General features: G+C 42.6%; 1 protein-coding gene across 1 annotated transcript; it reads left to right on the top strand.

Annotated features, from left to right (window-relative positions):
- The first annotated feature begins 3844 nt into the window (after positions 1-3844).
- Positions 3845-4508, top strand: KCNE5 (potassium voltage-gated channel subfamily E regulatory subunit 5). Its single transcript, XM_055393470.2, has one exon. The coding sequence runs from the start codon at positions 3950-3952 to the stop codon at positions 4385-4387; it is 438 nt and encodes a 145-aa protein (XP_055249445.1). The 5' UTR covers positions 3845-3949; the 3' UTR covers positions 4388-4508.
- Positions 4509-60948: the final 56440 nt, after the last annotated feature.

Genomic DNA, 60948 nt, shown 5'->3' with positions numbered 1-60948 from the left:
AACAGATGATTAAGTGACAGGTATGGGACAGGTGTAGAGGGGATGGAAAGCTGGAGAGGAGTGAGATTCAATCCTTGTTTGATGGATTCACAATTTCATTAAATGTAGGGGGTTGGAGGGGGTTGGCATCTCAGCCATTCAGGGCTGGGGTTGTAGGGTTGTCCAGCAGCCAGCCCCTTGAGTGAAAAGAAAGCCAGAGTCTCCCCCACACACACCTGTTGTTTTTTTCGGAGGGTTGGGCCTTTTTAAATTTTATGACTAGTCTCCATTCCTGTTTCCACCCCCTTCTATGCATCTCTCGCTCCCTATGCCAGTCTTCTGCAAATGTGTAACTTGCGTTCTCTCTGGTAATTATTTCCTTTAAAGGAATTAGAATTAGCCTTGTATGTGTTCATGAAAACATTATCTTTAATAGCAAAAACCTGGAAATTAACCAGAAATCTTACAATAAGTCATTTAAATAAATCATAGCAGGTCCATAGTTCAGAATACTGTGTAGATAATAAAATGATGTTATAAAAAATAGCTATTGACATGAGGAAAAATTCTCAGTATCTTGTTAAGTGAAAGAGGCTACAAAATAATGATGTATGTATGGTGTGTGCCTATATGTGTGTGTGTTCATGTGCAACATTTGTGCACTCTTGGGGATTCTTTTCCTTGGTGTTTTTCTGTGTTTTCCAAATTTTGTGCATTGAATACTGCAGTCTGAGTTGGGGCACTTTCAGGTGGGGTGTGTTGTAAGGACTCTGAGAGCACAAATAGGGGTATCAAGCAAGACTTCCTTTTGTCAGTGTATTTTGAGGAAGATGAAAGACCCAGAGTTTTGGAGAGGAACTCCAGGAATATACTATTTTGCAAGTGCAAAGGAAGAAGGTGGTGTCTATTGGTGATAAGGACTTCAGACCCATCAAAGATTGGACTCCATTAAAGAAGCAGTGGGGAACAATTTTGGGTTTCTGAACACAGGGGTGAATGGATGGAAGTGGTGTTAGCAGAGAATTATTTCAGTCATAGCAAGGTGGACTGGTTTGTAGGCACAGCGATCTGACATGAGGCTCTCAGTTTGCATATTTGACCTGAGGTAATGTGACGAGTTGACTCAATGGAAAAGAGTCTGATGCTGGGAGGGATTGGGGGTGGGAGGAGGCGGGGATGACAGAGAATGAGATGGCTGGATGGCATCACCGACTCGATGGACATGAGTTTGAGTGAACTCCGGGAGTTGGTGATGCACAGGGAGGCCTGGCGTGCTGTGATTCACAGGGTCACAAAGAGTCGGACACGACTGAGTGACTGAACTGAACTGAACTGAAATGAAATGAGAGCTTGGATTCAGCTTGTGGCGGTAAAACCAGAAAGGAAGGAGTGGATGGATCTAAAAAATGTTACCAAGAAAGAACCAGAGCTAGAGATTCAGATTTGGCTAAATAAATGCCATGTGGTCGGTGAGACCATGTAAGGAGACACTTTCCAAGGAAATGGATGTTAAGAGAGAATAGCTGAGGACTGAGTCTTTGGGAATTCCAACAGTTAATGGGAGGAGGAAAGAACAGGAGCCAGCAAAGGAGACAGAGAATGATGCATCAGAGAGATAAGAAGAGAAACTTGAGCAATACCACCAGAGCCATGGGTAGGACAGGAAGAAGTGGGCGGTTGATGGTATCAAATTCACCCCTGAGGTCAAAGATGCAAACTGAGCAGAGACCCTTAAATTTGGCCCTGAGGGTGTACTTACAGAGAGTAGTTTTGGCCAAAAGCGCTGGACTCTAGAAGGTTCCAGGAATGGAAAGGAAAGGGAAGGGTGAGAAAATAGAGGCAGCTCATGGATACCGCCCCTGTGACAAGAGTCATGTGTTATGACATAAAACAAGGTCAAACTTTATTATTCTAGTCCTGCTGCTTAACCATTTGAATCTACTGGCTTATAAAGCTGTTGAATTCAAGTAAAAGTTTCAATGATTGTATTCATACTACAGTGAAGAGGCTTCTTCCTCCCACTCCCCTCAACAAAAACCCCTAGATATTATGGGCATGTTTTAACAGATCAGAGAGGTTTTTTAGCTTAACAGTTCTGTCATTAGGTTGGTAGTGCTTTGAGAATTTCCGAGCTGTGTACTCTAGCATTAGTCATACCAATTCACTGGAACAATTCTTCCCTGAGTCCCTCTGAGGTGAGGATGTTGAGGCAAGGTGATTAGGAGGGATGCAGTGGTCAGGGTCACGTGGAATGTCTCTAAGAGGTATGTAGAACCTTGCCAAGCAAGGTTCTGTTTGAGACCCTGGATATGGTTTGGTGCCACCTTGACTCTAACATACAGAAGGCTACAGCCCCGCAGTGGTTGGCCCGCTAGTTGAAGGGTGGCTGAAGCAGAGACATCAGAAAAACATCTCTTTTTAAACCCATGGTCCTTGAAGATCAAATGGCCCCTGGACTGAATGGTCTTAAACAGGCAGCTTGATTTGCATGGCGTGCATACAGGCATATAGCTTTTTAAAAAAATTCCTTTTATTCTTACTTGGCAATCATATACAATAAGACATGACCAGCAATACTTCATTATTTTTCCTACTCGCTGTTTAGAAATCAATCCTTTGAGCAGTTTCTCTTTGTGAATCCCAGTCTGCTTCCAGTTGGACATACTATGAACTTATCTCTGTCTTAGTGCCTTGATTCCCCCTAAAAAAAGACTGTTGTTTAGTTGCTAAGTCGCGTCCAACTCTTTGTGACCCCATGGACTGAAGCCTGCCAGGCTCCTCTGTCCATGGGATTCTCCAGGCAAGAATACTGGAGTGAGTTGCCATTTCCTTCTCTAGGGGAACTTCCAGACTCAGGGATTGAACCCACATCGGCAGGTAGATTCTTTATCACTGAGCCACCAGGGAATACCCTCTGAGAAAAAAAAAAAATGACTGCTGCATTAGCCAGCAGGGCCAAGACCTATTACCAAGCCCCACAGAGGTACAGAGCTGGATATCAGGCTAATTGGGTGTTGAGGTCAGCATATTCTCTAGAATTGGCACTTTTCAGATCCTGAGATGTCTAGAGTGTAGCCAAATGGCCTTTTAAATGTCCCTGCTCCTTTTAATGGAAGAACTTGGTTGCATTTCTGGGAAGATGACTTGCCGCCCAAGGGAAAACAGGGTCACATAATAGATGTTACACTCACATGCTAAGATGTGGAGGCCCCTCTAAAAATGTGATAGGAGATCAGAGCAGGGGTACTTCCCAGGAGGCTAGTATATTATCAGAAGCCTTTTTGGAAGCCTGAGGCATCCTACTCCACTTCAGTCGCCAAATTTGTCCTGAGCATCTTCTGAATAAGATGCTCACCTCCTCCGTCCAGGGGAAGCAATGATGGCTGGGAAGCTAGGCCAGGGTCCTTGTCTACATCAGTAATCACCAGCTCTGAGAGGCTCACCAGTGGTCTCTGCTGCCACGTTCTGCGAGAGCTGATGGAACCCCCGCACAGGGCCGGCCTTTCGAGGGGTGGGCAGATGCTGTAACTGAGCCAAAACTGGGCCTGAACTTAGAAGGAATTCTCTTCCGCCGCAGCCCGGGGTCCAGGCTTGGCCCCAGTGAGCCGCCCCGCCAGCCTTGGCCGCCCGGGGGCCCGCGCATTCCGCGCCCCCGCCCCCTCCGCCCCTCTCCTGGCCTCGCCCCCTCCCTCGTCCCCTTCTCCTCCCCCCACCAGCTGTCCCCTGTCCCCCCGGCGGTGAGACAGCCTGGGAAGAGGCGGCCTCGGGTCGAGGGGGCGTGGTGGGGAAGGGGAGGAGGTGCGGGGGTGAGGGAATAAGGAGGCCCGGGCGCCGGGGGCCCCCCAGCCACTCCGGCGCCCGCCCCGGAGCAGCCGGGTGTCGCCGCCGCTCGCCTGCCCGCATCCCCTCGGCCTGGTCCGGGGGCAAGGTCGGCAGCGATCTGGAGCCGCCGTGTCACTCCCCGACAGCCATGAACTGCAGCGAGAGTCAGCGGCTGCGGACCCTGCTGAGCCGCCTGCTGCTGGAGCTGCATCACCGGGGCAACGCCAGTGGCTTGGGCGCCGGCCCCGGCCCAAGCATGGGCATGGGGGTCGTGCCCGACCCCTTCGTGGGCCGCGAGGTGACCAGCGCCAAGGGCGACGACGCCTATCTCTACATCCTGCTCATCATGATCTTCTATGCCTGCCTGGCCGGCGGCCTCATCCTGGCCTACACCCGCTCCCGCAAGCTCGTCGAGGCCAAGGACGAGCCGTCCCGGGCCTGTACCCAGCACGAGTGGCTCCCGGGCGGGGCCCCGGCAGCCGCCGACGCCGAGACAGTGGCCGGCTCGCCTGCTGAGGGGCGCCGCCAGCTCGCCCCCGGCGGGCTGCCCGTCCCGGCCCTGGCCCGGGGCACCGAGGGGGTCTAGAACCGCCGCCCAGCTCGCTGGCTCACCCGCTCCCTCCTCAGCCCGCTGGTCTCGCCGTGTCCTCTCCTCCCCTTCCAGGGCTTGCCTCACCTGAGGCTCAGAAGACGTTGAGAGGCCAGGAGACCTCACCTGGAAGGCCGTGAAAGAAGCATTACCCTCCGGGCCGGCCTCTCGCTCCTCTCCCCGCACCCCAGACCCCCACCCCCACCCCGCACAGCCCACCACCCTAAACTGCCTCTGCTAGCTTGTCTTCAGACAGCCCCAACACCAAGCTCCAGCCCCCTGGGAACTGAATCCAACACGTCCAACACTTGGCATTGAACTGAAGCAGTGAAGTCTACCTGAACTCTGGGCCGTTTAACTGGCAGCTGCTCCAGGGGCTCAGACTCTGCAGAGCCAACGCGCTTGCCACCACTGCCAGGCCGGCCGGCGGCTCCAGCTTCCTGTTGCCTTAGGGACAGAGACAAAGAAAATGAAGAGATCTCAGACGTTTTTCCCTCCCTCCTCCTTCAGCAGGGAGCTAAGCAAGACACTAGGACCAGTCTGTGGTGTAGAACGGACCTGATGGTGACTGGTGGGAGAGGGGGCTTAGGGGTGGGGAAGACGTCTGAGTCCCAACTGTATGGTTTTCTTGCTTCCAGTTGTCATCCCACAGGTAACTTGCCTACTTTTGAGCAGCTTTGCCATCTTCTGCCGTGGATAAACATTGCTGGGTGTATTACCCCAGTACTTCCCTGGGCTTCTGTTATCTTGATTCAGTTATTAGGGCAGCTATCTGCTTCCTCCATGGAACAAGAGGCTCAGTCGCCTCCTGCTCTGTAACCTGGGGAATGTCAAAGGCAGGTAATAAAGGTCGTTTAAAAATGGCATAAGACTCTTTTCTCAAAGATCCCAGCGTTGAGACCCAGCACTATATACAGAATGAATTCTGTTTTTTGGAAATAATGTTTAGATTTGGGAGTTGGGTTGTTGTGATATCCAGTTCCAATGCCATAGATATCACTGTGGGTGAAGAAAAGGCTTATATATGGCTAAATGGATTGTTTTTTTTTTTTTAAATGTTTCCAAGTTATAATGACTTTATTCTCCTTTTCCCTTAATTCTGAAGCACTTTCAAATATCACAGTGCTAAATAAGGATTTTTCACTTGCCTTTTGCAGTTTTTTGGCATAGACTTTAAATGAAAGCAACATCTCATACCCATCACTATTAGCTATTATCAAAGTTAATTTTTAGAAGCCACATTTGTAACTCTCTCAAAGTAGTGGCTTATTTAAAAGAAAAAAAGCCACCAAAAAGTGTAAATCTTAAGTTAGAGAGGAGATGCTTAAACTCTCTTAACCAATGATGGGTAAAGTTAGAGATGTATGTTTATTGATTTATTCTCCTCTGAAGGTCATCAGAAACTTGCTTGCTTAGGGCTTAAATGCTTATACCTGATGATGGCTGTTTGAGCCTCATCAAACACACATGAAGTCACCTCAGCATTAAGTCAACTTGCTTCAAGACAGCTGGTTTCTCAGTAGTAGCAGGACAAAGATATTATGGGTTACTTAAATGCACTGAAAATACACAAGCCTCATTCAAAGCATTGGTTTTGACCTTGTAGCCCATATGGTATTTTACTGGAGCTATTAATAAGTTAGATGAACTTTCATTCCCAGGATTCACTCCTTGAAGATATACTGGCCTTGCCCCACTGGCTCCTCTCCAGTCCTAGTTCCAGCCCTAGGAACTTGCAGGTGGGGGCCAGGGATTGGGCAGTGGTCCAAGACAATGAGAGGAGAAGAGATGATGCTGTGAGAGTCATCTCAGGGCCAGGCAGGGGGACCTGAATGGCGTATGGAGGGAAGACACAGATATCCATCCATGCCAGAAGCATGGCAGGGGAGGGGGAGCAGTGGCAGTCCTCAGCCTTATATTAGTTGGCCAGAAAGTTCCTTGAGATTTTTCTGTAACATCGTATGGAAAAATCAGAATGAACTTTTTGGCCAACCCAGTATTTTGGGTACAAAAACTTCCCTCACTGATCTGACATAACTGGGGACACGAGATTGTTTGATAATGAAGCATCATCACTGCTCTAAGTGTTGAAATTTTGTAAACATCTGTACTATTTTTTCAGAGACATTAAAAATATATATTGCCCCCAAAAGGGCAGCTGGGAGCAGTTGGGATAATGTCCATAAAAAGCATGAATGTGCCAGCTGTGGGAAACAAATCCCATTGCCAAACTCTTCCTGATTTTAAACACATTTTAACCTTTTGTTTTTCAATTTCATTTTCTTTTTAAAATTTTTTAAATTAATTAATTTATTTTTAATTGAAGCGAAATTGCTTTACAGTATTGTGTTGGTTTCTGCCAAATAGCAACATGAATCAGCCTTAGGTATACCTATGTTCCCTCCCATCTGGAACCTCCCTCCCATCTCCCTCCCCATCCCACCCTCCTAGATTGTTACAAAGTCCCTGTTTGAGCTCCCTGAGTCATACAGCAAATTCCCATTGGCTATCTGTTTTACATATGGTAATATATGTTCATTGGAAGGCCTGATGCTAAAGCTGAAACTCCAATACTTTGGCCACCTCATGCAACGAGTTGACTCACTGGAAAAGACTCTGATGCTGGGAAGGATTGGGGGTGGGAGGAGAAGGGGATGACAGAGAATGAGATGGCTGGATGGCATCACCAATTCGATGGACATAAGTTTGAGTGAACTCCGGGGGTTGGTGATGGACAGGGAGGTCTGGCGTGCTGTGATTCATGGGGTCGCAAAGAGTCGGACACGACTGAGTGACTGAACTGAACTGAAATGAACATATGTTTCCACGTTACTCTCTCCATACCTTCCACCCTCTCCTCACCTACCCCCCACCGTGTCCATAAGTCTTCTGTTCTCTATGTCTGTGTCTCCATTGCTGCCCTGCAATTAACATTTTAACCTTTTGAGGATGATGAGGGTCCTCATGAAGTTCATGTGAGATTAGCCAAAGAGCTTTCCCAGTGAGAAAAATGAGCTGGATGGGGGAGAGTGATTTGCTTGACTGCCCAGCCACTTTTCCCATGCACTTTCAGGAGTGCAACTGTGTCCCAGATAATGAAGTTTCCCACATGTCTGGACACTTGACTCTCTACCACTTGTGGGGGTGTCAACAGCATAGAAGTGCTCACACTGTGGTCAACAAGAGCTAGAAGAAAGAAGACCTTCCTGGCCAGCCTGTAGTTTTAATAATGTATTCCTGAATAGCATTAGCTGACTGTACAAACCGGGAAATTTTTTCACCTTCTCCTTAATGTGATTCTAATCAATTAGAGTGATTTTTTTCAATCCACCCCCCAACAGCAGGCTGTTTCTTCTGTGTAAGTAGGTCCCATTTCAGTTCAGGTTCAGATCTTTGCTCCATAATAATAACGAAGAATGCTTCCTTACTTGTAACTTGAGGCTTTCAACCAAGTGGGGCTAGGAGATGTTTTGAGTTCCAGTGTCTGAAAGTGCTCATTGACAGTGCAAAAATAAACAGAAGCTTTCCTCCCGTTACAGACATAGTTCTGTGTTGTCAGTTCACTTTTCTAGAGGGATATAAATGAGGTCTTTCATTTGTCTGTAGTCACCATCTTCTTTACAATTTGCCATCTCCTTTAGAAACCAAAGATCTGCACACAATTTGTATCAATAAGAGGAAAGGGACCGGGCTGCTTTCCAAACAATCTTGACTGATGGCTAAAGCAAGGACAAGAATCTGGGAGAACTGGGGTCCAGCCCCAGATTTGCCACTTAACAGGCTTTCTTTCTCAGGGTGAGCTACTTAACCTCTCTGGGCCCATCTCCGGAGCTATGGGGAACTGAGGATCAAGTGACATACCATATGGGAAAGAAGTACAGCAACTATAGAATAAGGTGTTACATTTATATTTTCCTTTTCCTTCTTTTGGGGAGTGCTCTTGGGAAGGTGTGTGGGGAAAGTGAGGAAGAGAAAATCCTCTGCTGTGTTGTTGTTGTTCAGTCACTCAGTCGTGTCCGACTCTTTTGTGACCCCACGGACTGTAGCCTGCCAGGCTCCTCTGTCCATGGGATTCCCCAGGAAAGAACACTGGAATGGATTGCCATTTCCTTCTCCAGGGGATCTTCCTGACCCAGAGATTGACCCAGAGATTGAACCTGTGTCTCCTGATTTGGCAGGTGGATTCTTTACCGCTGAGCCACCAGGGAAGCTCTCTCTACTGTGTGCTTCACTTTTATTGTTCAAAGAAGAGAATTGCAGTGACTTGGCCACTAGCCCCCAGATTTGTCAGCCTTTCCCCCAATCTTGGAATCTTGGATAACTAGGAATCTGTGCAAAACGGTCTCACATTCCTATTCTACTCCCATTTATCAGTAGGCCTACAAGTGCCCTTAAAAAAATAATAAATACTGTATTTTCAGGGATTCACCAGGCCTGATGTCTAGACTTTGAAGACACAGGTTAGGGATTAAGAGAGGACATAAGAGAAGAGAATGAAGGGAAATAATCACAGGCTGTGGACTTCATGAGGGACTTAGGAGGAAGAACAATCTAGAATGTTCTGTGAAAGTAAGGGAGCATGAACGAAGACCACCAAGGGTGCATAGATTAGACTGGTTAATAGCCAAGCCTTGTTGAAGAACCATCAGAATGGCTTTGGGAGAAGAAGTTGGATGGAAAGTCACTTTTTAGCCCCTTTTGTCACTTAACCTACCCTGCAGCCTATCCAGGAAGACAAATAATGTGATTAAGGCAAGTCTTCTTTGCTGTATCTCAGCATGGGACCAGGTGACCAGTCTCTCATCAGCTGTTTTTTTTTTTTAATTGAATAAAAGATTCTTTAAATTCTATAGTGCTTCACAGTTTTCAAAAGTTGCAAACATAATTTCATATAATCCCACAAATACCCCCATTTCCTCCTATCTTGCCCCTCCCCCTTCCCTCTCCCCACTGATAATCACTAGTTTTTTCTCTATATCTGTGAGTCTCATCAGCTGTGTTTTGAGGCAGGCAGGGTCTTGGTACAGCTGTGGCCTGGGCTTCTTCCTCTGAAGAGAGTGTAGTCAGAGCAACGAGGGAATAGTTCAGATAAACTTTTTTTTAAATTGTGGTAAGTTACCTATAGCATAAAATTCAGCATCTTAACCACTTTCAAAAGTATATAGTTCTGTAGTGTTAAGTACATTCATATTGTTTCCATCACAGTGCCCTTGAAGTCAGAGAAAAAGGCAAGCAGCTAAATTATGTAGAAGAAGCAGCGCTTAATCATTGCTTCCTATGACTCGCTCTTTAGGGTATTCACACTTTATAATAGACTGTTCAGGGCGATGTAAAGGTGAAACCTGAGGAAAGAATCTTGAGTTGTGAATTTCAGTGGACTCTGAAAGGAGAGCTATCCAGAAATGTCTATGCAGGATGGGGAAGGTGTTTGCGGGAGAGGTGAACAAAGAAGAAGCCCCAGTAAGATGGTAGAAGGGGCGAAATCACATTTAGAATCAAACCCCATATCTGCCAGAGATGCTGAAAGGGCTCAAACAAAGCTTGTGTGCACCAGGACCCAGACACCCCACAGAGACCGAGTCAGAACTGGGTTTGAGCGTCTCCTGTGGAGGGACATGTCAGCAGTGGACTGCCTCAGGGTCAGGGGCCCTGGGTGCAATAGACCTGGGTATGGCATAAGTCCTCTTGGAGGAGGTCACCCAGACTTGCCCATGAGTGTCCAGGAGTCTCCCACAGAGGCGTGGGTCGGCGGTGGCCTGCTGCAGGGCTGGGGGCACTGAGTGTAGCAGTGTGTGCATGGGACCTTTTGAAGGAGGTCGCCATTATCTTCATTACCTCCACCATAGTTTGGTGTCAGGTAAATAAGAGGGAGGGAACACAGCCCCACCCATCAACAGAAAATTGGATTAAAGATTTACTGAACATGGCCCTGCCCATCAGAACAAGACCCAGACATCCCTCAGTCAGTCTCTCCCATCAGGAAGCTTCCAGAAGTCTCTTACCCTTTTTCATCAGAGGTCAGACAGACTGAAAACCACAATCACAGAAAACTAACCAATCTGATCACATGGACCACAGTCTTGTCTCACTCGATAAAACTATGAACCATGCCGTGTAGGGCCACCCAAGACGGATGGGTCATGGTGGAGAGTTCTGACAAAAAGTGGTCCAATGCAGAAGGGAATGGCAAACCGCTGCAGTATTTTTGCCTTGAGAACCCCATGAACAGCATGAAAAGGCAAAAAGATAGGACACTGAAAGATGAACTACCCAGGTCAGTAGGTGCCCAATGAACTCCCCAGGTGCCCAATATGCTACTGGAGATCAGTGGAGAAATAACTCCAGAAAGAATGAAGAGATGGAGCTAAAGAGAAAACAGCACCCAGTTGTGGCTGTGACTGGTGATGGAAGTCAAGTCTGAAGTAAAGTAAAAAGCAATATTGCATAGGAACCTGGAATGTTAGGTCCATGAATCAAGGCAAATTGGAAGTGGTCAAACAGGAGATGGCAAGAGTGAACATAGACATTTTAGGAATCAGTGAACTAAAATGGACTGAAATAGTTGAATTTAACTCAGATGACCATTATATCTATTACTGTGGGCAGGAATCCCTTAGAAGAAATGAAGTAGCCATCATAGTGAACAAAAGAGTCCAAAATGCAGTACTTGGATGTAATTTCAAAAATGACAGAATGATCTCTGTTCGTTTCCAAGGCAAATCATTCAATATCACAGTAATCCAAGTCTATGCCCTGACCAGTAATGCTGAAGAAGCTGAAGTTGCATGGTTCCATGAAGACCTACAAGACCTTCTAGAACTAACACCCAAAAAAGATGTCCTTTTCATTATAGGGGACTGGAATGCAAAAGTAGGGAGTCAAGAAACACCTGCAATAACAGGCAAATTTGGCCTTGGAGTACAGAAGGAAGCAGGGCAAAGGCTAATAGATTTCTGCCAAGAGAACGCACTGGTCATAGCAAAGACGCTCTTCTAACAACACAAGAGAAGACTCTATGCATGGATATCACCAGATGGTCGACACTGAAATCAGATTGATTATATCTTTTGCAGCCAAAGATGGAGAAGCTCTATACAGTCAGCAAAAAAAAAAAAAGACAGGGAACTGACTGTGGCTCAGATCATGAACTCCTTATTGCCAAATTCAGACTTAAATTGAAGAAAGTAGGGAAAACCACTAGACCATTCAGGTATGCTGCTGCCAAGTCACTTCAGTCGTGTCCGACTCTGTGTGACCCCACAGACGGAAGCCCACCAGGCTCCCCCGTCCCTGGGATTCTCCAGGCAAGAACACCGGAGTGGGTTGCCATTTCCTTCTCCAGTGTGTGAAAGTGAAAAGTGAAAGTGAAGTCGCTCAGTCGTGTCCGACCCTTAGCAACCCCATGGACTGCAGCCTACCAGGCTCCTCCATCCATGGGATTTTCTAGGCAAGAGTACTGGAGTGGCTTGCCATTGCCTTCTCCGTTCTGTCTCCTACCTACCACCTTTCTTAGAAGTCCTTTCCAGGCAGGCAGCCCCCTACGTTGAATTCATCTGCCAACCCAGGCCAGGCCACCTGGGTGCAAGGCTCCAATCACTCCTCGGCCCCCATCCCCACGACCTGGGGATGTCAACAGGGATGACACCCACTTTCCAAAGTTACAGATTAAACTAGTACTGTATCCCCCAACTCCAAGTTCTTTCTTAGTTTTGAGTGAGACAACCATGCAGATCCACCCTCCCTGGACAAAAGGAGGAATACAAATGTCCCGGGCCCTTTGGGAGAGCTGGTCCATGTCTGCAAACCCAGAAGCGCCCTCCCCCGAGGTCGGCAAGGAGGGCCTGCAGCGAACATGTACCTTGGAAATAAGTTCATCATGATTGGCCAAGTGGGCTCTGCAGTGAATGCAGCTGTAGGTCCGGTGGCAAGAAGGCAGATAAGCCTGGAAAGTCTTGGATCTGGTCATCTTCACCATTGGCGCTGCTGAGCGGGAGGTGAACTCTGGGGTGGCCCACGAGGCACTCCCACAGGACGGGTCACACGGGAAACACCGGAAGACGCAGGTAAAGGCCGTGGTTTGGCAGGGGGTGGGTGTGCGGCAGGCTCCACACACTGGTGATGTCTTCAGAGGAAGGACCCTCAAGCAGAGGTCTCGGGCTGGTTCTCAGCAGCCTCCCGGAGAGACAGACTACGTCAATTAATGACAACACAAAGCAAAGATGTCAAGTTCTCTCAAAACATCTTCAGACTCCCAGGGTTGGCCCAATGCGTCAACTCTTAATTGCAGCAACCTTTTCATACTAAGGGAGTATTTAGCTTTCAGGCTGCAGTCACGGTTGGAAATACTTTTCCCCTCAAATCCCCGTGCTACTCGCTGCCAGGCACTGTCAGCAGTAAGCAAGACACAGGAGCTTCCAATCCAGCCATCAAGTAGACAATACATTTCCAGACGGTATTAAAGTGCAGGCATTCTTCAGGCAAGAATACTGGAGTGGGTTGCCATTTCATTCTCCAGGGGGATCTTCCTGACCCAGGGATTGAACTGGCATCTCCTGCACCACAGCTGAATTCTTTACCACTGAGCTGCCAGGGAAACCCGCTTTCCATCACTAGATGCTGGCAGCCCGCAGCGCCGTCCGGCCCGCGCTGTGCTCGGCTCCGCGGGGATGCGCAGCACATTCAGGTATAACCTAAATCAAATCCCTTATGATTATACAGTGGAAGTGACAAATAAATTCAAGGGATTAGATCTGACAGACTGCCTAAAGAACTATGGATGGAAGTTTGTGACATTGTACAGGAAACAGGGATCAAGATCATCCCCAATAAAAAGAAATACAAAAAGGCAAAATGGCTGTCTGAGGAGGCCTTACAAATAGCTGTGAAAAGAAGAGAAGTGAAACGCAAAGGAGAAAAGGAAAGATATATCCATTTGAATGCAGAGTTCCAAAGAATAGCAAGGAGAGATAAGAAAGCCTTCCTCAGTGATCATTGAAAAGAAATAGAGGAAAACAATAGAATGGGAAAGACTAGAGATCTCTTCAAGAAAATTAGAGATACCAAGGGAATATTTCATGCAAAGATGTGCTCGATAAAGGACAGAAATGGTATGGACCTAACAGAAGCAGACGATATTAAGAAGGGCCAAGAATACACAGAAGAACTCTACAAAAAAGACCTTCACAACCCAGATAATCATGATAGTGTGATCACCAGCCTAGAGCCAGACATCCTGGAATGCGAAGTAAAGAGGGCCTTAGGAAGCATCTCTACGAACAAAGCTAGTGGAGGTGATGGAATTCCAGTTGAGCTATTTAAAATCCTAAAAGATGATGCTGTGAAAATGCTTCACTCAACATGCCAGCAAAAGTGGAAAACTCAGCAGTGGCCACAGGACTGGAAAAGGTCAGTTTTCATTGGAATACCAAAGAAAGGTAATGCCAAAGAATGCTCAAACTACTGCATAGTTCCACTCATCTCACACGCTAGTAAGTAATGCTCACAATTCTCCAAGCCAGGCTTCAACAGTACGTAAACCATGAACTTCCAGATGTTCAAGCTGGATTTAGAAAAGGCAGAGAGGAACAGGAGATCAAATTGCCAACACCCGTTGGATCATCAAAAAACAAGAGAGTTCCAGAAAAATATCTGCTGCTGCTTTATTGACTATGCCAAAGCCTTTGACTGTGTGGATCACAACAAACTGTGGAAAATTCTTCAAGACATGGGAATACCAAACCACCTGACCTGCCTCTTAAGAAATCTGTATGCAGGTCAGGAAACAACAGTTAGAACTGGACATGGAACAACAGACTGGTTCCAAAGAGGGAAAGGAGTATGTCAAGGCTGTATATTGTCACCCTGCTTATTTAACTTATATGCAGAGTACATCATGAGAAACCCTGGGCTGGATGAAGCACAAGCTGGAATCAAAATTGCTGGAGGAAATAATCAGTAACCTCACATATGCAGATGACACCACCCTCATGGCAGAAAGTGAAGAAGAATGAAAGAGCCTCTTGATGAAAGTGAAAGAGGAGAGTGAAAAAGTTGACTTAAAACTCAACATTCAAAAAATAAAAATAAAATAAAACTCAACATTTGGAAAACTAAGATCATGACATCTGGTCCCATCACTTCATGGCAGATAGACAGGGAAACAGTGGAAACAGTGACAGACTTTATTTTGGGGGGGTTCCAAAATCACCCTAGATGGTGACTGCAGCCATGAAATTAAAAGGTGATTGCTCCTTGGAAGAAAATTTAGGACAAACCTAGACAGCATATTAAAAAGCAGAGACATTACTTTGTCAACAAAGGTCCATCTAGTCAAAGCTATGGTTTTTCCAGTAGTCATGTATGGATGTGAGAGGTGGACTATAAAGAAAGCTGAGTGCCAAAGAATTGATGCTTTTGAACTGTGGTGTTGGAGAAGACTCTTGAGAGTTCTTCGACTGCAAGGAGATCAAACCAGTTCATCCTAAGGGAAATCAGTCCTGAATATTCATTGGAAGGACTGATGCTGAAGCTGAAGCTTAAACTCCAATACTTTGGCCACCTGATGCAAAGAGCTGACTCATTTTGAAAAGACCCTGATGTTGGGAAAGTTTGAAGGCGGGAGGAGAAGGGGACAGAGGATGAGATGGTTGGATGGCATCACTGACTTGGTGGGCGTGAGTTTGAGTAGGATCCAGGAGTTGGCAATGGACAGGAAGGCCTGGCATGCTGCAGTCCATAGGGTCACAAAGAGTCAGACACAACTGAGCAACTGAACTGAACTGTACTGAACCTCCCACAGCTTCTCAAGTCACATCCTTCTCCACCTGCCAGATGCTCTTAGGACCCTGTAGAGGACCATGGTGGCCATGAATGACTGGGTTTAGCATGACTGTGCTGAACTTCTGCATACCTGACTCAGGGACATCCACTCATGAAAGCACTTCAGGTCCCTAGAAGTACAAGGGGCCTTCCCTTGGCTCTTTTAATTATCTGGATATGCTCTAGCAGGGGTTGCATCTTGAGTGGGCTTGGAAGAGAACGAATGGAGGAAGGGGGCACATTAATTTTGCTCCTTTTTTGTGGGGCCACTCCTCTGGGGATACTGGTGGCCAGGACCAGTTCTTAGTAAAACTATGGGATTGGTATTTATCTCATTTCCCCTTGTCCTGTTCCAACCTTCCCTTGGCCATTCCCAGTCCTTCAAAACTGTTTCTTCCCTATTGCCAGGGTCTAATGATCTTATTCATTTACATCTTATCTGCTGCTCATCCCAGTGATGATCCAAGGAGTGTACCTTTTTTCAAAAAATTTATTTTTAATTGGAGGATAATTGCTTTACAATATTGTGTTGATTTCAGCCATACATCAACATGAATCAGTCATAGGTCAAGGAGTGTATCTTTAATGGTGACTTTTAGACACTGTATCAAGGAGAAACATGTCAAGAGGAACTTGTCCTAGGACACCCAAATCTGATTTGAGTAAGACCACTCCGACAGTCACATCGTTTTGGTGAGCTCGAGAACAGAAGTTTGGCTCTTTCTTTATCCTCATTCCTTCTAGCGGGTGTTCAGAAGACTTAACTTTAGCCATCTATGAGGGCACCTGCATTTCCAGGTGAGTCTCTTGGGGCTGGGGGAAGGGTGGGATGGGGGTGGGAATAGGAGTAACTGGAACAAGCAGAAAGATGAGAAACCCTTGGCCTACTCTTCAGTTAGGTCTCTGTACATTGGGAGGCTAATTTAGCAAACAGGACACCAGAGAGGAATGGCTAAGGTGAGTGAGAAAAGAAATATTAGGATAGATACCTTCAGAACTGTAAGGATGGACTTTTTATTGTTTTTCTGCCACTGCCCTATACATCTGTACCAAACCAAGGCCATGACTAACTAACAAGCCCTGCTAAGAGGAGGCTGCTCTGCAATCAGCTGGGTTAGTCTCCATCCCAGCTCGAAGTAACTGGTACCATCTCTCAGAGACTAGGATTTCCCTCTAGCAAGTCCAGGGTGCTGGTCAGTCCAAAAGCCCCCAACTTTTGACTTTCTCTGTCATCCAGGAAAGTAGAATGGAGTAGTGTATAGGGCATGGGCTCTAGAGCCAGGCTGCCTAGGGCCACATCAATAGTCTGACCTTCATCAGCTAGGTAATGTCAGGAACAGGACTTCACTCTCTCTAAGCTTTGTTTCTCCATCTGTAAAATGGATGGAAGAATAATGCCTACCTCCCTGAGTTGCTGTGAAGATTGAATGCTTAATCTAGTACCTGGTTCTGGGTAAATGTTCAGTAATCATAGCTTCCAATCTTGCCCGGATTACATGAAGGGTTGTCACCTACACCACACCAATGAAACGACTTTGTCATTGGTCACTGATGACCTGCATGTTGCTGAATCAAGTGCTCAATACTCAGTCCTCATTTGCTGTGATACTGAGCAGTATTTAATGCAATCGGTCACTCCTTCCTTGAAACTTTTTTCCTTGACTTCCAAAACACCTTAGTCTCCCGTTTTGCCTCCTTCTTCACCAGCCCCTTTTCTTCTTAGTCTTTCTTTTCCTGGTTTCTTATCCTCTCCTCAACCTCTCAACGTTGAGTTGCCCAGGGCTCCATTCTGGGACTTCACTTCTTTTTCATCTGTTCTGTCTCCCTTGGTGATGTCTACTAGTCCCAACATGCAAAATACCATCTTCATATATGAATACCATCTTTATAATGATGATTCCAGTATATATACATATTTATCCCTGAAATCCCCCACTCTGAACTCCAGGGTTTAATATCTGACTGCCTACTTAACATCTCTCTCTAGGTATCTACACCTGTCTCAAAGTTTACATGCCAAAATCAGAGGTTTTGCGTCCCTTCCCCTAAAATTTACTCTTCCACTTGAGAACAAAAGTTTCTTGCCATCTGAGAATGGGTCTGACATTTCCATCTAGGTGTCACTGTTGGTTAGAAGCTGTTCACAGATAGGCCATGTTATTCTCCTGTCAGACAGATATCATCTCACAGAATACCACATTAGACAGGACATGTTTCTGTGACCATGATGGAATGAGACAAAATAAGAATGTTTAATAATGTTATTTAAGTACTGACAAAAATAAGGTTACTGTGAAACTCACAAAGCACCAAACAGCATCCTTTCCCAGCCAATCTGAGTGACTGCTACTTCTCTATCCATCACTGCTTTAGTCTTGCTCTAGCTTTATTATTTTTGGATAAGATTTACTCAATCATAGAATCACCCTCACTGCCTAACAGCATCCAACTCAGAGTGAACACTTGCTTCCTTGGACCTTCCCTGAAAAAACCTAACATAAGCTCCAACCCAATAATAAGTCCTTTCTAACACTTCTTACTTAGATACTCATAGTTTGCCATGCTATGAATTCTTCATTTCTTCCATGAGTAATAAGTCAGCCTGTTCACATGAAGGTTTGTTACTGGTGATTGTCAGTTGGAGGGCACTACCACATTAATCTCTGCCTCTATTTTTTATAAATGTTTAAGCCAAAACAAGAGTCATATTGATTCTACTATTTCCCTCACCCTTCCACAGTCAATTTAGAAGCCAAGTCCTTTGAACTCTACTTCCAAAAGGGATTGTACATAGGACCTCTTCTCAAGATCTGCTCTTCTACCACCCTAGTCTACACCCCCATCATTTCTTCCATGAACTAATATTACATTTTCTAACTGGTCCTCTTGTTTTTACCCTTAGTGCCAGAACAATATTAAAGCATAGAGAAGAGTATGTTCTGTCTCTACTTAAGGCCCTCCATTGGTTGAGCCACCCAATTAGAATACAATCTTAACACCTTACCATGGACTATAAGACCACATGCAAAGCAACCCTTGCCAACCTCATCTTCTGATATTCTTTTGACTTCCTCATTAAACTCAGGTTACACTAGTCTTCTTGTTATTCTTTAAATACGTCAAGCACATTCCTGCTTCAGAGCTTTTGCATGCTCTGTTTCCTCTGCCTGGAATATTCTTCCTCCACGTCTTCTCCAAAAATCAAGAGAGTTGCAGAAAAACATCTACTTCTGCTTTATTGACTATGCCAAAGCCTTTGACTCTATGGATCACAATAAACTGGAAAATTCTGAAAGAGATGGGAATACCAGACCACCTGACCTGCATCTTGAGAAACCTATATGCAGGTCAGGAAGCAACAGTTAGAACTGGACATGGAACAACAGACTGGTTTCAAATCAGGAAAGGAGCATGTCAAGGCTGTATATTGTCACCCTGCTTATTTAACTTATATGCAGAGTACATCATGAGAAACGCTGGGCTGGATGAAGCACAAGCTGGAATCAAGATTGCTGGGGGAAATAATCAGTAACCTCACAAATGCAGATGACAACACCCTCATGGCAGAAAGCGAAGAAGAATGAAAGAGCCTCTTGATGAAAGTGAAAGAGGAGAATGAAAAAGTTGGCTTAAAACTCAACACTCAGAACACTAAGATCATGGCATCTGGTCCCATCACTTCATGGCATATAGATAAGAAAACAGTGGAAACAGTGTCAGACTTTATTTTTTGGGCTCCAAAATTACTGCAGATGGTGATTGCAGCCATGAAATTAAAAGACACTTGCTCCTTAGAAGAAAAGCTATGACCAACCTAGACAGCATATTAAAAAGCAGAGACATTACTTTGCCAACAAAGGTCCGTCTAGTCAAAGCTATGGTTTTTCCAGTAGTCATGTATGAATGTGAGAGGTGGACTATAAAGAAAGCTGAGCACCGAAGAATTGATGCTTTTGAACTGTGGTGCTGGAGAAGACTCTTGAGATTCCCTTGGACTTCAAGGAGATCCAACCAGTCCATCCTAAAGGAGATCAGTCCTGGGTGTTCATTGGAAGGACTGATACTGAAGCTGAAACTCTTAATCCTTTGGCCACCTGATGCGAAGAACTGACTCATTTGTAAAGATTTTGATGCTGGGAAAGATTGAAGTCAGGAGGAGAAGGCGACGACAGAGGATGAGATGGCTGCGTGGCATCACCGACTCGATGGACATGAGTTTGAGTAAGCTCCGGGAGTTGGTGATGGACAGGGAGGCCTGGTGTGCTGCGGTCCCAAAGAGTTGGATGCGACTGAGCTACTGAACTAACTGACTGACATCTTCTCAAGGCTGTTTCCTTCTTATCATTCAATCTCAGCTCAAACCTCACTTCCCCAGAGGCCTTCCTTGATCATCCTTTCTGTAGTTGCTCCTTTTTATCTGTTCCACTCTATTCTCTATTCCATTACCCTACTTATTTTAAATTCACACCACAAAGCACTGTCTAAAAATACTATAGTTTATTGTCAATCTCTCCCATGTAGACTTCAAGTCCCATGAAAGCAGGGATATTTTAGGTCAATTAAAATTCCTTAAATTTATTTTTCTTGTATCATTGAGGTATAATTAACATGAAAAAGTGCACAAATTTAAAATACATAACTTGGTTGATTTCGACATATGTATACATCTATGAAATCATCATCAGTCACAATAATGAACATACCCTTCACCACCAAAAGTTTCCTTGTGATCCTTTGTGTCCTCTTCCTTCTGGTTCAGATAATCAATCAATGATCTGCTTTTCATTGCTATTGATCAATTTGCATTTTCTAGAATTCTATATACATGCAGTCCTACAGTATGCACTTTTTTCCCTCAGCAAACTGAGATTCACCGATGTTGTTGCATATTTTAAGGATTTGTTTCTCCTTATTACTGAGTAATTATAGAAATGTACCACAGTTGGCTTATCCATTCACCTGTTGAAGGACATCTGGGTTGTTTCCAGTTTTTCACAATGATGAACAAAACTTTCTATTAACATGGGTGTGTAAGTCTTTATGTGGATCTATGTTGAAGGCAGGGATTTTGTGCATCTGGTTCTTTGCAAATCTCCCATGCCCAGCACCTGTATATTATTTATACAGCGTGTGTTGGGTAAATGCCTGTTCAATGAATAAGTGAGCCCTCCTTCTTAGCCCAGATTTGTGGATGTTTCCACTATTTCTGTGCCTACCCTAGAGTCCTTTACCACCATAACTTTCGTTCTCCTCTTGCCTTTCCAATCTGCAGCCCTGGGTGACCCCTTGAGTGGAAGGTGAGTGTTTCCACTCTTGGCCTGTGGGAGAAGCCCTGCTCATCATGTTTGCTGCCAATGCAAGCTCTCTACCCTGAGCTGGCCCCTCTGGCTGTTCAACAATCCATTCATTCCTCGCTTGCTGACTCCCTATCACATTCCCCACAGCAGCTGCTCCAAACTTCCTGTGCTTTCCTCAAGCCCCCAGCCCCAGCCCTCCCCCTCATTCTCAGGAGATGACTTCACCTCCTTCATTAGTGAGAAGATTGAGGCCAACTGACAGGAGCTTCTTCGGCTTCTATCAGAGCCATCTCCACATCGCCATCTCAAATGCTTCCGGCTCTCAGGAAGATGTCTCCCTTCACCTTGCCAAGGTTAAGCTCTCTGCCAGTGTGCTTGATCTGAGTTCCAGCTTTAATAATATTAATAATAACAGCAGCAAAACAAAAGTGTTTACCTCTGGATATGGACCGTGCACTTGGATAAGTACTGATAAAACAACTGATGTTCACTGAAAAACTGTGTTTTTAACATGTATCCTTTCCTTTTTCTCTCTAAACTTAAAAGAGCATTTTTGAAAACAAAAGCATTGTACTTGGTGTGTTATCTAACTTAATCTTCACAGACAGCTTGTAGCATAGTACCATTTTTAAAAAATTAATAAGACTGGGAATCAGAAAGGTTATGTGACTTACTTTGGGTCTTAGAGCTAGTAAGTGATGAAGCTAAGATTTAAGCTAAGATCTAAATCCTGTTCTTCTTTCCTCTCCCTGTCTCTTTCCCTCTTGCTCTCCCTCTCTTTCCTTGAAGTTCAGAGAGTTCTTCTCATCCTACTCCTCAGTTCATGGCCAAGTATCAACTTTGGTCAAAATATAAAGTAACTATAGGAAAAGTAAAATATAGGGGAAAAGAGACACACTAAAGGAAGACATGAAGGATCTTGCCAGACTAAGGAGTTTGAACTTCATCCTGTAGGCAGTGATTCCCCAACTTCAGGCAGCCCTCTGTCGGGTGCTTGTTAATAGCACAGATTGCCAGGCTCTACCCTCAGACCTACTAGATCAGTACCTCTGAAGGTAGGCTAAAGTGGGAGTGTAAAAGACCAGTGAGGGGGTTATGAGAGTATTCCAGGGGAAAAGGCAGTGGCCTGGACTATGGTGGTGGCTATGGAGGCGGAGAGATGTAAACAGATTTTTGTGTGTAAATTCACCCTTTGAATCATTTTAAAGTGTACAATTCAGTGATATTTAGTACATTCACATGGTTTCCAATGACCAGCACTATCACTTTCAAAACATTTTCATCACCCAAATTGGAGAATTTGAAAAGGTCCAACTGGCAGGGTTGTGTAATGGATGGAATATAGATGGTGAGTGAGATGGATGGATCAAGTTCGTTAGCCTTGGATGGCATGCTGATCAGGATAATGGTGATCTCTAACAGAGGCGAGTAAATAGAAGTGAGACTTTGCACAATTAGAAATGAAGGAAATATGAAGGCAATTATGGACATGTTGAATTTCTTAGAGACCTTCGGGGCAGATATTAAGCTAGTTGGAATGGATCTGGAGTACACAAGTGAAAGTTCGGGCCTGGGGGTTCAGACTATACAGCAGCAAACACATGAAGCTCACTACTGGTTAAAGACTGGTCCAAGTCCTCTTATATACATCATCTCAATGGATCCTCATGTTACAGATGTGCAAACAAAGGTACAGAGTAACTTGCCAAAGTCACTAGCATGTGATGGGATCTGGGGGGATCGGAACTCAAAAAGACTGATTTTAGGTCACTGCTCCCGGCCCTGTACTGTGCTGCCTCTTGCAGGAACCATTTCATCTGCAGAGAGAGAACACTTGAATCTAGGTCAATAGAGGCAAGGCTGAAGGCAGAGCCTTTAAGGAAAATCTACATCTGTAAGGAGAGAGTAATATAAGAGGAATCTTCTGAAGAAAACAGAGAAGAAGAGATAGGAGGGTAACAGGGAAATGGGGAAATTATAGAGGTCAAAGGAGACAGAGTTTCAGGAAGGAGGGCATGTCTGATCCTGCTTGTGATTGTCACTAGTAACCTTCCAGATGACTAGTTAGTGGGGGACAAGGAAAGTCCGAGGGAAAGAGGTAAGGAGTGAGATGGTGGTAGGAACAGAAAGCAGTTGTATGGACTATTCTTTTGGGAATGTTGGAAATGAAGTGAAAGGGAATGATAATTGTTTGATAAAGTTTTGGAAGGAGTCAGCATAGCCTCTTGGATCATGCAGACAGATCAGACTTCTTGTTCTGTCACTTACTTGCTGGGTGGCCTTGGGTAAATGAGTTAACTTCTTGGAGCCTCAGTTTCTTCATTATAATAACAGCAATAATAATTATATGTGTGTGCATGCATGCTAAGTCATTTCAGTCATGTCCAACTCTGTGCGACCCTATGGAATGTAGCCTGGCAGTCTCATCTGTCCATGGGATTCTCCAGGCAACATTACTGGAATGGGCTGCCATGCCCTCCTCCAGGGTATCTTCCTGACCCAGGGATCAAACATACTTTCCCCAGGGAAAAATCTGCCAGTGCTCTAGGCATACAGTGGCACTTGTGAACTTCATCTCTTGGGACTGGCAGCTAGCATCAGTGCCCACCTCACAGTGATACAGAGAGCAAATGCTGACCCAATGCTCTCTGAGCAATATGTAGACTCTGGCTTCTAGAAACTTCCATCTGAAAGCAACTAACATGGGAAGGGATGTTAGGCTTCTCTGTATTTTCCCTCTCTATCCCACCCATTTCTTTAGCTCCCTTTGCCACTAGTCTTCTGTTCCTTTCCATTGAGTCTTTGGAGGGACCACCCACAATTACAACCCTTTCTGCCCTCTCATCTAGGTCAGTCTCTGATATGTTTCTAGTTGGAAGGATCTCTTTCTCAAGGCTGATGTTGCTACCTATGCATATGAGGTGACACTGACTTGAGCTTTCCTAAAAGTGGGAGTCTATGTCAACAGAGAACTGAAATTCAAGCAACATGCCTGGAAGGGGAGATGTAGGGGCAAGGGTTTCCTTTAGCAGATTCAGGGACACATGCCACTGAGCGCTGTCAGCAGATCCAAAGGGAGTCCCTGGCTTTGGTTAAACAAACCTGCTCTCATCTAGCAAGAGAAAAGTGATATTTCTCCTTTAAGTCCAGGCCCAATGCAAATACAATATGCAGAGTCTGTTTATCCACAGACTGTTGGGCCTTCTCTTCAGTGTATGCTGGTCACCTTTTGAAAAAGAAGAAAGGATGTCTTCACAAAAATAGAAATATAGACCAATGGAACAGGATAGACAGCCCAGAAATAAATCCATGCTCCTATGGTCAGTTAATCTACAACAAAGGGATCAAGACTATACAATGGTGGAAAGACAGTCTCTTCAATAAATGGTGCTGCGAACACTGGACAGCTACATGTAAAAAAAGAAACTAAAATATTCTTTAATACCATACACAAAATAAGCTCAAAATGGATTAAAGACCTAAATGTGAGACCAGACACGATAAATCTCTTAAAGGAAAACGTAGGCAGCACACTCTTTTTCTTTTTTCTAAATCGCAAAAATATCTTTTTCAATCTGTTGTTGGGTCTAACAGAAATAAAAACAAAATAAACAAATGGGACCTAATTATACTCAAAAGTTTTTGCACAGCAAAGGAAATCATAAACAAAATGAAAAGACAACCCACAGATGTATAATGATGTATAATGTTAAATGGACTTCATTCAAGTATAGGCTCAGGCAAATGTGGAAGCCTCAGGTATACACAATGGCATAATTATGTAGAAGAATAAAGCCTTTTGTTCTTGTTCTTATTCAGTTGCTAAGCCATGTCTGACTCTTTGCTTCCCCCATGCACCGCAGCATGCCAGGCTTCCCTGTCCTCCACTATCTCTCAGTTTGCTCAAGTTAATGTCCATTGAGTCAGTGATGCTATCTAACCATCTCATCCTCTGCCACCCTCTCTCCTTTTGCCTTCAGTCTTTGCCAGCATCAGGATCTTTTCCCAATGAGTTGGCTCTTTGCACCAGGTGGCCAAAGTACTAGAGCTTCAGCTTCAGCATCACTCCTTCTAATGAATAGTCAGGGTTGATTTCCTTTAGGATTAACTAATTTGATCTCCTTACAGTTCAAGGGACTCTCAAGAGTCTTCTCCAGTACCACAATTTGAAAACATCAATTATTTGGCATTCAGCCTTTTTTATGGTCCAACTCTCACATCCATAGATGACTACTGGAAAAACCATAGCTTTGACCATACAGACCTTTGTTGACAAAATGATGTCTCTGCTTTTTAATACTTCATTTAGGTTTGTCATAGCTTTTCTTCCAAGAGGCGAGTGTCTTTTAATTTTCTGGCTGTAGTCACCATCTGCAGTGATTTTGGAGCCCAAGAAAATAATATCTGTCTCTGCTTCCACATTTTCCTCTTCTATTTGCCATGAAGTGATGGGACCAGATGACATGATTTTACATTTTTGAGTGTTGAGTTTTAAGCCAGCTTTTTCACTCTCCTCTTTCACTTTCATCAAGAGGCTCTTTCGTTACTCTTCACTTTCAGCCCTTAGAGCAGTATCATCTGCATATCTGAGGTTATTGATATTTCTCCCAACAATCTTGATTCCTGCTTGTGATTCATCCAGCGTGGCATTTCATATGATGTACTCTGCATATGTTAAATAAGCAGGGTGACAATATACAGCCTTGTCGTACTCCTTCCCCAATTTTGAGCTGGTCAGTGGTTCCATGTCCAGTTTTAACTGTTGCTTCTTGTACTGCATACAGTTTTCTCAGGAGACGGGTAAAGTAGTCTGGTACTCCCATCTTTTTAAGAATTTTCCACAGTTTGTTGTGATCCACTCAAAGGCTTTAGTGTAGTCAATGAAGCAGAAGTAGATGTTTTTCTGGAATTCTCTTGCTTTCTCCATGATCAAATGAACGCTGGCAATTTGATCTCTGATTCCTCTGCCTTTTCTAAACAAGCTTGTACATCTGGAAGTTCTCAGTTCATGTACTGCTGAAGCCTAGCTTGAAAGGTTTTGAGCGTAACCTTGCTAGAATTTGAAATGTGTACAATTAGTTTGACCATTCTTTGGCATTGCCCTTCTTTGGGATTGGAATGAAATGTGACCTTCTCCAGTCCTGTACCTACTGCTGAGTTTTCCAAATTTACTGACATTTTGTGTGCAGCACTTAAACAGCATCATCTTTTAGGATTTTAATAGCTCACTTGGAATTCTGTCACTTCCACTAGCTTTGTTCATAGTAATGTTTCCTAAGGCCCACTTGACTTCACACTCCAGGATGTCTGGCTCCAGGATGAGTGACCACACCATCACGGTTATTGAGGTCATTAAGACATTTTTTGTATCATTTTTGCTGTGTATTCTTGCCAATTCTTCCTCAATCTCTTTTGCTAATTATTAGACAAATGCAAATCAAAACTACAATGAGATATCACTTCACACTGGTCAGAATGTCCATCATCAAGAAGTCTACAAAAATATAAATGCCGGAGAGGGTGTGGAGAACACTTTTACACTGTTGGTGGGAATGAATATTGGAGTAGCTACTATGGAGAACAGTATGGCGGTTCCTTAAAAGACTAAAAATAAAGCTACCATATGATTCTGCACATCCAGGCCTGGGGATACATCTGGAGAAAAACATGATCCAATAAGATATATGTAGCCTAGTGTCAACTGCAACACTGTTTACAACAACTAAGACATATCATCAACAGAGGAATGGATAAAGAAGATGTGGTATATATGTATGTATGTATGTATATATATATATATACAATTAATATTTTGTTGTTGTTTAGTTGTTAAGTCCTGTCAGACTCTTTTTGTGACTCCATGGACTGTAGCCCTCCAGGTCCCTCTGTCCATGGGATTTCCCAGGCAAGAATACTGCAGTGGGTTGCCATTTCCTTCTCCAGGGAATCTTCCCTACCCAGGGGTTAAACCCACATCTCCTGCATTGGCAGGTGGTTTCTTTACCACTGAGACCCCAGGGAAGTCCACAATGGAGTATCACTCAGTCATTAAAAAGAGTGAAATAAAGCTATTTGCAACAACATGGATGGACCTAGAGATTGTCATATTGACTGAAGTAAGTCAGACAGAGAAAGAGAAATATGGTCACTTAGATGGGAAATCTAAAAAGAAGTGATACAAATGAACTTATTTACTAAAAGAAACAGACTCACAGACTTAGAGAATGAACTTACACTAACCAGAGGGGAAGGGGAAGGGAAAGGGATAGTTAGGGAGTTTGGGATGGACATGTACACACTGCTATATTTAAAATGGATAACCAGAAAGGTCCTACTGTATAGTACAGGGAACTCTGCTTAATGCTATGTAACAACCTAAATGGGGAAAAAAAATTGAAAAAGAATAAATACATGTATATGTATAACACTTTGATGTACACGTGAAACTATCAAAACATTGTTAATCAACTGTATTCCAATATAAAATAGAAAGTTAAAAAAAGAAAAAAAATATTAGCTGTGGAAAAAAAAAGACAAAAACGTGTGTTGGAGAGGTGGAGTTCTAGACTTGGACTGTAATGTCAGTTCTATATTTGGAGCTTCTCTGAGTGATTGAGCATGGTCCTGTCACTCAAAGGCCTCTCAGGTTCTCCAGCCTGTGAATCTGGGTCACCTCTAGAGTTATGTTCAAGATTCTATATTTTCCCAACCCTCAGCTGTTCCAGGTAGTAGGCTGGGCCACTCAGCAATTCCCCCACTTCTTTCTGAGTATCCCCTGGAGTGATGCCTGCCATGTGCCTATACTCAGCTCTGTCAGCTGTACTCATTACCCTGATCATTTTGTTCTACTCCAGAACCCATTGTCCACATCAGTTATTGTTGCTGAGGGTGGCCATGAGGGGCATATGGGTTTCCATGCTTAGGGACCTGCCTGGCACCAGACACTCCTGTGTGAGCCAGGAGAAATGGGCTTGACAAACCATCCTTCTCTAATTCTCTTCCCCACTAGGTTAGGGGTGCCCAAAGTTAGGCCTGCTTCTGCCTAGAGTCTCATAAAGTCCCTAGTGAGTTGTTTTCCCAGCCTCTGAGTCTCAGGGCTCACATAGTCACTTACAAAGTGCCCACTGGTTTCTGGCCACTCTTTTTACCAAATGGGCTTTAAGCTCATCTCAGTGGACAAGGAGTCTGACCAGTCTCCCAAGTCAGTTTCCCAGGGAAAAATTCTGCCAGTGCCCAAGGCATACAGTGGCACTTGTGAAGTTCATCTCCTGGGACTGGCAAATAACATCATTGCTCACCTCATAGAGATAGTGGGAGCAAGTGCTCTCTTGCAGTGAGCAACCTTGTGGAAGAGATTTGAACAAGCCAATTAGGTACTATGGCAGCAAGAAGGGCCCAGTTGAGATTGTAGTCATGACTGGAGGGTATGTAAAAGGCTGCCCAGTTATGTATTAATATTTCTCCAGCAGCACTTTGCAACAGGCATGGAGAAAGAAGTTTTCCCTTCTTTCAAGTGGAAATATTTCTGCTCTTTCTTGGTCATGGAAAAGGTCCTGGACCGGGACTGAGGAGGCCTGGGTCCAAAGGCAGTGGTTTTAATATCATCTGTGTGAGCATGGGACAGCTAATGTGACTTTTCAATATCTTTTATCTTATCTACCTTAAAGGGTTGTGATGTGAAAGAAAGGTAATGGGAAATGAATGAATGAAAAACGGCTCCATGATAAACACTGAAAGCTAAATTGTGCAAAATTAAAAGAAAAAAAGAGAAACATTTGCAACACATACTACAAAGGGTTTACTACACAGAGGGCTCTTGCAAATCAAAAAGAAAGTAGAAAAATGGGCAGAAAGAATAAATAGGCAACTAATAGAACTACAGTCATAAACAGAGAATTGATGCTTAACCTCACTAATAAAAAATTAAAATTAAACAACAGGGAATTCCTTGGCAGTCCAGTGGTTAAGACTTTGCCTTCTAATGTAGGGGATGTGAGATTCGATCCCTGGTCAGGGGGCTAAGATCCCACATGCCTCACAGTCAAAAAACCAAAGCATAAAAAAGCAGAAGCAATATTATAACAAGTTCAATGTTGGTGGTGGTTCAGTCACTAAGTCGTGTCCAACTCTTGCAACCTCATGGACTGTAGCCCACCAGGCTACTTTGTCCAGAGGATTTTCCAGGCAAGAATACTGGAGTGGGTTGCCATTTCCTTCTCCAGGGGATCTTCCAGACCCAGGGATTAAACCTGGGTCTCCTGCACTGCAGGCAGATTCTTTACCGACTGAGCGACCATGGAGTTGGATAACAAATTAAAAAAAGGTTTTAAAAATAGTCCACATCAAAAAAATGTTAAAAAAAACAACATTGTCTTATAATTTTTACCTATCAGATTTACAGAAATTAAATCTTTAATAGCTACTGTTGGTAGAGGTGTGAGGACCCAAACATTCTTGTACACTCTTGGTGGGAAAGCAGGCTGGCACAATATTTCTAAGCCAAAAATTCCATTTCTAGCAATTTATTCTACAGATATACTCACCCAAATATATATGTGTAATAAAATCTACTACTTCAAAGTTTGTAACAGTAAAAAGCAAGCCAATAGACAAAAACCCTTGTACAGAACTAAAATTACCTTCAAAAGAAAATTAATTATGTAACATGTGATGGATTACCATGCAGCCACATTAAAAAGAATGCCACAGAAATAATCCAAGATAAATGATTAAAGGAACACAGTGAGTGTAGACCAGTATATGCATACTTGTATCCCCTTTAAAAATATCTGTATATAGTAGGAAAACATATAGAGGAATACACAACAAACTTAACAGTCGTTACTCCTAGGAGGGTGATCATAAAGACTTTCTATTTAATGTCTCTCAGGAATTTTTCCCAGCATTGCACAACAAAAAAAGTTTAAACCTACAGAATTAAAAAGACTTGTGCAGTGAACACTTGTTTTCTCACACTTAGGTTCTGCAATTAAAGTTTTTCTTTACTTGCTTTATCACATGTATCTTTTGAACTACCTTTTCCTCTAGCCATTCCTTCATGTATTTTACATTCACTTTAAGTTTAGAGTAGGGGGCTTCCCAGATGTCCCAATGGTAAAGAATCCACTTGCCAATGCAGGAGACTCAGGTTCAATCCCTGGTTCGGGAAGATTCCCTGGAGGAGGGCATGGCAACCCACTCCAGCATTCTTGCTTGGAGAATCCCATTGACAGAGGAGCCTGGTGGGCTATAGTCCATGGGGTTGCACAGGGTCGGCCATGACTGCAGCAACTTAGCACACACACACATAGTATATTTATCATAACTAATTAACCAACACTGATACATGATTATTAACTGAAGCCCACAATTTAATCATATTTTACTGGTTTTCCCCCAATGCCCTTTTTTCGTTCCACTATGACATCCAGGGTACCACATTATATTAAGCTATCCTAGCTCTTTTGGCTTCTCTGGGCTGTGACAATTTCACAGGGTTTCCTGGTTTTTGATGACCTGGATAGTTTTGAGGAGCACAGGTCAACTCTTTTTATAGAGTGTCCCTCAATTTAGGCTTGTCTGATGTGATTCTCATGGTTAGATTGTGGTTCTGCAATGTTTCCATATTTATAATTATCATGTTTAATTTTTGTAATGAGACAATGAAGATATAGATTCTAAAAGCATGATGGTAGGTGGTGATGATGAGCAGTGAGGTGGCTGACAATAAGGAACTAAAAGAAGCAGGTCTACTTGGAGCAACCTGGGGAGATAAGACATGAGAATGTGGAAAGTTGCGATTGCCCAAGGTGTCCAGGCTGACCAAATGTGGGCATATCCTTGCAGCAGCTCTAACCTGTTTTAGAAGAGGCTGGTGGTGGCGGCTGGAGGGAAGAGATTCCCCAAAGGGGACTGAGATCTTTCCATAACAAATGTCTCCTAAATCAAGAAGCTTTTCTAATCTTGAAGGATTGACTATTCAGCACCACATCAAGTGAGAATTCCTCACCACCTTCTGTGCAGATAGCGACTTGAATCTGGATAGTGAAACCAGTTCTGGGAATGTCCAGGCTTGAACACAGCCTCAGCACTGGGTCTATTTTGGGAACATTTGGACATATTCTACAGCATCATATTTACACTCTGGCAAAACAAGCGAAGGTTCAAAGAAATAATCCTGGGCCGCCTTCCTACACCCCATGCTTTCCTCTACAGAGTGGCTTCTAAGCAGAGACGGGGAGCGCGGGGTGGCTGGTTAACCATTAGAACACTTGGCCATCTGTTGGGGTCGAGCGGGATTGGAAAGAGCAAGTGCCCAGGACGCGGGGTTAATAGGGGCAAGAGGGATCGAGTCAATGCAATGTGAGAGAATCAGTACGCGGGATGCTTGACGAGAGCACATTCGCTTATTTCACAGCGGAGGGGGCTAGGGTTACACCCAGCAACTGCTGATGCTTGATGAAAAAAATCAACCTGACTCGTTTGCTCTTTGCGGGCTGCCTCCAGCACCCCAAAAGGACTCTCAAGCGGGGCTCGGTATCCTTTCTTGATTTTCTCTGGGTATCTGTTGGCGGCTTAAGATTGTTCCTCTCCCTCGCCATCCGTCCAGCCCCACCCCGGGGGGGGGGGGTGGGGTTCCACCGGGATTTGGAAAGGAGGAGGCTTGGGTGTGTGTGTGTTTCACTCTCCAAGTGAAGGTGTGCCCAAAGGAAATGTGTGTTGTGTTGGGGGGAGGGGGCGGCACAGCGAACTGGTGGAAAATGAGCAGTTAGAGAAGCTCTCAGGTGAGAGAGGGTTTTAGATCTGGCACTGGTGGGGGCAGGAAGAAGAGATGGGGAGGGGTTGGAGACAGTGGAAAGTGATGGAATCTAGGAGCCTCCACCGGCTGTTAAAACTCAGCACCTGGTCTAGGACTCTGCCCACAAATGACCCATTAATTAATGTTTTAATAATACCGAAGATTTATTGAGCACTCAAATCTTCCTAGGAGCTAGACTTCATAAGCGTTATCATCTTTAATCTTTCTCTCCTTCCTCAATACCCTGGCAGAAGGGTAACGATATTATTGCCTCTATTTCACAAAGGAGATACTGAATCCCGGAGGGGTTACCTAACTTGCCCAAGGTCACAATTAGCAAGTTGCCCAGTTGCGATTTGAATTCAGGGCCTGTGCGCTCAAGTTTCTGTCTTGTGTGAGAGGCCTCAGCGTGAATGGTCGGGGTTGTCAGGATGAGGGGCTCAGTTCCCAAGGGATGTCTTAAGTTCCAAGACCTTCCTTCTCAGAGTCAGGCCTCTCCGTCGTCACCTCTTCATCTCCCAGCAGTAATCCTCCCATCCCTAGCCCTCAGGGCTTGTCCACGGCCAGGGCACAGAGATACGAGCCTTCCATGACTCCAGTCTAAAGGGTTGGGCGTAGTGGATGGTGGAGTAGGAATAGCTGGCCGGCCTCTGTCCCATTCCCTTCCTCTGTGATCCTCTGGGCTTCCTCACCTCCTCCCCCAGATTCTCACCCTCTTGTGACAAGAGGTGCTTGCCGCCTCCTTGCTTAATGGCTCAAGGGGTGGGTGGCAGGATGTGATGCAGCCTGGGCTTCCAGGCGGGCTTCTCCGGCGGCCGGGTTTCTGCGCCTTGGCGGCTGGGCTACATTCGCTTATGTATATATATATATTTTTTGCTCTGCTTTCTGCCGCAGCCGCTCCATCTGCCTGCAGTCAGAGACTTGCTCTCCTTAACTTCAGAAAATGACTGTGAAACGCTCGCCAGTCCAGGCCGCTGCAGGCAGCTGGCCGCAGACGCGCGGGGATTAGCAGCTCCCGGGCTGCGGCTGACCTCCAGCGCCGTTGTGCTCCGCGCTTGGGTCCTCCCGCAAGCCTGCCTCTGCGCGCCTTGCCGGCTTGCCTTTTTCTTTCTTTCTTTTTCCTTTCCTTTCCTTTCTCTCTCTCTCTTTCTCTCGTTCATTCCTTCTTCGTCTTTTTCTTTCCTTCCTGCCTTCTTTCTTTCCTTTTATCCCAAGCCCTCCTCCCACCCCCCCACCCCCCGCCGCCTTTATGCTGCCTTCTATCTCATTCTCTCTTTTTCTCATCTTCTTGAATTTCTTTTTACTAAGGGTTTTTAAGATGACGTGCTTGGTCTTCAGCAATACATATATTGCGGAAATATATCAGTGTTCAACTTCAGTGTTCAGTTTGCTGTGTACCCTTTCACACTTTTCTCCCCCACCCCGCACACCTTAGTTTAAGTTTTGACACAGGTTTTCTTTAGATTTGAAGACTTTACCAAAATTGCAGATGTTCTTCATTATTTGAAAACTTCTGAACTGTTACATAGTCCTATAATAAATATAGCCAGATAGCCACAGTACCAGAATTTTGTGACAGAAGTGAAGCATTTTGGTTTGATACACAAGGGCATGTTTCCCGTACACATGTTCAATTGTAAGCTTGAACTGCTTTGAGCCGAATTCAGACAGATCCTCCTCTGAGTTCGGCTCAATGCCCACGGATACATGGTCCCTTTCCCCGCCTACTGTAAAATAAAATTGCATCTTGGACAAGGAGGCCCGGCATGCTGTGATTCATGGGGTTGCAAAGAGTCAGACATGACTGAGCAACTGAATTGAACTGAACTGATGCTTCATACTCTGCCTCTTTAAAAAAACAATAATATATCATGGAGAGCTCTCTTGGCAGACAGATATAGAGCTAGCACTCATGCTTGATTTCAGCTTTTCAGTATTCCTATAACTTACTCAACTCAACTTTTCCCCTTTTGATGAGCCTTCAGATTGTTGTCTTTTATTTTGCCATTGCCAACTGTAGTGTACATCCTTGGGCATAGGTCTCTGCTCACTTATAAAAGTAACATATTAGTTTACAGTCCTGTAAGAGGTATCACCAGATCGAAGGTTTGTACATTTAAAATTTTTGGTAGTTGCTACCTGATTACCTTCCAAAATGATTGCAGCAACTCCCTTGTCTACTGAAGATAGAGTAAGAGAGTTGCTATTGCCTGTGCTGAATATTATCAATATTTAAAAATGGTGCCAGTCAGAAGGGTAAAAATTGCTGTCCCATCATTTATAATATTTTTATCCTTGACAACCTATGAGGATGGAAACTTCTCATGTTTGATACCTCTATTTCCACTTCTGTGATTTGTCTCTTCACTACCTTTGTCATAAATTTCAGGTTGTTGGCTTTTTCATAGAAAATTTTAGGGTTATATTATAGGCTTTATATTTTTATTATAGGGTTATAAATATGTTTCTTTTATATTTTAGGATTATGAGTCTGTTTTAATTGCAGATATCCCATCTCAGTGAGATTTTTACTTTTTCTTTACCCCACAGCAAATTTTAAATTATGTTGTCAAAACTGCCAGTCTTTACAGCTTCTAAGTTTCCTATGTTACATAAGAAAGCCTCTCCCACTCTGTGGTTCTAAAAATATTCTTTTTAATTTTCTTCTAAGGTTTTCATATGAAAATTTAAATATTTAATCCATCTGGAGTTTATTTTGTGAGTAACACAAGGTTAACAGTCTAACAATTTGATCCCAGTTATATAGCCAAAGGACATTCTTTCTCAGTGAAAAACAGCTTCTGCTAATCTTATATTTAGCTCTTGCCATGTAGGCCTGAGGCAACTCACAAAAGGCCAGACCTGGGGGCAGTTCCATAAGGCTACCACCATAGCCACAACACTTGGCATTTATCTTAACTCTTCTGTTTCAACACTGTGGTAGATCAAGGTCATTCTCACAGAGGCCAGGAACAGCCTAGGCTTGATGTTACCCTTTCTCTTCGAAGTATTTCTTATAGTATTCACTGGATTTTGCTCAACAGTCTATTAGATTGAAGTGGTTTCTAAGTTTTTTTTTAAAGGTTTTATTATTATCCATGCCTGCTGAATCATATAAAATACTTTTCCATAACTTTTTAATACAATTGTATAACATTCCTCTCCTTTAACTTGTGGATGTAATAAATTATATTGATAGATTGCTTAATTTAACCATATTTGCATTCTTCAAATAAACCTTGTTTCATCAGAGTGAATTAGGTTTTTGCTGCTATTCTGGAATGTGTTTGCTAATATTTTATTAAAACATTTTGTGTCTATATTCATAAGTAAAAGTGGTCTTTAGTTTTACCTTTGTTGTATTCTTTAATCACATTTTAAAAAGGTTATGTGTAGAATACATTGGGGTGCTCTATATAAACCGGGATCAGTTTGAATAACAGAGTTTTTTTGAAGGTTAGATAGAACTCAGAAATTCCTTATTTTTTTCCCTGTGATTACTGGTCTGTTCAGATTTCCTATGATTTCTTGAGTGTATTATATTCTTTGTCTTGCTAGAAATTTGTTCATTTGCTTTAGATTTTCATTGTTGACAAAATTGCTTATAATTTTGTCTTATAATTATGTCAATGTTTTATCTAATTGGTTATATCTTATTTTTCATTTCTAAGAATACATTTTAACCCTTTCTCTTTAAAAAAAAAACCTAGGCTGCCGAAGGAAGTAGTTTTATTTTATAGGTCTGTTGATTTGGCTTTATTTAGTCTCCTTTGTGTCTGTGGGAGATGAGTAGGATTGTGTGGTGGTAGTAACTTTTACTTCTTTAATTTTAGCTTCTGCCTTTATTAATTCTCTCTTTCCACTTTCTTTAATTTTTTTTTAATTTGTAAGTTAAATTTTTAGTTCATTTGTTTTCATGCTTATTTTTTAGTAACAAAAATATCTGAGGTTATAAATTTCCCTCAGAGTTTAACCCTAGCCACATCTTACAGATTTTCTTTTATGGAATGTTCTTTAAATTATTTCTAGACAATTTGTAACTTCAATTTTGATTTCCAATTTGACCCAGTGACTGTTCAGAAAAGTATTTCTTCATTTTCAAGTGTTAAATTTTGGAGAGTTATGGTTTTTGTGAATTTCTTGTTTTATTATTTTTTAAAATTTATTTATTTTAATTGGAGGCTAATTACTTTACATTATTGTATTGGTTTTGTTTTATTTTATTTTAGTCAGAGAATACAGTATATACATTTCTCCCTTTTGGAGTTCGTTAGACTTTCTTTGTTGCCAAGTACCTGACTGATTTTTAGAAATGTTAAGAATGTGTCTTCTTTGTAAGGTTCAACTTTATAATAAATTCATCTGTTCATTGTATTACTTGGAGTCTTTATATCCTTGCTTATTTCTTGTCTCGTTTATTTGCTAAATATTTAAAGAGGTATATAAATTTTCTCACTATAACTATGGCATTCTGCTGTGTTTTGTTTCTAGTTTTTTTCCCTTATGTATTCACTGCTACATTGTTTAGTGCATAAAGTTTACGACATATAAATTCTGTGTGTCTTTTATCATTAGATGAATATATCCTTGTTCTGTTTAATTCTTCTGGCTTTGAATATCATGTTAGCTTACTTTAATACTGCTTTATTTTTACTTGCACTCATCTCATATGTCTTTCTGTTGCTTTATATTTAGTATTTCTTTGTTCTTTTTTTCCAGGAGTATTCGTTATATGTACCATATCATTGTTTATTTAAAACAAAAACTGAAAATTCATTTTATTTTTTTGAGGAAAGAATAATTTAAGCCTGGGCTTCCCAGGTGGTGCTACTGGTAAAGAGCATACCTGCCAGTGCAGGAGATCTTCCCTGGGTTGGGAAGATCCCCTGGAGGAGGGCATGGCAAACGACTCCAATATTCTTGCCTGGAGAATCCCATGGACACGGGAGCCTGCTGGGCTATAGTCCATAGGGTTGCAAAGAATCAGACACGACTGAAGCAACTTAGCACACATGCATACTTATTGCAGAAACAAATATATTTGATCTTATTTCTTCTCTCTTGATTTGTTCATTACACTTTTTGTTTCCAGTTTTCTCTTTCCTTACTTTTCTCTAGGTTTATCAAATTTTTTTCAATCAAATTTTTAAAAATCCTTTATTTGCCCTTTTTCTTTCCCCAAGGAATTTAGAAGTTCTCTAAATAGAACTCTATTTTGCTAGTGGTTACACTCCTATTTTTAACAATCATATTTAGGCTACTTTTCTTCTTAGATATATCAAAATTTAATAATAAGTATATTCTCACTCAGCCATACATTTTACAAAGATCAGTGGCTGCTACAAGGTGAGTTGATTAGAGAGGATTCAACAGGAAGTGGGGAGACCAACTAGGCAGGAATTGCTATGACTAAGATAAGAAGTTTTTCCATGGAGTGTGTTTTTTGATTTTTCATTTCAAGTATTCTTACTTAATACATACTATGCTGTCATATTATCATCATCCTTTTATAATTAGCAGTAAATATTATAACCATTGCTTCTTGAAACTTAAATCCCTAAATCTTTACTAATCTTGAAATCTTTGTTTTGATTTCATTTTAATTTGCTTAGCCATTTCTTCAGTAAATTTTTGTCTTTGAGTGTCTGAGAATGTCTTTTGCCCACACAGATGAATAATATCTTGAATGAGTACAAAATTACTGAATGATAATCCTCTCACTTGTCTATAGATATTATTTCATCATTTTTTTACTTTCACTGAGGAAGGTGAGACCTCTGATTCTAGTCTGCTTCTTTTCTTGGTAAATATAAAATCAAATGAAAAGAAGCTTCTTTGTCTGAAAGCTTGTAAGATTTTTCTCTTTATCCATGAAATTTGTAAGTGAAGAGACGTTTTCTTCTATAATTTTCTTGATTATCATATTTGTACCTATTCATTTATTTTCTTGGGCTTCCCTGGTGGCTCAGTGGTAAAGAATCCCCCTGCTAATGCAGGAAATGCGGTTTTGATCCCTGGGTTGGGAAGATCCCCTGAAGAAGGATATGGCAACCCACTCCAATATTATTGCCTGGGAAATTCCATGGATAGGGGCGCCTGCCAGGCTATAGTCCATGGGGTCACAAAAGAGTTGGGCATGACTTAGTGACTAAACAACAATAACTTGTTCATTTTTATTATTCCTGATATTTTATTTTTTATACATCAAGTTTTCTGGATATGTCTCTGTCTCTTATAATTTCAGTTTTTCTGTGCTTTTGCTCTGGTATTGTGGGTTATTTCTCCAGTTTATCCTCTGGAAAGTTACCTTTGTTTTCAGCAGAAATCATGTCTCTACTGAAATTTTTATATTGGCATCACTTAATTTCAGTCTTCAGTCACTTTTTAAAATGTCCTCTAAACCTAGTACATAGAAATTGTATTTATCATTCAATTTATAGTAAAATCCAATAAAGTTACTAAGACTATCAAAAAATGAAGTGATAGAGAGGGACAGAATGAAACAAACATAAATGCAGATCATTAAATGCAGACTACAGGTACATAAGAACTTACAGATGGACAGGAAAAAATAAGTTGTATGCCATAAACTGGAAGGCAAGAAGGGCATGGAATTGGTCTGTCTCAACCTTGAAAGTTTAAGCCAACACATCATTCTTGTACTTCTGCCATCCTATAAAATGAGCCATGAATGTCCAACATTTTTCCTGGCAAATATTTTACCATGCCCCTTGCTCCAAGATATTCTTTCATTTTTTTTCTGACCTGCTGTTTACTTATAACATGTTGCAGTCCGGTTAAGAAAATCAATGTCCTTGGACCTGGATGTTTGCATCTTGTCTCACTAGCTTTTGACCTTTCTTCTCCCTTTCAAACTCTTGGGCTTGGATTGGACCTGCTACTCTCTATCTTCCTGATCTGGGCAACCTGGAAGAGTATACCTGCCTTTATGACTCCTTGGAACCCAATCTCAGACTCTGGTCTCCCAACTAGTACCTAAACCAGTCTACCCTATGAGTGTGAGGAATTCAGGAGGGCTGGACATGATGGATCTTTAAAGATGGGTAAGATATGAGAAGAACAGAAAGAGTACAGAGCTCACCTTGAGGATGAGATTAGTGTGTGCATGTGAGAGTTTGTGTGTATGTGTATGTGTGTGCTTGCTCAGTGAATAGTCAGACTTACTGGAATAGGTTAATATAGAGGTAATGTCCAAGAAGGTCCTCTAATGGGGAGGGAGTGGAAGATGAAGGAGGAATCATATGGTTGGAAGGATTCCTTAGGACTGATGCTGGTGGAACAAACTTTCCCTAAGTTGTAGGAGAGTGATCTTGAAGCCAGAAGAGTATAAAAACCAAGGGTCAAGTAGGGAGCTGAGTCTGGTAAGGCAGAGAGGAGATTTGGGCCAATTCATCAAGACTAAAGGGCTAAAAGAAGACGTTTAGAAAGGTTCAGGGACTGGAGATGCAGGGAGATAAGAAGTAGCTGATGAAGGAAAACCAGGAATAGTCCAGAGAGATTGTTTGCCGTAGTCGTGGTTAACATTTAGGTGCTTGCTACAATATGGCACCTACATATGGACTTGCTCATTAGATGAGGGAAGGGTGGGTTTGAAGAAAAAGGCCAGATTTTTCTGGGTCTTAAAAACCATACCAAGCAACTTAGATTTGAAGCAGTGAATAATCAATGCTATCAATAGATTTTTGAGCAGGGAGGTAGTATGATGCATACACTGTTATTTTGAACAGCTGTTTGGAAGGACTGAAGGAAGAGAGATTGGAAATGGTTTTGAATCTCTTTAGAAGGTTGAAGTGAGAGATGCTGAGAATTTAGACATGAATAGGGAAAAGGAGCGGAGAAGGCAGTGGCAAGCCACTCCAGTACTCTTGCCTAGAAAATCCCATGGATGGAGGAGCCTGGTAGGCTGCAGTCCGTGGGGTCGCTAAGGGTCGGACATGACTGAGCGACTTCACTTTCACTTTTCACTTTCACACATTGGAGAAGGAAATGGCAGCCCACTCCAGTGTTCTTGCCTGGAGAATCCCAGGGACAGGGGAGACTGGTGGGCTGCCATCTATGGGGTCACACAGAGTCGGACACGACTGAAGTGACTTAGCAGCAGCAGCAGCAGGGAAAAGGAGTAGAGAGTGACACATCCAGGAGATACTATGAAGAACCACTAAAAAATAGGATATTTGAATGGATTAGGTAAGAAGAGAGAAGAAAGAGCCATCAAAGGTAAACATGAGATTTTTTAGTTTGGAAAGGCTACTATGGAGAGTGGGGAAGGTTAGGCATGTTGAATTTGAAGCAATGACTAGATAATTCACTTGGTGGAAAATACTGTTTGAATATTAGACTATAGTTGTTTGGTCATAGAGAGCTTAAGTGTCACGCTGCATCAACAGAAATTATTGAAGTCATGACTGTGGATGAAGGGAGAAGAATGGAGAAGCAGGGATATAAGGGCAGATGGCTGAGCATTGGGCATAGATTCACATCTTGTGAAGGAGAAGAGGAAAAAGAGACATTGAAGGGGAAATAAAAGACAGGAGCAATCAGAAAAACTGAAGAATGAGATATTTAAGCAAAAGGAGGTGGTTGATAGTTTCACTTATTACAGGGAGGTTTGGAGATGAGTGGTCTGCCAAGAAGGGTGATAATATTTAAAGACTTTGACTAGAGCTGCTGCTGTTGCTGCTAATTCGCTTCAGTCATGTCCGACTCTGTGCGACCCCATAGATAGTAGCCCACCAGGCTCCGCCATCCCTGGGATTCTCCAGGCAAGAACACTGGAGTGGGTTGCCATTTCCTTCTCCAATGTGTGAAAGTGAAAGTGAAGTTGTTCAGTCTTGTCCGACTAGTAGCGACCCCATGGACTGTAGCCCACCAGGCTCCTCTGTCCATGGGATTTCCTAGGCAAGAGTACTGGAGTGGCTTGCCATTGCCTTCTCCGTTGACTAGAGCAATGATTCTCAAACTTAAGCATGTAGCAGAATCACCTGGGGATTCGTTAAACATATTTCTGGGTCCCATCCAGAGTTTCTGATTCAGTATGGTCTGCAGTGGAGCCCAATAATTTGCATTTCTACCTAGTTGCCATATGATGCCAAGGCTGCTGACTTGGGAATCACACCTTGAGAACTATAGGGCTAGAAGAGTGATTCCTGCCTTTTCATTTGTTAATTTCTGACCTGACACATCCAAGTGCTATGACACACTCCTCCTCATAGCAATGGCTCACAAAGGCAGGGATTCTCATGTAGGGCTCTGAACCAGGGTATCTGGTTTTAAAAAGCACTCCCCCCACCCTCAGATAATTCTGAACACCCTTCACTTGGGGAGAATTACTGAGCGGATACATGGCATTAATAATATTCAAAAACAAAAGACAGCATTGGAACCATACCCAAACAGATCATTCTTTCTTTGATGATGCAGAAGGCCCTTAAGAATCTGGTCTGCTTCGGGGTGCAGTGCATGTAGGTGGTGGTTCCTTCTGCTTTCTGGCCCTCAAGGTGAGTCTGTAGCTACCGTTGGTGGGGGTAGTAGGGGAAATGGACCTTACTGTCTCTTCAGCTGGATCATCATCCATGGGTGGATAATCCTTGAAACCTTGTTGCTCACAGTCATTTGCAAGTAGGTACTCCTTGCTGCCCCACAGTCCACGGGATGGGTGCTTTCAATATCCATGGAGGGAGGAAGTAGCCATTTCCTTCTTTGGCTCCCTCCTCTGCTGCCTCATTTTCTTTTCTCTAAAGTATACCATATACCTTGAATCCTGAAGGAAGTTTAAGCAGTTCTCAGAGCTCAGTTGATTGGTCCAAAGCCATACCAAGTTGAAGATGAGGGTAGGCACTGTGCCCTTAGTCTAGCCTCCTCGTTCCTTTACACAGGTGCAAGTCCTCACTGCCTTGGTCCTTAGGGGCATCACATACAGAAGCTCCCCAGGCCTCCAGAAGAAGGCCATCCTTCACTGATTGGCCCCTTTCTTCATCCTCTCCTTAAGTCCTCTCCCTTTCACCCTTTTCTTGCCCCATGTCCCTACCTCCTCTTTTCCAGGAACATGCCCCACCCCTCCCTACAAAAGTGATCATGTCCCATGTCTCTGCTGCCTCCGGTGTTTGTTGAATGTCAATGACTTTCCTCCCTTGCCCAATTTCTGCTGAATCTGCAGAGGGGAGAGGGTAGGCTCAAGTCTATCAGATTTAATTAAAAAGCTTTTTCTTCACATGATAGTTGAACAAGTGAAGTGATAACAGAGGTGTGTAAAGAAAAACACAGAACCCTTTATTCACCCCTATCCCCAACCACAGTCCTTAAAAGTAGCCAGTGTTAAGAATTTGGTGTATGTCCTTCCATACCTTTCTCTACATTCTTACAGATGTGCCTGTGTTTGTTCCTTCCCCATGGTAGATGAAATATTTAAATGAGATTTTATTCTGTACATTGTTCTGCAACTTGCCCCTCCAAACAGTAGGTCAACTCATTGTCTTTTGATTGTGTGGGTAGTGGGGTTGAATGAACTCCAGTGTGTGGGGAGGAGGCCTCCCACTCTAGACTGTGGATTCTGCAAGAATTAATTTCCTTCTTGACAGCCCTGATCTTGTTTACAAAAGCAATTTATATTTCTCCTTTTAACATAACTTGTTTCTTGTGATCCAATGACCATGGCCTCATAGTGTATTCACCTGATCTCTTCTTTCCAGCTGCCTAATGGTCAGATGATTATTACAATATATCACCTTGACAGCTGCTTCCCCCTATTCCTGGCTGCCCCCAGGCTGGACTTTATATGTTGGCAGTCATCCTTGCTTTCCCCTACCACATACAGTGTGCCCTTCCAACACTCAGCTATCTTAGACAGACTCAGGATGCCCAGTTTCCGCAACTGGACCCAATCTCCGGTCCTTGACTCCTGGCACCGCACCTGTATATCAAGTGCTTTATTTGCCTTGCTAGGTTATTCTGGGCCACCTTATCCTTCGGCTCAATTGCATATCTGTTAAGCCTGTTTCCTTCTTCACCCTGCCCCCTACCCCAAAGCTGAGGTCAGTGGACAGCTGGGGCTTCTGTGCAAATAGGAGTGAAGGAGGGCAAAGCTGGTGGAGTCCTTCCTGGTGTCATGTGTGGGCATTGCCAGGAAAGACACATGTTGGCTTCACTGCCTTCTTTGCTCAGGGCACAACATCCCCACACATTTAATAAAGTTTTATAACTGTAAGGTCCATTTTCCACTGTTGCAGACTGGATCGAATTCTGCACACCTCCCCCACCCCCAACCCCAACACAGGTACAGATTCTTCCTCTCCACCCCATTAGGTGCCCCAAAGGTCACCTTGGGCTTCCCAGGTGGCACTAGTGGTAAAGAACCTGCCTGCCAATACAGGAGACATAAGACACGTAGGTTTGATCCCTGGGTTGGAAAGATTCCCCTGGAGAAGGGAATGGCAGCCTGCTCCTGTATTCTTGCCTGGAGAATCCCATGGACAGAGGAGCCTGGGGGCTGCAGTTCATAGAATGGCAAAGAGTCGGACAGGACTAAAGTGACTTAGCATTCAGGCATGCACAAGGTCACCTTAGGTGTTAAAGTGGTCCTGATAGATTTACAGTGTTAGGCCAAAGATCCACAGCACACTGTCTTGAGTAACTTTCCCAGTTTGGGGACCTGGCATTCAGTCTTCTTTCTCTGCCTTCTTTGGCTCTGGCCCCTGCCCTCTTTCTCTTTCAAACTAAACACTCTCTCACACTTTGCACTTCACATTACTTCTCGATGGTCAGGTGTGACAGCTTCTCTGATGAGCTGATTGGCTTATTTAAGTAAGAGCCCAAGTCACTGAAAAGCTGATGGTTTCCCATCCTTACACTCTTCACAAGGACAGTGGTCCTGGTGGTACTGCTCCTCCTAGGGGGCAATTGAGAGATCTGTAGGGGCGTTTTGGGTTCTCATAGTGATTGTGGGACATTATTAGCATTAAATGGATGATGGCTGAGGATATTATATTATATTTTTTTATTTTATATTGGTGTATGGTTGATTAACAATGTTGGGTTAGTTTCAGGTGTACAACAAAGTGATTCAGTTATACATATACATGTATCCCTTAGCTTTAGTAATGCTCAGAGCATCCCCACACAACAAAGAATTGTCCCATAAAATTTTCAAATGTCTTGCTGGATAGTCAAGTTGGATGCAAAGCCTGATTATAATGATCAAGTCCAAAATCTAACACTATGTTAAATACAAGCAGAAAGGATCTTTTAAGAGCTTTCATATTGAATTTCCCAAGACTGTAACTATTATACAAATTGAGAGAAAACTGCTTTGTTTTCTTTGGAACTTAATGAACAATTATTTACCTTTTGGGGAAACCACAACACTGATCAGTCATGATATTGAGTTAATAATAACACAAATCTTTATCGCTCTGCATTTCTGGCTATTGGGATCATTGTTGCTTGACATAAAGGTGTAAACAAATGAATACTTTAATACTACCTTTGTGAAATCATGACCAAGAATGTAAATACATACTGAAGTATGAAATTATTTCTCACACTTAATTTTCCTCTATTTCTTTAAATATATTATTTGATCCATAAAACTATGTAACATATATATTAAAATTCATAACAATATGATAAATATGTATTAATTCATCATCCAACTAAAAAATTGAACATTATTAATAATCAATATCTATGTATACCATCTCACTCTTTTCCTAGACCCAGAGATAACCAGTATCTTGAATTCTGTTTTCTATACTCTTGCTTTAAATAATAGTTTTATTATATATTTATGCATGCCAAAAGAAGTTTTTAGGTCTATAAATGACATCCTACTGCATATAGTCTTTTTCTTGGACTTTCTTTATTCTGAACATAATGTTACTAAAATCTGTCTGTATTGTTTTATGTAACTGTTTCATTCATTTTTACTGCTGCGTGATAGTCCACAATATATTTATCATTCCTTTGTTGGTGAACATTTGGGTTGCTACTAAATATTTATTTCCTATTATGAACTGTACTTATAAACATTTCTATTTTTGACTCCTGGTACACATGTGTAAGAGAACAGACTAAGGAGTGAAACTGCTGGATTATAGAGTATGCAAATGCAAAATAATGCCAAATTGTTTCCCAAAGTGGTTGTACCCATTGACAATCATAGCAGAGACGTACAAGAAGTCCTACTGATCCACATCCTCTTCAACATTGGTATTAGCAAACATTTAAGATTTTACTGTGGGCAAAAAATATTGTTTCATTGTGGTCTTAATTTGCATTTCCCTGAATACTAATGAAGCTTAGCATCTTTTCATAGGTTCATTGGCCATTTGTGTTTCTTCTGTCAAATGACTGTTCATGGCCTTTGCCCATTTTTACATTTGTTTTCTTTTTACTTTGTAAGAATTCTTTGTATTTTTGGTTAGGAATCCTTTTTTGGTTGTATGTTTTGTATGGTTGTATCTCCTCCAAATTTGTAGCTTATCTTTTCATTTTCTTTATGGTCTCTTTTGACAAATGAAAGTTCTCAACATTTAGAGAGTCTAATTCCTCACTTTAATTTTATGGTTAGTATTTGTGTGTGTGTGCATGTCTGTTTTGTTCAATAAATCTATTACTACTTTAAAATTAGCAAGGTATTCTCTTATGTTTTCTTCTAAAATTTTAACCTTCAGGTGGGAAGCCAAGTACCAAGCTAAAACTTGGGGTTTCTATTATTAAAAGAAGAAGTGAGTAGTATATGTTGGAGAACAATTATCAGTTTCTATCACATTACACTAGGGACTGTGTACAACTGATTAGCAGAGATGTAAAGATTCCAGGTTGTGGGCTGACTGCAAGCAAGCATGTATGATACCAGTGGATCAACTTGCCAATTACTATTTTAGACTTTTTAGGATTCTAATATGTCCTCTATACTACACACAGATACTATCTTGGAATGACTATGATAACAGTGTCAGCCATGAATTAAATAACCTTAAACTGATTTTCGTTTCATTGGATGGAGGATTAATACAGAGATCAGCGGGTAGTGTTACAGCAATCGTCAGTAGTGGGAGGGAAAGGAGTCTTGCTGGTGAGGTAACGATATGAGTTTACTCTCCAGATGTAAGCTTTCATCTCATGGAAATGAAAAACTTTCACTAATGGATGGTCCATGTGTAGGTACTATAGTGTCCTTTAGATGGATGTGGAAGCAGTTGTAGCCTAGGAAAGAAAGCCCTGGAGTGCTGAGGGCAGTGTTTGGGGGGAATGGAGAAATGCCAGAAGTAATTAAGGGGTAGATATTTGAATGAAAAAGATCAAGAATATCCAAGAAAAAGTTTACAAGTAGACTGGATGCAATTGGTGGAAAATATTGCCCACCAAGGAGCCTGTTCAGGAATGCTCCAAAGGATCGTAGGCAACACACTGGTGGAATTCCCACTCCTCATACTAACAAGAGACATGACACTAGTTTCACTCACTGTTCCTTCACATTCAGGGGGAAAACCGAATTGCCTTGTTTCAGAAGGAGTTTGATGTGAAATGAGGGTCTCACCTGTAGGCAGCTACCTTGAAAGGCAGGTTCTATGCTTCAGACTGCCTGATGGCCCTGGCAGTTCAACATAACACAAGAGCCAGAAAAAGCACTGTGACACATCCCTCTCCTGAGTCAAGGAGAACAGGGTCAATTACTTGCTTAAATGAAGAAAGAAGGGAAATGGGGAAAACAAGAAGAAAATAAAAATATAAATTCCTATCTCAAAAAATTTATTCTAGACTTCCCTGATCGTCCAGTGGTTGAGAGTCTGCCTACCAATGCAGGGGACACTGGTTTGATACCTGATCCGGGAAGATCCCACATGCCCATGGGGCAGCTAAGACCGTGTACACAACTATGGAAGCCCAAGCACCTAGAGCCTGCGCAGTAAGAAGCCACTGCAATGAGAAGCCCATGCACTGCAACTAAAAGGTAGCCACCACTTGCTGCAACTAGAGAAAGTCCACACGCAGGAAAGAAGACCCAGCATAGCCAAAAGTAAATACATAAATAAAATTTTTTAAAATTTCTCTTCCACAAAACATAAAGAGCAAGGAAATAAAAATGGAACTGACAACCTTGAACACACGAGACAACTTCAGTATGAAATGAGAGATGGGGTAAAATAGGAAGACAAGTAATAAATAGAGAGGAGGGACTTCTAGGGGTCATGAGCTGTGAGGACTGTGCTGGCTAAAAGGCAGCTTAACAAAAGCAGCAAATAAAGTATCTCATCATCCTCTGGGACCTGAGGGTATCCAAACCTCCGAGGAAGAGCAGAATTTTCACAGTCATGAATTGTAGGTGCAACCAGAAGTCTCCCCTACCACGGTTTTGTGAGGGAAGTAATATCATCTGATTTTCTGTTCCAGAAGATCACTTTGGCTGCTTTATGGATAATAAGCTCTAGTGAGGCAAGAGTAGAAGTAAGAATGTTACTCTAGGAGATACTGCAGCAGCTTAGACAAGAGATGGTGACATGGTGACTTGGTCTTGGGTAAAGGCTGTGGAAACTGAGTAAAGTACAGGTGATTCCCATTATTCATAACAGTTACAGTCTATAAAGTTGCTATGAACACTGCATCAATAAAGATGGAACTGTTGTTCCTAAAGGAAATAAGACATGGTTAGGTTCCGGCAAACCTTTGGTCATAACATTTTCATCAACTGATGAATCCATAATTTCATGTGTGCTTTGCTTAGAAAAAACTTGTTTAATATATATTATTGATTCATTCACATTGACATCATGGCCAACAGCACTATAGTTCATGTCAGAACAACAGTTACATAACTCTGTATTTTCTCTGAAAGGCACATCACAGCCTTCTTGCACTTAGCAACACTAGAAAGCACTTGAGCATTACACTTGGGGGCCATTTCAAACAGAAATTGTCAGCAAAAAAATGTGAAAATGTGGCACTAAAATAAACAATGAAAAGGACATTTGTCTACAGATTGAGAACTAAAAAAAGAAGGCATCACCTTGTTTGACCTCTGCTGGGAATGCGCACATTGGTTGAATTACATTTTTCACTGTTCTGTGCTCATATTAGGGCTTCCTGGTGGCTCAGACAGTAAAGAATGTGCCTGCAATGCAGGAGACCTGGGTTCGATCCCTGGGTTGGGAAGATCCCTGGAGAAGGGAATGGAAACCTACTCCAGTATCCTTGCCTGGAGAATCCCATGGACAGAGGAAACTGGTGGGCTGTAGTCCACGGGATTGCAAAGAGTCAGACATGACTGAGCAACAAAGAACAACAAGCACACATGCTCATATTAATTTGGAGGTTACAAATGCACTTTAGCAAGTAGGTAAATCCACAAATATGAAATTTGTGAATAGTGAGGGTCAACTATAGATATTTTAGAGATATATTCTAGAAAGAGAAACTGATGGGACTTAACAGTGGATTGAATGTGGGAAGTGAGAGTGGTGTTAAGGTGGACTCCTAGGTTTCTGAATGAGCAACTAAGTCAACAGTGTTACCATATATGGGGAAGAGCAGGTTTTTTAAGGAAGATGGTGAGTTCAATTTTGAGGATAATAAGTTAGATATAATGGTTATCCATCCAACAAGGGATACCAATCACACAGTTTGATATTTGAGACTGGAGCTCAGAGGACAGGTGTAAGGGAAAAACAGGCACTTGGGAGTGGACAAATAATGCCAATGAAACATCTGTCCCTCCTCTGTCCCAAGTTATTGTCTAGAACTTTTCAAAATTGATGGAGAATGAAGGAAAATTGGTTCCTTTGCTTCCTAATCCCTTGGTTTATTTCACCCAATTTCAGAAGAAAGTGGTGGTGGGTGATGATAGCTCACTTCTCCACAGGGCATGGTTTGGCAGGAAGGTCCATTATAAGAATCATGAACTCAGTGCTTGGTGCTCAGTTACATCTGTGATCCCTACCTGCATTTTCCTAAAACAGGAATGCAAAAATAGACCTCTACTTATAACATATACTTAGAAAAAAAATTTTTTTAAAAATCAGATGAATCTATACTTTATAAAAGCTCAAGGAAAACAAATATCCCCAAACCTATGTAAGCACTTGAAACTATGAGAGGATATATTTATAATTTTGGGATTGGGGATACTGTGTTAAGCTTGCCATGAACATCAGAAGTTAAAAAGAGTACCATGATTGACCAGATAAAAGACATAAAACATACACATGGCCAAGTTCAGTTCAGTCGCTCAGTCGTGTCCAACTCTTTGTGACCCCATGGACTTTCCATCTTAATTCAATAGTTCTACTTCAGCCCGCCAGGCTTTCCTATTCATCACCAACTCCCAGAGCTTGCTCAAACTCATGTCCATCAAGCTGGTGATGCCATCCAACCATCTCATCCTCTGTCATCCCTTTCTCCTCCCACCTTCAATCTTTCCCAGCATCAGGGTCTTTTCCAATGAGTCAGTTCTTCACATCAGGTGGCCAAAGTATTGGAGTTTCAGCTTCAACATCAGTCCTTCCAATGAATATTCAGGACTGATTTCCTTTAGGATGGACTGGTTGGATCTCCTTGCAGTCCAAGAGACTCTTAAGAGTCTTCTCCAACACCACAGTTCAAAAGCATCAATTCTTCGGTGCTCAGCTTTCTTTATAGTCCAACTCTCACATCCATACATGATTACTGGAAAAACCATAGCTTTGACTAGATGGACCTTTGTGGACAATGTCTGTGCTTTTTACTATGCTGTCTAGGTTGGTCATAACTTTCCTTCCGAGGAACAAGTGTCTTTTAATTGCATGGCTGCAGTCACCATCTGCAGTGATTTTGGAGCCCCCCAAAATAAAGTCTGTCATTGTTTCCACTGTTTCCCCATCTATTTGCCATGAAGTGATGGGACCAGATGCCATGATCTTAGTTTTCTGAATGTTGAGTTTTAAGTCAACTTTTTCACTCTCATCTTTCACTTTCATGAAGAGGCTCTCTCGTTCTTCTTTGCTTTCAGCCATGAGGGTAGTGTCATCCAAATATCTGAGGTTATTGATATTTCTCCCAGGAATCTTGATTGCAGCTTGTGCTTCATCCAGCACAGCATTTCACATGGTGTATTCTGCATATAAGTTAAATATGCAAGGTGACACTATACCTACTTGACATACTCCTTTCCCAATTTGGAGCCAGTCTGTTGTTCCATGTCCGGTTCTAACTGTTGCTTCTTGACCTGCATACAGATTTCTCAGTGTCAGGTAAGGTGGTCTGGTATTCCCATCTCTTTCAGAATTTTCCACAATTTATTGTGATCCACACAGTCAAAGGCTTTGGCATAGTCAATGAAGCAGAAATAGATGTTTTTCTGGAACTCTCTTGCTTTTTTGATGAGTCAGTGGATGGTGGCAATTAGATCCCATGGCCAAAGGTATAAACAAAATAAAAAGGTAAGTGACAGAAAGGAGAAAATACATGTAACAAAGGGTTAATATCCACTTGCTCTAAGGACTCATAGAAGAATCAACAAGGAAAAGAAAAAATTCAGTGTAAAAACAGGCAAAGGAGACAAAGTGGCAGTCCACAGATCAAGCACTTTAAATGGTCATACTCACTATTGCTCAATTTCAGCCATTCATTTATTGAACAAATATTTAGTGAGCAGCTTCTACATGTCAAGCACTCAAATAGCTGTTGGAGATTCAGCAGTGAATGAAATATATGAAGTCCCTGCCTCCTTGGAACTTACATGCCAATGACTGGAGTCAAATAGTAAAAACTGAGATACATGTCAGTGGTGAAAAGTGCTCTGAAACAAAATTAAGTACTGTAAGATGATACAGAGTAATGTGGAAAGTTGCTTTTTAAGAAAGGATGGTGTAATGGTTAATTTTATGTGTCAATTTTACAAGGCCATATGGTGCCCATATATTTGGTCAAACATTATTCGGGTGTGTATGTGAGGGTCTTTGGAGTGAGATTAACATTTGAATTGGTAGACTAGTAAAGCGGAGTGCCCTCACTAATGTAGGTGAGCATCATCCAATCAGTTGAAAACCTGAATAGGACAAAAAGTTTGAGTAAAAGGGAACTCCTCCTGCCTGACTGTTTGAGCTGGGCATTGGTCTTTTCCAGCATCTGAACTTGAACTGAAATGTTAACTCTTCTTGAGTCGTGAACCTGCTGGCTTTTGGATTGAAACTTATATCATGAACTCTCTTGGTTTTTAGGCTTTCTGACTTGGACTGGTACTATACCATTGGCTCTTCTGGAGCTCTAGCTTGACAACTGTAGATGTTGGGACTTCTCAGTCTCCATAATTGTGCAATCCAATTTCTTATGTTCTCTTGATGGATAGATAGATGACATATAGATCTATATATATCCAGTTATATATGGATATAGAGATAGAGATGTTTCTGTGTGTGTGTGTATGCGTATTTTCTCTGGAGAACCCTGACTGATACAGATGGCTAGGGAGAATCTCTAATTACATGACATTTGATCAGAAGAGACATGAAGTGTGAAGATGCAATGGAAAGATATCTGATGAAACGTTGTGGCCAGGCACAAAGACTATAGGGTGATGTCTTCCTTAGCATGGTCCATATTTAGCAAAGAGGCCAAGCGGCTGAAGTGGAATGAGTGCAAAGATGAAGTCAGGGAGGCAGCAGAGGCCAGACCATGAGGCCCTTGCAGGCTGCTGAAAGGATGTTGGCTTCTACTTAGAGATGGAAAGGCATTAGAGATGGGGGCAGGTGTTCAGCAGAGGAGTGACATGCTATGACTCATGCTTTTTAAAGGATCACTTGGTTGTTGTGTTGGGAATGGACTGGGATGGTATCCACAGCGTGGGAACAGTAGTAGGGGACCAGGAAGACCAAGCAGGAGGTTTGAACAATAATCCAGTCAGAAGAAGGTAGTGGCTTGGACCAGGGTGGCATTGGTAGAGGTAGTGAGAAGTGATCAGACTCTCTAGAGTATGAGAGAAAGGGAGGAATCGAGGATGGCTTCAGAATATTGGTCTAAAGATTAGAAGAATGAGGTTGCCATTGACAGAAATGGGATGTTGTGTAGGAAGAGCAGGTTTGAGGATAAGATCAGGAGTTTAGTTTGGATCTGTTAACTGCCTCTCACTTTAAATGTTTTCTCATCTATATTTTATATCTGTGTTTTTAAAAAGTTCATCCAAATTAGGATTTTGATTTTGGATATGCTAAATTAAGTTGGAACTGTCCATTAGACACTAAGAAAGCAACTGATTTGAGTACAAATGTGGAGGTCATGGCTAAAGGCATAAATTTAAGAATTATCACATTACCTAACAATTAAAGAAATGCAAACTAAAGAAAAATATTGGTCTTTTGCTCATGAGGTTGGCAAATTTTTTGTTTTTTAACTTTATTTTTTAATTGGAGGAAAATTTCTTTACAGTGTTGTGTTGGTTTTTGTTGTACAACAGTGTGAATCAGCCACAATTATACCTATATCCCCTCCCTGTTAAGCTTCCCTCTCCTCCCCAACCCCACACCTCTAGATCAACACAGAGCACCAGGCTGGGCTTCTGTGTAACGGAAGTGTTATACAGAAACTTCTCACCAGTTATCTATTTTTCACACTACTGGGCCCTGAGAAAGCTACAATTCTAAAAGACAGGTACCCCAATGTTCATTGCCACACTATTTACAACAGCCAGTACATGGAAGCCACCTAGATGTCCATCTACAGATGAATGGATGAAAAAGATGTGGTACATCTATATACAATGGAATTTTACTCAGCCATAAAAAAGAATGAATTTAGGTCAGTTCTAATGAAGTGGATGAATCTAGAGCCTGTTATACAGAGTTAAGTAAGTCAGAAAGAGAAAAACAAATATCATGTGTTAATGCATATATGTGGAATCTAGAAAAATGGTAATGATGAACCAATTTGGAGGGAAGGAATGGAGACACAGATGGCAAATTTTTAAAAATCATTAATATCCAATGTAGCTAAAGGTATGGAAAAATAAGTGTTTGTATTCATTTTGTGAGAGTATAATTGGTGGAACTTTTTGGAGGGAAGTTTGGTAGTTTCAGTCAAGGTTTAAAAGGTGCATATCCTTTAACCCAACAGTTGCACTTCTAAAAGTTTATTTTCTATGTATTTACACTTGCGAGCAAAGCTATGTATATAAGATGTTCAGTGTTGCATCATCTGTAATAGAAAATAAATGGAGGACTTCCCTGGTGGTCCAGTAGTTAAGAATCTGAACTGACAATGCAAGGGACACAGGTTCGATCCCTGATCCGGGAAAATTCCACATGCCATGTGGCAGCTGAACCTGTGTAGTACAGCTCCTGAGCCTGCACACCCTAGAGCCTGTGCCCCACATTAGGAGAAATCACTGCAATGAGAAGCCTGTGCACTGCATCGAAGTGTAGCCTCCACTCGCTGCGACTAAAGAAAGCCTGTGCTGTAATGAAGACCCAACACAGCCAAAAATAAAAATAATAAATAGATAAACATTTTAAAAAGAAAATAAATGGAGACAACTGGTATATCCAATGACAGAAAGTAGTTAAATAGCTTATTGTTCAGCCAGCCTGGAGTACTAGATTTCTGTTCAAAAGATTGACCATGTGGTGATAATGATGATAATATTTCTTACTGAATGCTTACTAAGTGACAGGTACTGTGCTAAGTTTTATGTCTTACCTCATTTAAATTAATTTTTGCTACTCAGAGTCATTTCTTTTTTCTAGTCACTGATTCACTCATGTAACAATTATTTGGGGGCATCTGTGCATGCTGCATTAGTAAGTTGCTCAGTCATATCGAACTCTGTGTGACCTTATGGACTGTAGCCCGCAGGCTCCTCTGTCCATGGAATTCTCCGGGTAAGTATAGTGAAGTGGATTGCCATACCCTCCTCCAGGGGATCGTCCTGACCCAGGGATGAAACCTGTGATTCTTACATCTCCTACACTGTCAAGCAGTTTCAATACCATGTGCTAATTCTGTCTGCTAAATCCATAAAAATGGACTCACTTTCCCTGGACCAATAGTTCCTAATCTCTATGGCATTACATTTATCTTTGAGATGTTGATGAAACCTACAGGCTCTGTCCCCAGATAAATACTCATGCTTCTCTGGGGGAATCTTAGATTTCTCCTGAAGCTCTGGGGGTCTGTGGACCCCCAGACTAGGTTCAGAGTCTCTGTTCTGGAGCAGTGGTGTTGGGACATACAGAGGAAAGAGCTGGAGGTAGAGTGGGGAAGAGGCCAGGACATACAGAAATTTTTGGCAGGCCAGTTTCTGTGTGGAAAGTACTGGTTAAGTGCAGATTTTGTTGCCAGGATGCTAAGACTCGGGGATGCCATGGTTCCTTGTTGAATACTAACTGCTCTCTGGGCCACACACTCCTATTCCCCAGCATTTCCCTCCCCATCCTCCATCTCTTTCAGACTTGGTCAGCCTAAGTATCTCTCCTTCCCCTCTTCAATTCCAACCCTCACAAGGCCAAATGCAATTGGCCAGGACCCCAAGCCTTCGGTCCAAGTGATTGGCGATCCTCTCCCATAGGCTGAGTGTGGGACTTTACAATGCGTCCTTGTCTCCTTCTTTTTCCCTCTTTCCTGGGGAAGTTTCCATGGCAATGGTCAAGCAGGCTACTAGGATATCTGCCTAAGAAGCCACCAGACACTCACTCTCAAGACTGATCCAGTGCTTCAGTTCAGCAAAGGACAAGCAACAAACCCCTTTGGGTCAGTTTGTGTTCTGTAAGAAGGAGATACTGAGATGGAGTTAAGGATTTTAAAAAAAGGCTTATTGGGGGTTAACCCTATGAAAGATAAAGAAGGAGTAAACAATGTTGGGCAGCGAAGTCTCTAGACATTAATTATTTGGGTCTAAGTTGCAGCATTTGGGAACTAGTTCCCCGACCAGGGATAGAAGCCAAGCCCACTGCACTGGGAGCACGGAGTCTTAGCCAGTGGACTACCAGGGAAGTCCCCAAACATTGATGCATATCTGATATTTGTGAGCAGAAAAACAAAAAGAAAGCAGAATTAGGCAAGTCTGTGATGTGGACCTGACAGTCTCGGCCAATCTAGGGTAGGGCTGCAGGGCAAGGATAGTCCATTAGAGAAATTCTGCAAAGGGCTGAAATAGCCAGGCTTTAGCCTTCTTGCTGTGTTCAGTCATGGGCTTAGAGGCTGCCCCAGAAGAGCATGGCATCAGCGCAAATACTGAAGAGGATCCTGCAGACTCTGTTGCTGGAGGCTATCAGTTAACTGTCCTCCTCAGAGCTGAAAGGTTAATTCCTTCTGGAAGGGCTCTAGCTGACACAACCAAGGGTTAATCGAGCCTTGTCTCTAGCTGACACAACCTCTTACCTTTTCTAACCCCAAGAAAACAGCTATCATGGTCTAGGCAGAGTCTTTTCCAACACCACAGTTCAAGAACATCAATTCTTCAGTGCTCAGCCTTCTTTATGGTCCAAATCTCACATCCATATATGACTACTGGAAAAACCATAGCTTTGACTACACAGACCTTTGTTGGCAAACTGATGTCTCTGCTTTTTAATACACTGTCTAGGTTTGTCATACTGTTCATACTGTTCACAGGGTTCTCAAGGCAAGACTACTGAAGTGGTTGGCCATTCCCTTCTCCAGTGAACCATTTTGTCAAAACTCTCCATCATGACCCGTCCGTCTTCGGCGGCCCTACATGGCTTGGCTCATAGTTTCACTGAGTTAGACAAGGCTGTGGTCCATGTGATCACAAAATAGACAGAAAATTCTTACTGCCTCATTTATAATTAATACAAAATAAATTTTACATGTAACAGCCAGAAAACAATGTGCTGCCAAGTCAGATGGAGAAAGCAGAAACCAAGGAATCACCACCTTTCAGGCTTCATGATACTCCATCACGTGGCTCTCTCATGCTTCAGTTTCTTCACCTTTTAAGCTTAAGCTGTATGAAAACTGATGTCAGTTCCTGAAAACAGTCCAATCAGGATACAGCACTCTGATGTTACTGACGCGGAACTTGAACTCTCCCGGCCTCTGGACACAGCAGCATCACGAGGAAACAAAGGCAAAAACCCAATTCTCTTCTCAGTTTGCGGCAGGCACTTGTCCCCAAGATTATCTGAGCAGAAGAATAGAGCAAACGTCCTGCCCTCAGAGAGCCTCTCCAGTCTCTGTAGCAAAGCAGCCTTTTGTGTTTCTGGGTCCTGTGGCCGTGGCTCTGGAGCGAGGCGGCGTGCGCCCGGGGTCGTCGAGGGAGGACCGGATGCTTTAAGGGCCAGATCGGTCAGGGCTCCCCGCGCTCCCCGCCCCCTTCCACGCTCCCGGGAACTCGCAGTTGGCCTGGCAGCGGCGGCTCCTCCCCGGCTCGCAGGGGATCCCCGGCCTCGGCCTCGATAGCCGGTCCGCAGAGCCGGGCGGGGAAGCGGGAGAGGGTGACGTCTTCATCTCCATGCCATCTGTCTCCAGCCAGCCCACTCGCCCCGGCCGCACCTGACTTGCTTCTTGAGAAACCTGTATGCAGGTCAAGAAGCAACAGTTATCCCAATAGCAAAATAACAAAAAACCAATAGGAGAATGGGGAGAGGATCTGAACAGACACTTTCTCTAAGGAAGATATCCAGATGACTAACAGGCACATGAAAAGGGAAAGGCAAATCAAAACCACAATGAGGTATCACCTCATACCTGTCAGAATGGCAATCAAAAACACAAGAAATAACAAATGCTAGCTAAAATGTGGAGAAAATGGAATGCTTGTACACAGTTGGTAGAGACGTAAACTGGTGCAGCCACTATGGAAAGCATTATGGAGGTTCCTGAAAAAATTAAAAGCACAACTACCATATGATCTTGCCATTCTGGATATTTATCTGAACAGTAACTTCTCTGGGCAATAATTTGAAAAGATAATACACTCCCATGTTCACTGTAGCATTATTTTCAATAGCCAAAATATGGAAGCAATAAGTGTCCATCTTATAATGAATGGATAAACAGGATACAGTATATATATATACACAATGGAATATTATTCCACCATAAAAAATCTCACTATTCTGCAACAACATAAATGAAAATTGAGAGCATTATGCTAAGTAAAATAAGTCACACAGAGAAAGACAAATACCATATGGTCTCACTTACATGTGGAATCGTAAAAAAAAAAATGAACTTTGCAAATACAGAGAACAGATTGATGATGGTGGTGGGGTGGGCGGGGCAATGAAACAAAATGGGTGAAAGAGGTCAAAGGTTACAAACTTCCAGTGATAAAATAAGTAAGTGGGATGTAATAATAACATGGTGACCAGAGTTAGTAATACCACGCTGTATACCTGAACAATGAAGAGAATAAATCCTAAAAGTTCTCATGAGAATAAAAAGCTTATACCCACATGTGATTTTGGGTTTTAACTAGACTTATCGCACTGACCATTTTGCAATACATAAAAATGTTGAATTACTATGTTCTATACCAGAAACAAATGTCATATGTCAATTCTATCTCAATTGAAACTTAAACATAATTTTTAAAGTAAAACTACAGTTTTGCTAAATAAAATTACTTCTTCAAAAGGAGGAATACCAGATACCACACACTCCAATGTTGAGAGCGGCATTATTTGCAATTGCCAAGTACAGAAGCAACATAAGTGTCCATCAACAGAGGAACAGATAAAGAATATGTGGCATATATATATATATATATATAAGGGAATACTACTTTGCCATAAAAAGGATAAAATTTTGCAATTTGCAACAACATGGGTGAACTTTGAGGGGATTATGCTTTGTGAAATAAGTCTGACAGAAATTTGCAAGATATCACTTATATGTGGAAATTAAAATATACAACTAGTGAATAGAACAAAGAAACAGACTCACATAGAACAAACTATTGGTTACTGGAGGGAGAGGGAAGGGGGGGCAAATAGGAGTCGGGGAGTAAGAGATAGTAACACAAATCGTTGTGTATAAAATCAGCTATGAGGATATATATACAGCACAGGTAATGGATCTCAGTATTGCATAATAACAATAAATGGAGTATGACCTAAAAAAAAAAAAAAAGAAGCAACAGTTAGAACTGGATATGGAACAACAGACTGGTTCCAAATAGGAAAAGGAGTACGTCAAGGCTGTATATTGTCACCCTGCTTATTTAACTTATGTGCAGAGTACATCATGAGAAACGCTGGGCTGGAAGAAGCACAAGCTGGAATCAAGATTGCAGGGAGAAATAGCAATAACCTCAGAAATGCAGATGACACCACCCTTATGGCAGAAAGCAAAGAAGAAGGAAAGAGCCCCTTGATGAAAGTGAAAGAGGAGAGTGAAAAAGATGGCTTAAAACTCAACATTAAGAAAACTAAGATCATGGCATCTGGTCCCATCACTTCATGGCAAATAGGTGGGGAAACAGTGGAAACAATGACAGACTTTATTTTTTGGGGCTCCAAAATCACTGCAGATGGTGATTGCAGCCATAAAATTAAAAGATGCTTGCTCCTTGGAAGAAAAACTATGACCAACCTAGACAGCATTTTAAAAAACAGAGACATTACTTTGCCAGCAAAGGTCTATCTGGTCAAGGCTGTGGTTTTTCGAGTAGTCATGTATGGATGTGAGAGTTGGACTATAAAGAAAGCTGAGCACCGAATAATTGATGCTTTTGAACTGTGGTGTTGGAGAAGACTCTTCAGAGTCCCTTGGACTGCAAGGAGCTCCAACCAGTCCATCCTAAAGGAAATCAGTCCTGAATATTCATTGGAAGGACTGATGTTGAAGCTGAAACTCCAATACTTTGGCCACCTGATGCGAAGAACTGACTCATTGGAAAAGACCCTGATGCTGGGAAAGATTGAAGGCAGGAGGAGAAGGGGATGACAGAGGATGAGATGGTTGGATGCCATCACCGACTCAATGGACATGAGTTTGAGTAAGCTCCGGGAGTTGCTGATGGACAGGGAGGCCTGGCGTGCTGCAGTCCATGGGGTTGCAAAGAGTCAGACACAACTGAGTGACTGAACTGAACTGAACTGATGTTTGTCATAGCTTTTTCTTCCAAGGAGCAAGCGTCTTTTTAATTTCATGGCTGCACTCACTGTCTGCAATGATTTTGCAGCCCACAAAAATAAAGTCTGTCACTGTTTGCATTGTTTCCCCAGCTATCTGCCATGAAGTGATGGGACCAGATGCCATGATCTTAGTTTTTTGAATGCTGAGTTTTAAGCCAGTTTTTTCGCTCTCCTCTTTCACCTTCATCCAGAGGCTCTTTGGTTCCTCTTTGCTTAAAAGAATGTACACACAGCAATTATAGCAATTGCTACTATTGGTGAAGTGCCTGTAATTTTGGTATCATTATTGTTAGAAACATAAAGGACTGGTTTTGAAAACCGCTTTGCCACCGAATGGCCTTGGACAAGTGACTATCTCTTTAAGCTTCAGTTTCCTCATTTGTGAAATGGGCATGACAATAATACCTATCTCATGACAAATGAAATAATAATGCATGTGAGGTGCTCAGCATAGCTGGGCACATGTGAGTGCTCAGTGATGGTCAGCTATATTATTGCTGTATGCCAGGAACAGTACAGCTGTATCTAACTCAGGGCTCACAATAACCTTGCCATGTCAGTACTATCATCTCCCTTTTATAGATGAGGTATTGGAGGCTCTGGTGGAGGATTAGTGATTTACTGAAGGATCACACAACTAGCAATTGGCAAGTCTGCAATTCATCTCCAGTTCTCTGACTTCAGTGTCCAGACTCATTAGCTCACACAAAACCACCTTCTAGAGCTTTCTTTGGCTGCTGCCAGAGGGTCTTTGCACTCTCATAAGCAGCATGAGGGAGAAATGAGGTTTGGGGGTGTTCTCAGCCCACTGACAGAGAGAGCAGCAGTGGAGTGAAAGTCATTTAGGACAGTGAACAGAAGTCAAAAGAAAATATGATCAGTAAGATATTTGGGAGCTTATATGGTGGGCTCATTTATATGCCATGATAAATGATATGAGTTCCCCTTCTACATGGTATAGTAGGAGGGGCACCAAACGTCCCTCTTTCTAATCTTCAAGTCAAACTTCTCCCATTTCTCACATACAAAATATGTCTGAAGAGTCAAGATTAGTAAGCCATTCTTTTGAGTTATGGTATTGTTCCAGCTGCTTCCAGAGAAAATGTAACAACCCCCAGAGATAGAAGCCAATCATCTCCATGATTAGTTTATGAGTTAAACTTAACTTGAAAGTGGAGGGTGGGGCCTGAGGTGATGACTCTTAGGACAAGAAGTTTGGGTGGGATGGAAAGAGGGATTTGAAGGGATGGCAGGATAGGACCAGAGTCTGAAATGGGAGATTTTTAGGAAGCATAACAGTGTAGGGCCTCAGAAGATTGGGAGAAAGGGGAACATGGAAGAAGGAGGTCCCCATTATTAGTTTTGCATTGGTCTCCCAGACATTTGTAAGCATATGTATGCATATTTTATTTGTTAAGATATTTATTTAGTTATTTTTGGCTGCAAGCCTTCTCCAGTATTCTTGCCTGAAGAATTCCATGAACAGAAGATCCTGGAGGGCTACAGTCCATAGGGTTGCACAGAGTCAGACACAACTGAGCAACTAACACTTTCACTTTACACTTTCAGTTCTTAGTTGCGGTACATGGGCTTATTATTTCTATTTGTGGCATGCAGGCTCAGTTGCCCTGTGGCATGTAAGAATCTTAGTTTTCTGATCAGGGATCAAACTCACGTCCCCTGCATTAGAAGGTGGATTCTTAACTACTGGACCACCAGGGAAGTCCCACATATTTTAGCTGCATTTCTCATTCTAAGATGCAAGGGCGTCCTTAACTGCCATGCAGTGATGATAAATCAAGGGAGGCTAAATTTTCTAGTCTCTCTCCCTGACTTCCTCCTTTTACTTTCAGTTGTTTAGAAGGCAAAATTTATCCAACTGCCCTTCCGCCTCCCCCCAGCTAATTTCTCTTCTGGTCCCTTGTCCCAAGCTTGCAATTTACTAGCAACATCAAGAGACAATGAATTTTTATCCCTGAGATTGGACTTGGACCACTGGGAATCCTGGGTGCCACCGATGGACAGATGAGCTTATTAGAGAAGTCCTTCCCAAAGGCTCCTTCAGAAACAACACGGAAGGGTTAGGGGAAGAGAGAATAGGCTGGCTGCCTCAGGCAGCTTGGGGCTCCAAAGTGGACTGCAGCATCTGCAGTTGCTAAATGTTGCAGACACCTCTTGCTGATATCCTGCTGTTGAGTAAGAGAACTGGAATCAATAATGTTCAGGCCCATTTTTTTCCCCTTTATAGAAAGACCTGTCAAAAATACATTTGCGAATTGCTATCCTTGCTTTTCTTAAAGGCCCTCAATCTCCTTTCATAGTTAAAAAAAAAAGTCGTCTCTATCTGTATCAATCAAATCTTAGGCTTTTTGTGGAGCTGGACAAGTCCTGCTAAGATTTACACCTTAGAGCCCACCATAGCCTTTGTTAAACTATGTTTTTTTTCCTCCTAATGCACTGTGTGGCTTGCAGGATCTTAGTTCCCCAACCAGGGATCAAACCCATGCCTTTGAAGTGAAAATGCTGAGTCCTAATCACTAGGCTGCCAGGGAATTCCCAACC

This window comes from Moschus berezovskii, chromosome X, assembly GCF_049115385.1.
Source record: "Moschus berezovskii isolate FMDL1 chromosome X, NW_MosBer_1.0, whole genome shotgun sequence".
In the NCBI taxonomy this organism is placed as follows: domain Eukaryota; kingdom Metazoa; phylum Chordata; class Mammalia; order Artiodactyla; family Moschidae; genus Moschus; species Moschus berezovskii.
The sequence above is the reverse complement of the archived record's forward strand: the minus strand, read 5'-3'. Positions and strand labels throughout refer to the sequence as shown.

What these genes read in the sequence shown, in the direction of transcription:
- KCNE5 (XM_055393470.2), top strand. Translation starts at nt 3,950, where the DNA reads ATGAACTGCAGCGAGAGTCAGCGGCTGCGGACCCTGCTGAGCCGCCTG.